Below are 71,592 nucleotides of genomic sequence, written 5' to 3' on the forward strand. Positions count from 1 at the left end.
GTCCAGTGGTTCTCAAAGTGGGGTCCCCTGGACCTGCAGCAGCAGTGTCACCTAGGACTTGTCAGAAATGCTATTTCTCAGCCCTACCCCAGACCCAAGGAATCAGAAACTCAGGGGCGGGGCAGCTGCCTATGTTTTTAAACAGCCTCGCTGGCTTATTTCTACCCCCTCCCATCCCTACTCCCCTGAGCAATGGTAGAGAAATCCTTCCTCCAACCAGAGCTCTGTTGTGAGTTGTGCAGCTCAGTCTGTCGATCTGGTTATGATGTATTAGTTTGACTTTGGAACACTTAATAATCCCTCGCAGAGACTTCCAGTCCCTGTAGTGCTGAGCCCCTTTTTAAAGTGTGCAAAGAGGCTCAGGCCTTGCACAACCCTTCAACCACCCTAACCAGCTGGACAGGATGAGGTGTGTGGGGGATGTCTCAGTTCACCAGGCTGCTGTGACAAATACCTCACAGTGCGTCAGTTAAACAATGGGAATTTATTGACTCGTGGTTTTGAGGCTAGGAGAAAAACAAAACTGAGGCATCAGAAGGTGATGCTTTCTCTCTGAAGACGTGGTGCCCTGGGCTGGTGGCTGGCAAAGCCTTAGGTTCCCTGGCTTTCCCCATAGCAGAGCGAGGCGTGTAGCAATGTCCTCTCTTTCTCTTCTGGGCACCCACTGACTTTCCATTGCTGACTCCCTTCCCTCACCCCCACCACGGCCTTCTCTATGTCTGATTTTCTTCTGCTTATAAAGGACTCCAGTAATTGGGATTAAGGACCCCCTCATGCATTTGGGCTGCACCTTAACTAAAAGAACATCTTCAAGTGGTTCCATTTATATTAGGCTCACACCCACAGGAACCCAACTAAGATTAAGAACATGTCTAACGTGGGGAACACAATTCAATCCACCATGGGGGTTAGTGACTGAGAACGTGTTGAGTGCAGAGAACTCCCACCTTGCTGAATAATGATCCTCTAAAGATGCCACATCCTAATCTGTGGACCTGTGAGCATCTTACCTTACCTTCAAAAGGAACTTGCAAGTAAGATTAAGTTAAGGTCCTTGAAAAGGAGGATGAGCTATGATTTTCTAGATGGGCCCAATGTCATCACAAGGGTCTTTTAAGAGAGAGGCAGTGAGGAGAGAAGATGCTACACTGCTGGTTTTGAAGATGGAGGAAGAGGCCGCAAGCCGAGGAATGCAGGCAGCCTATAGAAGCTGGACAGGCAAGGAAATAGATTCTCCCCCAGAGCTTCCAGAAGGAATGCAGCCCTGCAGACCCACTTTAGACTTCCAATCCCCAGAATTATGAGAATAAATCTGTGTTGCTTTAAGTCACTAGGTTTGTATAATTTTTTACAGCAGCAATAGAAAACTAATACACCATCTTTCTGGGCCTCTAACAAACCTACCAAGATCCTTTCCAACTTAGAGTCTTTGCACATGCTATTCCTGAGCCCCAAGCCATTCTCTCCTCCCTCCCCACCTGTCCCTTCACCTGGATAATCCTGCTCAGTTTTCTGGCCTCAGCCTGAAGCCCCTTCCTCAGGGAAGCCTTCCCTGAGCCTTCCCTGACCAGTCCAGGTTTTCACACCCCCACTGTAGCTTTCATAGCGCCTTCCACTTTAGCACACCCCCAGTGATCTCCCTCATGACCCAGTGGCCCCCAAGGTCTCGAGTTCCCTAAATCTGTCCCCCATCCTCTCTCCATCTTGTAGGTATTTATTTAATGTCTCTCCTCGTGGCTAGACTGGAGGCTCTGTGAGGTCAGGGCCTGGCTCAAGCGTGGTGCTCAATGAATGGTTGTTGAATGAATGGATAAGTGGATGGAGACTGTATGAGGATGGGCTGCTTTGCTCCACCCCACAGCAGTCACCTGGAGCTCTTCTCCAGGTGCAGCTTTCCTCCATTCTCCTCATTCCTCCTCCAACCACTTATTCATTCATTCAACAAACATTTATTGAGCACCTGGTACATGCCAGGCCCTGACTTCATGGAACTTTCAGTCAAGTTGGGAAGAAAGCATCATTAAACAGACATTTGGAAAAATACTTGACAAAACCAGAGTAGGTGCTAAAGTTACTCCGGACCTTGGAAAAGGATGGCACAAATCCAGGCTTCTCAAACTTTGAATCAGATTTTATGTCCATGGTATAAGTCACCACCTGGAGAGTATCTGTGCCACAAGCCAAGCAAATGGCTGACCCAGACATGCCCAGCTGGCCCCAAGTGTTTCTGCTGACACTTCCTTGAAGAGGCAGCTTTGCACAATGGCTAAATGTGCAAACTCTGTAGCCAGACTACTGGGGTTCAAATCCCAGCTCTCGGACTTATTCGCTGCACAACCTTGGGCCAGTAGGTTAATCTCTCTTTGCCCATTTCCTCATGGGTAAAACAGAAATGATAATAAAAATCTCTAACTTGGAGACTCCCCACAAAGCATTGGGTAACAATTCTATGAGCTAATCCATGGTAGGCACAGATCCTGGGGCTTAGTACATGCTCAACCTGCAACACATGGCATCTCTTATTGGTTTTTATCTGCCTTTGATGGTCATTCGCTAGGATGTGGTAGCAGGTACCAAAGTGTAAGGTCATGGAATTGATCTATCCATTAACTTAATTTTTCTGCAAAGGAAGGACAGTGCCAAGTTCTTCTGTCAAGGGATCAAAAGGCTCTCCCACTCCCCAAACTCATAAAAAGATTCAAGAGTTCAGAGGTAGAGAAAAAGAGGTGCTAAGTCTCTTCCCCTTTTGTTGGCCCACGGCTCCCATGTGTGACTTCTCCCTGCCTAGGATACCAGAGGCAAGCTTGGCTCTTCGTCGCCAGCTCCTCCCGCACTGCCCTCGAGAGAGCCACATTGGACTCTTCCTTGAATTTCCAGGATGGGTCTCGGTGGTCAGTGAGCTTCCTGCCTTTACCAGGCACTCCTCGGGAGGACACATCAACTTGGGAGAACTTGAGGGATCCCTGTTACTTCTCAGGGCCTTGGTTTCCCCTCCTGTGAAATAAGGGGTTGGAACTTGAGGGTCCTTCCAGTTTTTCTGACATTCTAAGTCTGTCTTCTGCACACACATGATGCTCCAATAGTGTCAAAGAGATTTAATTATGGGATGGAAAAAAAAAAAGGAATCTGTTGTTTGGAAGAGGAGATGGGCTCTCGGATATGCTGGATTAAATACTCTGGATATATCAGCAGCCACTTGCTGTCTACCATCTGATGATGCTCTGGGTCTGCCAGTTGGTTCTGCCTGAGCTGCCCGTGGGGGTGGTGGTCCTCAGAAGTGTGGGGCAGGGTGCAGGCGGCAGGGAGGGACCGGGATGGCATGCTCCCGCCGGGACAGAGCAGACACCGGTGGTCTGGGATAAGATGACCTGTAAGTGCTTTCCCTGGGGCCAGCCTGGGGTCCACACCATCTCTGCTTCAGCTGCTCGTAGAGTCCATAGTTTGTAGGGGGAGCTGCAAGAGAAACCAGGGTCCAGGTGAACAGGGTTTCAAGAAGGGATCCTGACCTGCTTGGCGAGAGGATGGGTGAGCAGGGGCCCAGGTGGCTTTCCCCGGCTGCCATGTCAGGCCCGAGGCTGGCAGTGCACCAATGGGAAGAGAGAAGCTCGCTGGAGGGTTTTGGCTTGGCCAATCCCCTGAGAACGTCAGGGTGGGGCCTGCTCCCTGTCTACCTGGAAAGGAGGAGGACACTGTTACAGGAGCCTTTGGAAAGTCTGCCCCATGACGCGGCCTGAGGATGCACCCCACTGGTTCCTGGGTAGTTGTCCCACCCCAGTCGGGAAGGGAGTGGTGTGGAAACCCAAGCAAATGTAATGCAGAACAGCAACCAGCTCAAAGTGAACTGAGTTTGAGTGGGACTGCAAGGAGATGGCGTCACTCTATGTCTTTGGTAGGGTCGGGGGAGCTTAAAATATAAACCAGATCAAGGCATTCTCTTATGCAAATCCCTCCAGTCCTGGGATTACATATGGGATGAAATCCACACTTATTACAGTTCATGAGCTCCTCTGTGGTCCTTTTACAATCCTGCTTTAGAGCTTTTTCTCTGACTGTTCTCTCTCCTGGAATGCTCTCCCCCCAGATCTTTACATGGCTCCCTCCTTCTCATCTTTCAGGTCTCAGGCCAACTACGCTCTCAAGAAAGGCCTGCCCTCATCCTTCCACCCAAAAGAGGTTCACAGACCCTCACTCACTTTCTATCCATGGCCCATTTTTCTTTTCTTCATGGAACATATTCCTACCCAAAAGGATCTGTTGATTCAATCTCAAGTTATCATATTCACTAACAGTTTCTTATCTGTCTCCCACACTAAAACGTCAAACTTCTGAGGGAAGAAATCCCCCAGAGGTCTTCTCTGCTGTATCCCTAGGTCCTCTAACCTGGGAAATATTTATCCAATGACTGATGGGCTCTGGAGGGGACAGTGATGTTGCCGTCTGACACCTGTGCTCCAGGTGACTGTCCACAGGTGAGGTGGTCCTTACCCAGCCAAGATTATCCCTGCTGGCAGGGGAAGAGTGCAGCCCGGAGGGGAAAGAAGGTTCATTCCCTGTATCACCTCTTTCCCCCGTGGGGTCTTTCTCCACAAGTCTGGCCCATGTCAGGTGAACCTGGCAGTCGATTGGGGCCCTGACAGCCCAACACAGTGGGAAACCCTGGATTACGGAGGTACCGAGGAGGGGGAAGTCTGTTTTCTCTGGTAGCCACAGCAGCTTCTGTCCATTCCAGGTGCGGCGTGGGGGCAGGCCAGGGTTGTAATTGTGCCGGTTGTAGTTGTCGTCATACAAGCTGATAAGGTAGCGATTCGAGGGCTCCTGGTGGTGGGTGATGAGGTGCTTGTACGGGAGCCCCTGGAAGGACAGACACATCATGTGCATTATCGACTAGAGCAAGGCAATCCATCTGCAGTGGAAAGAGGCAGAAGCTGGGGCTACCAAAGGGGAGACACACCTGTTTGTCCCACCCTAACACATCCCCACCACCAAACACACATCCCAGCATTGCTGCAGTCGATTCTTTGTACAAGGGGGCCCCCAGCCTCTGCCAAGTGAATTCATCCCTAGAATGAGCTACAGTGACACATAAAATTACAGAGGACACCCAGCTGAATGGGAAGAGAGTCAAGGCAACCACATCGAATGCTCTCATGGTCTGAAATTACCCCCCTTCAATTTGTCTCAAATCCCATTCCACCCAAGTACATCTTCCCAAGGGAGATAAAAGAGGTTGAACAGCAAGCCTGACGTTGGCACCTTATATTTCAATCAGTTACTGTGGGAAGAACCAGAGGACATGCCATAAATTGCCTTCTCCTACGAAGGATTTACGGCCCCTCAGCTGGAAACTAGGGGGGTGATTTCTTTGGGGGGGTTATTTTCAAAGCCGAGTTCTCCCTTACTCTGGGTGTTGGAGTCCCTCAGAGATTTTCTTGGCAGTGGAAGGGAAGGCTGGGGGCTGGGCTGATTTACAGGGGAGGCTAATGCTGAGTTGCATGCCCAGCCTCTTGTCAGGAACAGACAGGGCGGTCTGTGTCTGCCGCGGGCTGGCAATGTCGGCTCACTCCAGTATGTCGAGTGGCTGTTCCATAAATAAGTCAGATCACAATGCCAGAGGGGGTGGGGTGGGCACAGGCAGTGAAGCAGAGATTCCCAAGAGCTACGTCTCCAGATGCCCCTTGGTATATCTCCAATGCCAGGGAAAGTGAGCTGGAGGGTTTCCCACCATGGAAGAGAAGTACTGAGGAGGTGCCACAGTGCAGCCCAGGGCCCAGCAGGGAAAGGAGAGGGGCCAAGAGGGACTTTCTAGTCCTTTCTCCTGGCTTTTGGGGCCATCCTGCCTTGGGGAAAGGATGGAAGGGGGTCCTCCCTGAGTGGTGATTCTATGACCCCATCCATCCACAGTCAAGTTGGGGAGCAGAGTGAAGTGGGGGGTGGGAAGGAAGCCCTCCCAGGAGGAGGAATGCAACGAGAGACAGAAGACATGAGCTGACAGAGCTGAGGCAGTTGCCCTGTGTCCAGGGCTCCCGGCACACAAACAGGCTATTTCAGCAAGTCCTTATGAACGAACAGTCTGTTGCTTGATTCAGTTTTTTGGTGGGCTTCCTCCTTCTAACCTGATGGTATGTGTGGCTACCTCTTTTAGCAGGGTTTGTATTAGATCCAGAGGTCTTCAGGAAAGGATACCTGACGTGTTGAGGACTAGGCTACGTGCCTCACATACAAGCTGTTGATGGTTAGGGACCGGGAGCCTCAGATCATGGGTTCTCATTTTTACTTGCTTATGTTAAAACGCATTCACATCTTCAGTGGTGGTGAAGGTCAGCAGCCCCAAGGCATCAATGTGGTCCAGGGATGCCAGAGCATTCCAAGGATGCCTGAGTGGTCCAGCGAAGCCAGAGAAGTCCAGGATGCCAGAGTGGTCCATGGATGCCACAGTGGTCCAGGGATGCCAGAGCAGTCCAGGGATGCCAGAGTGGTCCAGAGATGGCAGCACAATCCAGGGATGCCAGCACAGTCCAGGAAAGCCAGTGCAGCCCAGGGATGCCTGGCTCTGTTCATCTTGACATAGATCCCCAAATGCAGAAGACAAACTGTTGACTCAGGCAGATGGTGAAAAGGGAACTGAGGCTATTCCTTGCCTGATTTGCAGAGCACCCACTGCTTGCTTCCTTTACCAACAAGCCACACAGCTTGGTGAGTGGACAAGACATTCAGCAGCTCCGGCAGGTGCTTTTTTTTGTTTCTTTTTTTTTTTTTTTATTTCTCCATATAGTCACGTATTTATGTATTGAGCACCATCGCCACTCTCTATATAAGGACATCTCCATTTCCTCCATAAAGATGGAGGAGGAGTCAAAGAAGGCAGAGAGGCAAAAGAAAAAGAAAAGAGAAAGAGAGAAAAACAAACAAATAAAAAAATTGATAGCTAGAAAGCGTCAAAAGGAAAGTAGAATAAAGAGTCAGACAACATCACCAATGCCAGGAGTCCCATACCCTTCCCCTATCCCCCCCCGCCATGTGCATTTAGCTTTGGTATATTGTCTTTGTTACATTAAAGGAAGCATAATACAATGCTTCTATTAATTCTAGTCTCTAGTTTGCATTGATTATATCTTCACCCCAATCCCACCCTGTTTTTAACACCTTGCAATGTTGACATTCATTTGTTCTACCTCGTGTAAAAACATATTTGTACCTTTTATTACAATCATTGAGCAACCTAGGTTTCCCTGAGTTACATAGTCCCAGTTTTTATCATTCGTCTTTTGTTCTGGTGTCCCACATGATCCCAGCCTTCCTCTTTCAACCATATTCACAGTCATCTTTGTTGAATGTACTTACATTGATGTGCTACTATCTCCCAAAATTGTTTTCCAAACCTCTCACTCCTGTCTTTTCCTTTCTGTCTGCAGTGCTTCCTTTAGTGTTTCCTGTAGAGCAGGTATCTTGTTCACAAACTCTGTCATTGTCTGTTTGTCAGAGAATATTTTAAGCTTTCCCTCATATCTGAAGGATAGTTTTGCTGGATATAGAATTCTTGGTTGGTGGTTTTTCTCTTTCAGTATCTTAAATATATCACCCAACTTCCTTCTTGCCTCCATGGTTTCTATTGAGAAATCCACACATAGTCTTATCAAGCTTCCTTTGTATGTGATGGATCACTTTTCTCTTGCTGCTTTCAGGATTCTCTCTTAATTTTTGATGTTTGATAAGCTGATTATTAAGTGTCTTGGCATAGGCCTATTCAGATCTATTCTGTTTGGGGTACACTGTGCTTCTTGGATCCATAATTTTACATCTTTCATAAGTGTGCCAGTTTGAGTGTATTGTGTCCCCCAAATGCCATTATCTTTGTGGTCTTGTGTGGGGCAGAAGTTTTGGTGCTGGTTGGATTTGCTTGGAATGTGCCCCACCCAGCTGTGGGAGATGATTCTGATGAGATGTTCCCATGGAGGCGTGGCCCCGCCCATTTGGGGTGGGCCTTGATCAGTGGAGCTATATAAATGAGCTAACTTGGGGGGAGAAAAGAGAGTGCAGCTGGGAGTGATGTTTTGAAGAGAAGCAAGCTTGCTGGAGAGGAACGTCCTGGGAGAAAGCCGTTTTGAGGCCGGAGCTTTGGAGCAGATGCCAGCTGCCTTCCTAGCTAACAGAGGTTTTCCGGAGGCCATTGGCCATCCTCCGGTGAGGGTACCCGATTGCTGATGTGTTGCCTTGGACGCTTTGTGGCCTTAAGACTGTAACTGTGTAGCGAAATAAATCCCCGTTTTATAAAAGCCAATCCATCTCTGGTGTTTTGCATTCTGCAGCATTAGCAAACTAGGACAGATTTTGGTACCAGAGAAGTGGGGTGCTTTTGCTGCTGAGTTTGCAAATACCAAACATGTTGGAACGGCTTTTTAAATGGATAAGGGGGAATTTCTGGAAGAGTTGTGAGGAGCTTGATAGAAAAGGCCAAAACTGCTTTAAAGAGACTGTTTGTGGAAATATGGACTCTAAAGATACTTCTGATGAGGACTTGAACAGAAATGATGAATGTGTTGTAAACTGGAAGAAAGGCGATCCTTGTTTTAAAGTGGCAGAGAATTTGGCAAAATTGAGTCCTGGTGTCAGATGGAAGGACGAATCTGGAAGCAACAACTTGGAATACTTAGCTGAGGAGATCTCCAGACTACGTGTGGAGGACGTATCCTGGCTTCTCCTTGCAGCTTATAGTAAAATGCGAGCAGAGAGAGATAAACTTAGAACTGAACTCTTGGGTTCAAAGAAACCAGAAGTTGATGGCTTGGAAAATTACGGGCTTCCAGTGGGTAGAATCCCAGAAGCTACAGCCCAACCTGAGGACAAGCCAAGATTGGATAAGGAGTTAAGCAGAAAGGATTTGTGGAAACTCCTATTGTCTGATGGCTTTGACCCCTGCATGCTTCATGCAAAGCCAACAGAATTTTTGCGAGATCTTTATAGATGGAGCCATTGCCGGTCTGGACTGGAGGAGACAGACAAGGAAAAAATTAAAGGAAAAAATCTCTTCAAAGACAGAGCCATGGAGGTTGAGGTCTGGAGTCAAGAGGTTTAGGGCTGGGAGAGCGGAGCAGCCCACATGCATGGAAAGGGTGAGTTTGCCCTGGAGGTCGAGGGCGGGCTTTCCGCCTCGATGCTCTGGAAGAGTTTTGCCACCTCAGGTCCCAAAGAGGGTGGAGCACATTTCCAGGGAATTGGGGAGAGCCTGGCTGCCACCACACTGTTCTGAAGGGGTTGAGCGTGTGACCCGGAGATGGAAGGGAATCCGGGAGCTGCCCCGATGTTTGAGGAGGGTGGGGCCGAGAAGGTGGTCTCCCCAATGTGTGGAAATGTTGGAGCACTCACCTAAGTGTTTGGAGAGGAACGGGCTGCAGAAAAGGCCCTTGGGAAGGGTTAGGCTCCCACTCTCTCAAGCCCCAAGGATGCAACATTGTTCTGTAAATGACTCTCGGACTTGGAAATCTAATGGACTTTGTCCTGTGGATTTTAGGAACTGTTTTGCTCCTGTTAACCCTGTTTTCCTTACTGTTTCTCCTTATGGCAATGGAAATGTTTATCCTATGAATGTCTCTCCTTTATATATTGGAAGCACATAACTTGTTCTAGGTTCACAGATCCACAGCTAGAGGGGAATTATGCCTTAGAACTGACCAAGCCTAAACTGATTTTGATGGGATTTTGTACTTAACTTTTGTTATTGGAATGATTTAAGTTTTTGTGATATTGTGATGGAATGAATATATTTTGTATTTGGAAAGATAATGTCATTTTGGGGTTCAGGGGGTGGAATGTGCCGGTTTGAGTGTATTGTGTCCCCCAAATGCCATTATCTTTGTGGTCTTGTGTGGGGCAGAAGTTTTGGTGCTGGTTGGATTTGCTTGGAATGTGCCCCACCCAGCTGTGGGAGATGATTCTGATGAGATGTTCCCATGGAGGCGTGGCCCCGCCCATTTGGGGTGGGCCTTGATCAGTGGAGCTATATAAATGAGCTAACTTGGGGGGAGAAAAGAGAGTGCAGCTGGGAGTGATGTTTTGAAGAGAAGCAAGCTTGCTGGAGAGGAACGTCCTGGGAGAAAGCCGTTTTGAGGCCGGAGCTTTGGAGCAGATGCCAGCTGCCTTCCTAGCTAACAGAGGTTTTCCGGAGGCCATTGGCCATCCTCCGGTGAGGGTACCCGATTGCTGATGTGTTGCCTTGGACGCTTTGTGGCCTTAAGACTGTAACTGTGTAGCGAAATAAATCCCCGTTTTATAAAAGCCAATCCATCTCTGGTGTTTTGCATTCTGCAGCATTAGCAAACTAGGACAATAAGAGATGGGAAATTTTCATTGATTATTTCGTCTATTATTGCTTCTGCCCCTTTTCCCTTCTCTTCTCCTGTGACACCAATGACATGTAAATTACTGCTTTTCATTTTGTCTTTAAGTTCCCGGAGACATTGCTCATATTTTTCCATTCTTTTCTCTATCTGTTCTTTTGCATGTAGGCTTTCAGGTGCCTTGTTTTCCAGTTCCCGAGCATTTTCTTCTGCCTCTTGAGATCTGCTGTTGTATATTTCCAGTGTGTCTTTCATCTATTGTGTTGTGCCTTTCATTTCCATAGATTCTGCCAGTTGGTTTCTCAAGCTTTCAATTTCTACCTTATGTACATCCTGTGTTTTCATTATATGGTTCAGCTCTTTTGCCATATCTTCCCTAAACTTTTTGAATTGACTTATTATTAGTTGTTTCAATTCCTGTATGTCAGTTGAAGTGTAAGTTTGTTCCTTTGACTGGGCCATAACTTCATTTTTCTTACTGTAGGTTGTAGTTTTCTGTTGTCTAGGCACGGTTTTCTTGGTTACACCAATCAGGTTTTCCCAGACCAGAATGAGCTCAGGTCCTAGAAGGAAGAAATATTCAGTATCAAGTTTCCCTGAGGGTGTGTCTTAGAAAATTGGTACACCCTTTTCTGCCCAGCAGGTGGTGCCTGTTAGCCTGAAATTCTTGACTGTTGTAAGGAAGTGTGGCTGTTTTTCCCCAGGCTCTGGGGTCTAGTTCAGAATGGAAGGCAGGTAGTAGAGCTGGGCCCCACCCCTTTCCTCTTAGAGAAGATAGACCCCCTAGGTGGAGGTCATTAGCATTTCAATGGTCTCTCTCTGACTCTGCTATCTCCACCCTGGTCTTGGCCACAGCACTGGGAAATGAAAATGGCTGAGGCTTTCTCCACTGAGCCAAAAAAGAAACAGACAGTCCCCTTCAGAACTAATCCAAGGCAACTCTCCAGCTTTCCAAGGTCAGTCGTCACCCAAAGCCTCTGTCTGCTTGTTGGGGAGTCATACCTCGTAATGAGCAGTTCACACTCACTAATTGAAACCCCATTGGAACTCAGCTGAGCTATATTTGCTTGCTGGGAGAAAGCTTCTCTCTGGCACCACGAGGCTTTGCAGCTTGGGCTGTGGGGGGAGGGGTCCCCCAACTTGGATCCACAGTTTTCACTTAACAGATTTTATGCTGTGGTCTCGGGCATTCCTCCCAGTTCAGGTTGGTGTATGATGAGTGGATGGTCATGTTTGTGTCCCTGCAGTTATTCTGGATTATTTACTAGTTGTTTCTGTTTTTTTCATTTGTTCCAAGGGGACTACTAGCTTCCACTCCTCTCTATGCCACCATCTTGGATCCTCCTCTCTAGGTGCCTTTTATCTACAAATGGACTGAACAATCTCTTGGGTTCCTTCCAGCTCTAAACTGGTCTGGTCCTGATGGATGCTGGCCAGCTTATTCCAAGCCTTCCTGTCCCCACCTCTGAGTTTAGGCAGGACTAGGGTCAGAAGGGGGTGCAGAATTCAGGCCTCCAAGAGCAGAGTACTGACAAAAAGTAGCAACTTGTAGGGATGCCCAGAGTGTGGTTGGGACAGGGCAAGCATCTGCTTGCTTGCTTTCCTGGGTGTGCGTGCCTGGAGGGAGGGACCAATGGGAGTTGACCTAGGAGGAGGGTCTCCCTGCTGTTTTTGGAAGGGTCCAGGATCCCTGAGCCCCCAGCACACTCTCACATCAGTGAACCAATGTCTTGAATGCCCTTGGGTGTATGGGGGGATGTCCCGAAACATGACAATATACACTAGCTCCTGCTCAGTGAACATGGAGAGTGATAGGATGGGACACAGATGGCACAAAATCACTGTCCATCCAAAGATGACTGCTATTCTATTTTGTAGCATCTTGTGTGATTTTTGTTGTAGCTCTTTCCTGACTCTTTTCCCCTTAACTCATTATTTACCTTTTTCTTGGTTTCTCACTATTTTTGCCTGTATCCTGTTGGAAGAATGTGGAGGGATGGAGGGATGGGAATGATCCAGGAAAGCACTAGGATTTACAGTGGGGACAATGGTGCCAGCCTAGGATTCAACGGTTGCTGCAGGGCATCTCTTTACCCGGATACTTAAGGGTTAATGCGATTGGCAGCCCCCAGAGGCAGGGAAAGGTATTGAGGTGGTGAGTGTATTTCCCAGGAGGGATCTGGGCAGTTGAGAAGCTGGCTGCTGTTCCCTGGGCTCTGTGGGGGTGATCAGAACCAGGGGCCACCAGCCCACTTACCTCAACTCGCCTCTTCCCATACCACCTGGAGATCTGGTCTGCTCTGTGGTCTGGGAAGGGGACGTACTCTTTTCTGTAAATGCACGGGGGTGTCTTATCAGTGGCTCTGGTGAACTGGAAAAGATCAAATATTCAGGAGTGCCTCTGGGACATCCTTTCTCAGATTCTGAGAACCTCCCCCTCACCTCTCAGGATGGCAGAGAATGGGGAAATGTGGTGCCCACACTGCACGGGTGTCACTGTCCTCCTGCCTTAGAGCATTTGGCGAGGAGTGTGCTCGGGGGCTAGGGGCTGGGGCCTGCCATCCGGAACCCTTGGGAAAGCCACGACTGGCATTGCTTGACCACTTCTCACTGCCATCTTCTCTCTCCCCTACACTTCTCCCCTGCTTGCCTCAGTACCCTCTTTGTGCAATCTCTCTTAGGTGCAAGACCAGCCCTTAAAATCCCTGGGCACTGCTTGTCCCCCGGGAGCCTGAGGGGGTGGCTCAGCCAGCTTCTCTCTTTGTACCTCTTACCCTAGAACCTACACCCACCTGTTCCCCAAACAAGGCCAAGTGCGATCAAAGCTGCAATGGCCTCCGGTGACATCTGGCCAGAGGTATGGCAAATATTTGTGGAGCATTTTGAAAGTAAACACCGAAGTGCAGGAGCAAGGCCAGGTGAGCCAGAGAGCAGCAGCCCTGCCCGGACATGTGCCAAGCCTGCTGCTACAAGGGAAGGGCTGGGCTGGGGCAGAGGAACTGGGGACAGGGAGCACCCAGATGTGGACAAACGCTCCCCTGAAGATAGTTCTGAGGCACGGCTCTCTTGACACCTCTGCTAGGCTGTTTCCAAAATCAAACGGAGACCTTGGTGATAGCTTGAGCGTTATTCTGTCAAGTAGGGTGCAGAGTCCCTGGTGCCACATTGCTTAAAGTACACATCTGTGGCCCTTGATTAGGAAATAGCAATGAACCTCACTCCCTCCCTCTCACTGCCAGACCTCCTTGGAGCCCTCCGCCCACTTCTCTCTCCTTACCTTCCTTCTCTCTTCCACCCAATTTCCAATGAGCACTTTGGTGGAATACTTGGGTTCAGTCTGCCAGCTGGGAGTATAAAATGCCTGAGGGCTCACTGCAGTCGAAAACATGGTAAAGATTTGCCCCCAAGTTTCTCTGACTTGATGCAGTTTAAGGATTCTAGGGGTGCTATGGACCTGCCGAACTTGGGGTGCCTTCTACTCTTCGCAGCTGTCCTCTCAAGTGGGTAGTAGCTGCCCTGCTAACTTCAGGGAACAAAAGAGCTCTGAGAGTCCACTTCTGGCCCCCAGGGAGAGCTGACCTTTCTCGGATTCCCTACTGTTGATGGTCTCCATGGCGATAGACTCTGGGTATAAAACTGTCCTTAAGGGGACAGCTGATGCTGCAGGAGTAAAATTGACCCTACAAAAGTCAGCCACCACCAATTACCACAAAAGCCAGGACTGGATGACCTGGGTCCTGTGTTGGCAACCCGAAGAGGGCCATCATTCTTGCTGCAATTGTAAAATTGGGGTGAATGGAGATGTTCACATTCTACCAGGACTTAATGAGTCCTGATGTGCCAGGCCCCAGCTAAGAAGACATTTACGTGCATTCACTCATTTCAATCCTCACAGCGGCCTGATGTGTACTCACTTCACAGGTGAGGACAATGAACAATGAAGCAAAGACAGATTAAGTAACTGCCTAAAACCACACAGTGACCACATGGGACAGCCGGGATTTGAAAGTCCCATCTGATGCAGGCCTAGTCTGAGCTGCCCTGGGCTCCATGCCTGAGGGGCTTCCACTAAGAATCCTGTCTTTGTGCTGTCACAGATACAGTATGATTTGTTAGGTCAGTCTTCATTCATTCATTCATCCACATGCATTTTATTGAGCACATGCTACACATTGAGCTGAGGCTGCAATGCATCAGAGATGAGACCCAGGCCTCACTCTCACTGGGCTCACAGTCCACTGGGATAAAAGCCATTATCTCACTTATTCATTAAGCAAAGTTTCAGGAAGGCCCTAAATATCCATCAGCAGAGGGCTCGTTCAATACCTTGTGGTGCATCCACATAATGAAATATTCAGCAGCTGTCACACAGAGAGAGGAAAATGCCAATAACATATGGTCAAGTGTAAGAAGCAGAACCATGCAGGCTGTAGTCTTCCTTGCCATTGACGAAAACATTTGATTTCCAATTCAGAAAAAAAATGGTTTCCAATGGCCTTTCATCAAAAATAGAGGCACTCCAGAAAACCATTTGTTCCATCTTGAAACTAAACGTGTGCAGGAGAAGGCCATGGAAGACACACAAGAGAGTGAATCAAACCTCTGTTTGCAGGGACCACAGTCAGGGCAAGACTAGAGGTGAGAAGAGGGGATGTTCTTTCCAATCAAGGCACAGGAGGGCCACCCATTCTGCATAATTCCCTTTTTAAAATCTTTTTATTACAAAATACAGCACAAGCATGAAAAAGTGCATTAAAGATAAATGTACAGGTAAAGTGAGTCATTGTAAAGGAAAACCCCACAAAACCAACATGTAGGTCAAGAAATGAAACATTGCCAGCATCCCAGAAGTGCCCTACTTTCTCCCCAAAAGGTAACTACCATCCTGATTTTACAGTGATCACTTCTTTGTTTTTCTTTATATGCTTTGCAGCAAAGGATGCCTGTGGGCTTTATATAAACGGCACGCTATGGTGTGTATTCATTGGTATCTGGTTTCTTTTCCCCAGTGTAGTTTCCACCTTGTTGCATGGAGCTGGGATGGTGGTTACTTCCGTCTTGTATGTGGTAACTGCCTCTGGCTGCAAAGACGTAGCCATTCCTCTAGGGCAACTGTTTCCAAACTTTTTGATCTCAGGACCCCTTTACTGTCTTAAAAATTTTGGGGAAACCCAGAGGGCTTTTTTTATATGGATTATATGCAGTGGTGGGCTGGAGCTGGCTCATACAGCTCACGAGAGCCATTGTGCTTATTTCTTCCCAACTCCACAGTCCTCACATCACGCTGATTGCTTGAAACTAATCATGGTGGGGATATTTACACCACAGAATCCATGATCACTACAAATCTGGGTGTTTTGATGTTGTTTATTTTTAATCAGAGAACTGGTTTACCAGCACATCACTGGTTATATCTATTAATATTTACTATATTGGAAATTAAAACCAGTAAAATTTTAGAATACTGATTTATTCACTTAAAAATAATGACAAACTCACTGCATGTTAACATAATCAACATTTTAATGAAAAATAGTTCATTTTCAAAGCAAAAAATATATAGTTAGAAGAATGGCATTGTTTTATATTTTTGCAAATCTCTTTAATGACTTGCCCAATAAAAAACAGTTAAATTCTTATATCTGCTTCTGCATTCAATCTGTTATGGTACGTTGTCTAGTTTAAAGGAGAAACTCTGTCCTCACAGAGACATGCAGCTAGAAAAAAGGATTATTTTAATACCCTTTGCAGATAATTGCAGATATTCTTTTTTGATGCTACACCAAAACTCAACGAGAGGTTGCCTCTTCCAGATTAGTTGCAGTGTGGAATCTCAAACTTTCAGTGAAATTTCTGAGCTCTGTTAATTTAAAATAAATTGCAGTCTCCCCAAAAGAGTCTTGGGGACGTACAGGGGTCATTGGATCACACTTTGAACACTGCTGCAATAGGGTAATATATACCTAAGAGTGGAATTGCTAGATCATGGGATATGTGTGTATCTTCAATTCCACCGGGTTAACGCCAAACTATTTTCCAAAGTGATTTATCAATTGACATTCTTACCTACAGTGTATGAGAGTTTCCATTACTCCACATCTTCACCATCAAGTGAGATTATTAGAGTTTTAAATATTACCCATGTGGTGGTATGAAGTGGAATATTACTGTGATCTTAATTTCCCTGATTCTTCATGAAATCAAGCAAGGTTTCGTTTATCTATTGGCCATTGGGATTTTCATTTTGGTGAACTGTCTGTTCAACTCTAGGAGTTAGTTGCATATTCTAAATAGGAGCCCTTGGTTGGTTCGATATGCCACAAATATCTTCTCCCACTCTGTGCATTTTCATTTCCTTAATGGTGCATTTTGATGAACAATTAAGTAAATGTTACTATAGTCAAATTTACAGGTTTTCTTTTTATCTTTATGTTTAGCGCTTCTTCATATCCTGTTTAAGAAATCTTTCCATACCCTGAGGTCATGAAGATAGTCTCCTATATTAACATTTAAATGCTTTATTGTTTTTCTTATCAAAAATAGGTCCATGATTTTTGGGGTAGATTTTTGTGTATGGTGTTAGGTGAAGGGAAAAGTTTCATTTTTTCCCAAATGTAGATACACTACATTTAATGACAAGACCACTCTCTCTCTACTACTACTTTACAGTACCTCCTTTGTCATAAATCAAGTGTCTAAATATATGTGGGTCTGTCCGTGCCTGGGTTCTCTTGCCTGTTCAGCTGATTCTTGCAGAATACTATAGCTTCTGCAACAACATAGATGATTCTTAAAAACATGTTGAGTCAAAATTGCTGCTGAGAAAACTACTGTGAATCTAACTACTACTTCTTTTAAGGTTGCAGTCTTTATAAATATTTTTCTCATTGTCTTTGGGTTTTTTTTTTTTTTTTAGCTTCATTCTGATGTGTCTATAAGTAGATTTCTTTATGCTATTTGGGAAGTGTTCTTGGATCTGTAAATAGATATCTTTTAATTGTTTAGAAAATTCTCAGCCGTTATCTGTTCAAATATTTCTTCTATCTCCTTTCTCCTTTTGTTCTGAGGCACCAATTATATATTTGTTATACCTTTTCACAGACTCCTCAATGCCTCTTGCCATCTCTTCTGCCTTTTCTATACTTTTGTCTCTTCCTGCTTTATTCTGGATAGTTTCTATATCCAGATATCTTGACCTATATCACAGTTCATTTATCCTCTCTTCAGCTGTGTCTAATATGAAATTAAACCCATCCATTGAATTTTTCTTCAAATCATCACTTGCCAACCATTGCATTTTTAATTTCATTTCTAAGTTCTAGATTTCTGTTTAATTCTTTTATAAGTATGCTGTGTCAGTTTTTACAGTTCCAATTTTTTATTTTTACCTTCCAAATTTTCAAATTTAGATTTTTATTTTCTTGAAGATAGCACACAAAGCTATTTTCCAGCATGTAGCTGAGAACCCCAGAATCTGGAATCCTCATGGAGCTGTTATTTTTTACCATTGTTTTGGCAGGTTCTTATTGCTAATTCTCCTCTTCTCATGTGCCAGGTTGTGGCGGTCAGGTTCATGTGTCAACTTGGCCAGGTGATGGTACTCAGGTGTCTGGTCAAGCAAGCACTGGCCTAACCATTACTGCAAGGACATTTGAGGCTGGTTGATTAAATCATCAGTCAATTGGCTGCAGCTGTGACTGATTACATCAACCAAGGGAGTGTCTTCCACAATGACAGAATGCAGTCAGCTGGATTTAACCCAGTCAGTTGAAGACTTTTAAGGGAGGGAAAGAGAGGACCTTCACTTCTTTTTTGGCTAACCAGCGAAGCATTTCCTGAGGAGTTCATTGAGCACCTTCATAGGAGTTGACAGTTCACTGCCTCCCCTATGGAATTTGGACTTGTGCATCCCTATAGTTGCGTGAGACTATTTTATAAAATCTTCTATTTACAGATACTTCTTGTTGGTTCTGTTTCCCTAGAGAACCCTAACGAATACACTGGTGTTTAAAAATTATTTGTAAAATAACTTCAGGCCTAAAATTATATTATCTTCCTCCAGAGATGGTTGCCATTTGCTTTTCAAGAACCTGGGGACATTAGAAATTGGGGATCCCCTTAATCCAATTTCGGTTTTGATATTTTCAGTATTTATAGTCACAAAATCGTATGCTCAATACCATGATAGAGAACTACTTGTGTTATGTGAGTCCACAGGAGAAGACTCTAACACTGCTTGGAGCAGGAAGGCTTTCCAGAAGGGGTGCTCTGAACATGTGACCTGATGAGACCTGACGGGCAAATACAAATTGACTTCTTCCCTCCTGGTCTGGTATAGCCTAGAAACACTTCTTAAAGAAAGCAAATGTGCTCAGAGTTACTGCAGAGGGAACAGAACAGTAGTGAGGTGGTGGGCTTGGAACGCAGATGTACTTTGCTTCACATTCCAGTTCCACCACTTATCAGCCACTCAACTTTGGCCAAGTTCCTTGGCTCCTTAATCTATAAATTGGGAGTAAGTATCATATACTTAATACAACTATGAGAATTAAATGAGGTATCACCCAAAAGCACATAGTAAAATGTCTGGCACATATAAGGGGTCAATAGATATTAGTTCCTTTCTTCCCTTTGTGCTTAAACCAGGTTTATTTTGGTAACAAAATCCATTCTTTTCCTATGTTAAAGGAGTGTATTTGGGAAACTGGGGTAGATCAGTTCCAAGGGGAGTAATCCTAAATTCTCTGTGAAAAGAGGATCCCTACACACAAAAGTAACTTGTTATCCCCCCCAAGGGCTTCACCCTGGGTCTGATAAACAGCACCCCCATAATTGTGTTTGATGAATGGCATATAGCTAATCACAACTTACATTGACGTGGCATGCTTTGCATCAATCCACTCACTTGATCCTTGTAACAATCCCACACACTAAATATGATTATCTCCATCTCAAGGTGAGCAAACTGAGCCACTGGACGGTGAAGTAAATGTACCCCCTGATCAGCACTAGACCACACGTCTTTTTTCATTGTGCCTCCCGGAAGGGGCCTTGCCCATGCAGCAGCAATACACCCAGAATGTTTCCCTACAACTTAAAATTCAAGTGTCCCATCCTTGAGTGATGACAAAGGCTTGGGGCTGTTTCACAGTAAAGGAGAAAGATGGTTGAGGGGGGTTTTCCTTTGACTAGGAGTGCTTTGGATGTGCACCCCAGGCACAGCCTTACTTGATTCCCCTTGGGCGAGATTGTGCAAGACAAGCAACTGCAGTGTTGGGACAGGGTGGTCTAGCCTGGGCAACCCTGCAAAACAAGGCTTTGTGGGATGGAAGTAAGGGCATTAGAGGCAACAACCCTATAATATGATAGCCTCCCTGCACTCCACAACCAATCCTGCAACTATCCTTTTAAAATATGGACATGCTAGGCCTACTTTGTCTCACTGCCAAATGTCAAGCCAATTTTCCCTTTGCTTTTTGGAATTGGTACCATCCAATTACTTCCCTCCCATCTGAGATCTGCTATAGAAAAGGAATGGGACAGGCACTTTTGTAGTACCCACCAACATTTAAAATGTACCCAGCCAATAGTTTTCCTTCTTGAATCTATCACAGAGAATCGCAGTGTAGATAAGGGCATTTGCCAAAATAGTCACTGCAGATTTGCTAGTCAAAATGAAAAACTGGAAACAGACCAAGTATGTCCATCAGTAGGGAATGGCTAAAAATTATAATATAGCTATACCACAGAATGCTATGCAATAGCTAAAAAGGGTCAGATAAATATATTTCTACTTGGCTAGGGTTCTAGTTTGCCAATGCTGCCAGAATGCAAAACACCAGAAATGGATTGGCTTTTATAAAAAGGGGTTTATTTGGTTACAAAGCTACAGCCTTAAGGTCATATAGTGTCCAAGGTAACACATCAACAATTGGGTACATTCACTGAAGGAAGGCCACTGGCATCCAGAAAACCTCTGTTAGCTGGGAAGGCATGTGGCTGGCATCTGCTGGCTTCCAGGTTGCATTTCAAAATGGCATTCTCCAAAATGTCTGCATCAGCTTCCAATGGCTGTCTTCAAAATATCTGTTTCATCTACAGCTCCTCTCTCAGCTTCTGTGGATTCTTCAAAGGGTCCCTCTTGGCTGTAGCAAGCTCACTCCTTCTATTTGATCTTATATAGTGCTCTAGTAAACTAGTCAAGGCCCATGCTGAATGGGCAGGGCCATACCTCCATGGAAATTATGTAATCACAGTTATCACCTACAGTTGGGAGGGGCACATCTCCATGGAAACAATCAAAGAATTACAATCCAATCAACACTGATATGACTGCCCACACAAGATTACATCAAAGATAATGGCATTTGGGGGGATATAATACATTCAAACCTGCACAGCTAGATTTCCAAAATACATTGTTGAATGGAAAAACTCTGGTTGTATAATGACATGTACAGAATAATGTCTTTTAGGTAATCTATGGCAAAGACAGCTGTGCTGATTTGAATCTGTTATGCATCCCATAATAAGCCATGTTCTTTAATGCAATCTTGTGGGGGCAGACCTATTGTGGGTAGCACATTTTGAATAGGATGTTTCCATGGGTATGCAACCCTCCCAACTGAGGGTGGGACCTTTGGATTTAGATTATTTCCATGGAGATGTGATCCCTACTCATTCAGGGTGGGTCTTGATTAGTTTACTGGAGACCTTAAGAGAGCAAAGAGCTGACACAGACACAGATGCTTGGAGATGCAGAAAGAAAGACATTTGGAGATGCTAAGCTAAAAGATAAAGCACAGAGTTTACCCTGGAGAAGCTAAGAGAGGACCCCCAGATGCTTAGAGAGAAACACCCTGGGAGAACAAGCAAGATGCACAGGAGCTGAGAGAGAGAAGCTAAGACAGACAGAAGGCCAGAGATATTTTGGAGAAAGCCATTTTGAAACCAGAACCCAGGAGCAGGCACCAGCCACATGCCTTCCCAGCTGACAGAGGTGTTCCAGAATGCCCTTGGCCTTTCTTCAGTGAAAGTATCCTCTTTTTGATGCCTTTGTTTGGACACTTTCATGGCCTTAGAACTATAAATTTGTAACCTGATAAATCCCGTTTATAAAAGCAAATCCATTCCTGGTGTTTTGTGTAATTGGCAGCTTTAGCAAACTGGAACAGTCCACAAAACAATACTCTTATTTTCTATGAGCACATATTTGTCATAGAAACAGGTCTTAAAGGATTGAAAGACCATGCACAAAATGGTAGCAGTGGATACCTATAATGAAAAGAAGTGGAGTTGAGGGGAGGGTGGTCAAAAGGGAATTAAACCTTATCTATAATATCCCTAATATAAGATTTCATTTGAAAACAGAACATATTTGCATTTCATATAATTAAAAATTAATTTTTAAACAGGTAGAAAGGAAATAGAAATACTGTGTTTGAGAGTGTGGTGAACCAAAATATTGTCCAAAAATATCTGTTACCCATTCTGGGGAGGACTGTTTCCCTGTCCCATCAATGTCAGGACTGTAAATCTGCCTGCTCTGGCCCAAGAAAGAGAAGAAGAAATGAAGAGCCAGTGTGTGGTTTGCCCTGTTCTTTCCAGCTTGGCCAGGAGACCAGAGATACCTCAGATAGAGGCTGCTCCACCAGCTTGGGTCCCAGAGTAGGCAAATCGGGAGCAGAGCTGCCACTGACCCAGGAGGGCTGTGTCACGTGAGTAAGAAAAAGACCTTAGTTATCCTAAGCCACTGAGACTGTGAGGTCATCTGTCATTGCAGCATAACCCAAACTATACTAGCCCAGGAAGTACAGGAGAAACAAGCAGTCCCTCTGGAGCAGGGGGTACAGTGGTTGAAGGTCTGGAGGGAGACAAGGTTTGGGATCAGAAAGACAGGGAGGTCCTGAGGAGGACACTGACAGGGAAGAGTGGCGAAGAGCTGCAGAGACGCACTGTGCCGTTTTCATCTTTGCCTTAAGACCTCATCCTTCACGGCCTACTGACCAAAGGAAGCAATTTGGATGCAATGAACAGTCTTCTAACAGATGGCCCTTGTCCTGAGCTACATGGCAGATCTTTTCAGGGCAATCCTGGGGATTTGCTGAGAAAACACTGGTGGAGTATCTGGGCTTAAATGTCCATGTGGGTGTCCATCTACCCCAGAGCAGTGTTAGCTGGAGACCTCAGCTGTGCATTCCTGGAGGGACCTATGGTTATTAATTCCAGAGTCATTCAGACTACGAAAATGCACCAAATAATGAAAACACTTGACTTTATCAACCTGACCCAGATCAGACAATGGTTGACTTGACACCTAGATGGAATGGAAGACTCAGATAAGGTCATGTGGCTCAACAGTGTCTCTTATGTTTATCTTTAAGTAAGAGGAGGAAAAAGAGGTACAGTTCGGGGCCAATGGGCCAGGGGACACAGCAGAAAGGAGTTGCTGTCAGACAGATCAGGTTTCAGTGCACAGTGCAAACTACTTAATCAGCTGGCCTTGAGTTTGCAGGAATGAGGAAAGAAACAGGTGCTGTTGTTAATCTCTCTGAGTCTTGTTTTCTCATCTGAAAAAATGGGTTTAAGAATTCCCACCTTGCAGGAGTCACATGAGGACACATGAGGTGGGAAATTTAAAGTGCCCCAAACAGTGCCTAGCACATAGTTGGCCCTCAATGAGCATTCATTCCTGTTCCTGCCATCTCTTTTCCATTCCCTGAGCCATGGGGGGTGGGGTTAAAGTGCTTGTATCTAGCCCATGATCTGCAGAAGGAAGCAGCCCCTGGAAGTGACCCCAGGAGAGACTCTCACAGCCCCTTAAGGCATGCTCTGCTCATGTCCACTGCACACTGTCCTTCTGTGACACACTACTGTGTCTCTCCCCCTACTTCCAAAAGCCACATTTCAGAAGAGGAATCTACAGGGCTCAGCTCAGAGACCTGTCTCAGAAGGGACCATGCTCCTCAGATTCCAATGCTCTCCAAAAGTGAGTGGCCACCAAAGTTTGTGTTTCCAGTGGTTGCTTCCCAGTGGAGCCATGTGCTGCTCAGCTGTGAATGGATCCAGAAGCCACTCAGTGGGATTCCTCTCTGTCCCAAATTTCAGGACAAATATTCAGCTGAAAGTAAGTTAAGGGACATTCACAGGGTTCTTTGTGCTGTAAACTTGGATCTTGACCTCTAAGTCTCTGGCCAGTAGGGAAGAGAACCTCTTTAATAACAGGTGGGGCCAATGGGGGAAACTAAGCTATCCCTGCCAAAGGAGTTTTCATTCCCAAAAGGCAGTTGGTGAACTTGCCTAATGATCCTTGACATCTCTTGGCTCCTTCCAAGTACCTTGACTCAGGGTTAAGTTTAGTTACTATACCCAAAGTATAGTAAGTTTTGATGTATACCCAACATCTAGCTACCCTTTCCTTCTTTGGGGGAAGCACTTCTCTCTCAATGCTCAGTCTGAACACCATGGAGCTGACTCCACTTTCCACTCCAAGGACAGCACAGGCCTTGGGCCTCGTCAGCCAAAGGGTTCCATTCCCCTGGTTGGACACACCACTCAGAATGCCAGTAGAGCCAGTGGGCTGCGATGAGATTTTTGCTAGAACTGCTGAGAATGAGGCATTATGGCTTTGACTCTGGAAGACTAAGTATAGAGATGCTCAGGGCCACCATATGGAGAGATGAAGGTGAAACCAACACAGAAGAGTGTAGAACAGAGAAAGAGAGAAGGCAGTCGATGGCACTGAGTTCCTGGATCACACCATGCCTGATTTATCCCTGGAATTCATAATTGCATAAGCCAATACATTCTTTCTCTGATTTAGACCCAAATGAAATGGCTCTGTATCTTAAACAGAAACAGTTCTCACTAATACGTCTTCTGTCCCTTTGAATTCTCCTGATAACCCAAAGGGCTGAGTTTGTTGATACTTCAATTTTCTTGGGTCTCTGACTCAAGACTCGGCTTCCCTCCTATTTCTCTCTTCTAATTCTTATAACATTTTTTCCAGGCTTTTGATTGGAAGCTCGGCTTTGACTCCAGAGTTCCCCTAATTGGGCAGCTCCAGGCTGTCTTCAGCTGCCACTAAGTTGTTGATCACTAAGGAAAATCCATCCATTCTGTGTTAATTCTTCCAACCCAAACAGTCAAGATCTGATCCTAGAAGCTGGAGCTCAGTAGGAAAAATGTCACTCTTCACCCAGAGGAGGAGGCTGAAGCCAGTTTCTATACTATCACCACCACCCACCACCAAGAACATCAGAACTCCATGAACTCCACCACTCTCTGAGTTAGACTGGAGATTTCACCTGATGCCCCTGTGTTATTCTTAGGTCCAGCCAACCAAGGCACTTCCATTGCACCCAGGCTGGATCAGTTCCCCTGGACAGTCTGAACTCTACCGTAGGGAGGCCATGAGTAACCACTACATGCTGATTCATTCTCACAAATGGCCAGTGAAGATTGTCAGCTCAAAATTTCCCAACAGTGGACAAGGACAGAGAGAGTCTCACCCTGAACTTGTCTTCTCTACTGCAGTCCCTTCAGACATCAGAAACATGGATTCTGTGAGTCTAGAACCTGGAACAACCTCCACACCCTCCCGAGCCCCACCCAGCATCACCTAAATCAGCAAGAGAGAGCACCAGATGATGGGGGACACGGATAATGGTGAAATCCAACTCCTAGTAGCTCCAGCAGGAAGGAAAGATGGTCACAAGCCCTTTAAAAACTTCACTACCACATTCATAATTCTTGTTGAACAGGGGAAGTACAAGAAATCCATGTCAATGGTGTTGAGCACTCCATGAAAACCATCTTCCATATGGTACCAGGTCACTGGCACTTTCAGGTCCTCTAGCCTCTTCTTGTACAACAGTGAATGGTCTCGGAGAAGATCATACTCGCAGCTCACAATGCAGGCTTCTGGGAGCTGAGATATCACGTCATCTTCTGCAATCAGGGGCGAGTTCTTCACATCCAGAATGATGCTTGTTTCCAAATAGGCATCTTCATTTAGGGGTTCAGGGGGCATCTGCTGGTAACCTCTCTTCTTAAACCTCTCTGGGATATTTTCTGAGCCCACCCACTTTCCATACTTTGCCCAGACTTTGGCTGGCAAATGGGCACCCTTCATGATGGTGCTTTTCCAAGACGGGTTGATACCCAGGTAAAGATGCCAACAGTAGAAGTCAAAATTCCGACTGAGCAGGGGCACCTTCCTGTTCTGATGATAGGAAGGGAGCTGGAAAGTCAGGCTTTGGAGAGCAGCGTAAATCAGAATGTGAGCACGAATCTTGGGGAGATCTGGACTGTTCAAAAGTTTTTGACAAATGACAGCTGCCGCTGTACCTCCCACGCTGTCACCACAGATCACCACCCTGGCTGGATCCACCCCATATGTATTCAGAGACTTCAGAAAGTGGACCGTGGCCACCAAGCAGTCCCTTAATGGAAATGGAAACTTATATTCGGGCAACTTGCGGTACCTAAAGAAGAATCAAGGGACACTGTACACTCACCATGCCAGCACAGCCAAAAAAATATCTACATCTAGTATCCTTTAATGCAAATTTCTTCCACTAATTTCCCTTTCTGAAACCTGAGCAGGTGAGGTCAGATGGGAGGCTTAAATGAGATAAGAGACAAAGTCCTCAGTGCCTGGCATTTAAGAGGAACTCAGCAAGTGGGAGCTGGGACTTCCATGGTCCCGATGCCCTATTGGGAACCAGCCATGAACACAAGAACCCTGTCGCCCAGCCATATTGGTCAACAACTTACATATTGCCAACACAAGCCCTGTCTTTCTAATTAATGCTGCCATGTCCACAGGTTTTGTGGGAGGGTTGCTGCATGCAGGTAATATGCAGTGCTCCTCCAAACCAGGCACCTCCACTCTAACCCATTGTTGCCACAGAGGAAGGCCAGCCTGAATTGCTAGACCTGCTGATTTGGCACGAGATTCCAGAAATCTGGATTTCATGAGAAATTTCACAATGTTTTGATACTGGCCCACAAATTTAAAAATAAACAAATAAACACTCTTTGGGACGTAGGAGCCTTCTGCCAGCTGTCTCCATTCTGAGAAGGCCTGATCCAAGTTACCCTGGAGTCGTGCTGGGACAAGCATTTGCTTTCAACTCCAAAACTGTGTCTAGTTCCATAAAATAACTTTCTTGCAGAGATGTTCCCATCTAGTCTATGGATATGTCTTTGTCCAGCACAACAGAACAGTAAGGGGTACGAGTGTGAACAATGAGGGCAAGATTCTCATCCTTTGGCAAAAATGGCTTTGGAGCAGAGCATCGCAAAATGAGTTTCTCCAAGTCTCTTTCCAGTATCCAGGGCTCACTCATTAGAAAGCCCAGTGACAAATTCCCATGGAGATATTGGCAACCAATAATATTTCTTATTGGCATGGCATTTAAATGAAACTCCAGGAATTGCTTAAGCAGGAGGAACTGGCCTTGTGTGCCAAGGCAGCCGGCAGCAGAGTGGAGGAAGAGGCTACACTGCCAGCACTGACCACTGCTCGCTGCACATCCCACACACCTTCAGGGAGGCCTGGGAGGAGCCGCCAACCCTTCTCCCAGGTTCCAGGTTGGGTAGGTGACCCTCAGAATCAGGTTGGAGAGAGCAGTTTTTATTTTCTTGCTGCCTTTAGTGGTCTTCAATCATGGTGGCCCTTCCTCCCGGTGGTACTTAGGAATGGTGTTGGCAGTGTTTGGACACTGTCCCAGTTACCATGATGGAATTTAGTGGAGAGAGATGCTCCACGTTTAGAATGTGCAGGGCTCTTTGGAACAAAGGAGAATTATTGCACCCAAAAGCACTTCCCTTGAAAAATTCTGCACCTGATCTGCTGAACAAAGACCACCTCCCACACAGCTTCCAGATGATTCTATGCACAAAGCACCCCTGCTTGAACATACCCAAGGGGGTGCACCAGGAGAAGTTCCTCATTCTCTGCCTCTCCCTGTCCCTCTTTCTGCCTTCCCCTCTACACCCTGTCCAGTGGCTCCCCACAGACCATTCCTCCAGCTCAGTGCCTGGCTTCCTGATGCCTGTAAACCCTTTCTCATTGCCCCCCCTACTCACCCAATGGCCAGGACCACCGAGTCACTCTCCTTGGACAAATGACAGCATATGCCATGGTGGGTATCTAGAAAATAAAAGGGTTTTAATGTTCACTGTGAAAGCTAGTGGGCTTCCTCTGCTGGCCTCTGTCAGCTGCTCCCTTCTCACCGACAGTCACGAGGGAGCACTTGAGTCAAGGCCAACTAGGGTTAGCAAATTTGTATCTAGCTGTGGAGCCAATTTCCTCTTGGCCTTCTCATTTTTCCTCCTCAGTGGCACTGTTTGAACAAATTTCTATAAGATGCCACCCACCCATCCCAATCAATTCTTCAATGCATGAAAAACACCCAAACAGCTGTTTGTTGGTTCAGCATGTGCTTAAGGGTGAGGGCTCTGGAGTCAAATCCCAGGTCTTCTTTTTATCTTGAGCTAAAGTAGTGCACTGAGTGTGCACTCTCTGAGGCTTGATTTCCTCTTCTTTAAAATGGGGATACCTCCCAGGGCTGCTCTGAGGATTAAATGAGGTCACACACCTAAAGGACTTCCAAACTTGCTAGCACATGCTGACTGAGCTCTTAATAAATATTGGTCATTGTTATCATTTTATCGTACAGCCCAAACTAAACCCACTGAGCCATTAAATCCCTCACTCTCAAAGCCTACTATAATGAGACCCAAGCCTTCCACAGATTGGGCAGCACTGCTGAAGTCAAACAAGTTTTTGGGGTGGTTTTGTTTGTTTGTTTGTTTGTTTGCCTTAATTTGTGGGCAAGAAATTAAGATAATAGAATCTTCTCAGTTTTGAGTTTTCCTCTCATTAATTTTCCTCAAATCCTTGGTCCTCCTGTTTGCTTGAACCAGCATTCGTCTCAGACAATCCCTGCTGTGAAACACAATGACAGTGCTCAGTATGTTCAATTGCAAAACCCTTACTTCCAACTAGGTAGCCGTGATGGTTGCACAAACGCTTGCAATCAAGGCCTCTTTAAAATGGCTCAATGTAAACTTTTAAATGGTTAATTTTATGTTATGTGGATTTCACCTCAGTAAATACATAGAGCCTTCCTTCCAGAAGGAGACCAGTGGATTTCCCATATTTGCCACCTGAATGGGCTGAGACCCGACGGCTGCCGTGTGCCCTGGTGCTAGGTGCAGCTTCCAGCCCGGGGGAGGTGGTGGGAGCCCCTCCCGTTCACCCGCCTGGCCCAGGGGCGGGTGAGGGGCGCTTACTCAGACTCCCCACGACCCCCCCACCGCCGTGGATGAACACGACGCCCGTCCTGCGGCGCGGGGAGGCGGCCCGCGGCCGGTACAGCCTCACGGGGACGGTTCCGAAGCGCAGGTCGCTGACCACGAGGTCCGGCTCCTTCCGCAGCGGCAGCAAGTCGTGCACGAAACGGACGAATCTGGGCCAGGAACAGATTCCCAGTTTCTCAAAAATCGAGCCCTGTTGGAGAGAGAAGAGGGCGCGCTGCCACGGCGGTTCCAGCCCGGCCATCTCCCAGCCTGGGGCCCTGCACCGGACTCCTGTGCGCCCCACAGGCCGGAACGACACCGGCGGTGCCCGCATCACGCCTGGAATAAACCCGCTCGGGCCCCCACCCCACCCCTTACCCCGCAGCCACCTCTGCGGGTTCCTGCACCTGCAACCTCCCCACCCCCACCGCGTCTTCCAGCGGCCCCTGCGCCCTCCTCAGGCCTGGCTCAGCCGCCCCTTCCAGGACACCCGAGCCCAAGGCCACTCCCGGTGTTTGTTACTATTTTTTAGATGTGCCACTGGCATTGTGGTTATGGTTTGAAGGGGGAGAAGGGAATTCTTATCTTTTAGAGAAACCTATGAACTATTTTTAGGTAAAAATAATAGGATGTCCAATATTTCTTCATAATAAAACAGACATGAGGGAGGTTTATACCCAACAGAATTGAAAGCAGGGACTTGAGCAACTGTTTGCACACAGATGCTCGCAGCAGCATTGTCCACAGTAGCCAAGAGATGGAAGCAACCCGAGTGTCCACTAATAGATGAACAGATCAACAAATTGTGGTCTATCCATAGGATGGGATATTGTTCAGCCATAAAAAGGAGCCAAGTTGTGATACAGCCTACAACACGGATGAGCCTTGAAGACATTACGATGCATGAAATAAGACAGAGACAAAAAAGACAAATAACATATTGATTTCACTTATATGAAATATCTAGAATAAGCAAATAGATGATATATTACCAGGGTGGGGAGAGGTGAGGTAGAATAGAGAGCTATTGCTTGATGGGTGCAGAGTTTTGCTTTGGCGTGATGGAGGGGTTTTGGTAATGGATGGTGGTGATGGTAGCACAGCTTTGTAATGAATTGTAGACTTGAAAGTGGACAATATGGGAAATTTTGAGCTGTAAATTTGTTACCACAATCAAAAGTTTAAAACAAAACAAGAATGTGGGGAAGGGTGGGGTACAGATGGAAAGGGACTGGTCAGGAGTCGATAACCGTTGATAGTGGGTGGGGGTTCATGGGGCTTCTTTATGCTGTTCTCTCCCCTCTGGCATAGCTCTGACATTTCACATAATAAAAAATAGAAATAGCTAAATAAATAAAGTGGACTTTCCCTCCAGTCACTCTCTTTCTAGTGGTTTCTAAGCTGCTTCTGGGCCACGATCACTCTGGTTCTTAGTGAAGCCTGTGGACTTTGTCTCAAAATGTTTTTAACATAAAATAAAATACATGGGATTACAAGGAAGGCAATTTTATTTGAATCTAGTAATCAAAACACCAAATTAAATGTGATATAATAGTATATGTGCTTCGTTAACACATTAAATAGTAGGATCTAGCAACCAGTCTAATAACGATCATGATTTCAAATAAGTATACATGATTTTTCCCAAACTCTGCAACAACTGCAATGTTCTGTGACAATATCCAGGATTCCTCTCAGTGAGAAAGTCACAAGGTCTGCTATTATGACTGCAGTTTGTTGCCTTCGTTCATATTGGTAGAGATTAGAGAAAATGGGGTAATTTTTGCCCCATTTCAAATTCATGGACCTCTGAAATTCTAACATGCTGGAGGGTGGGTTCAGGGGACCCCAGGTCAAGAAGCCCTGTTCTATCCCACTGCCGTTTTTCACTTTCTTCCCAGCACCTGTCACTTTGGGAAGCTGTTGGTTTGTAGTTTGCTTGCTGAACTGCTATCTCCCCATCTCCACCCCCCAAGACACTATAAGCTTTGGAGGGCTGGCCTGCCTGGGACTTCATCTCTCTCGTCATTAATCTCAAAGTCTAGAACTGGGACATGACACATGGGAGTCACATAACACATCTTTGTAGGAAAAAAAAAAAGCAAATCAAATACTCTGGGCCAAAAATTGTTCCAAGCACTCTGCTTAACTCAACTCACTGAATCCTCACAGAGTAATGTGAAGTAGGGACAGTTGTAAAAGAGATGAGGGAACTGAGCCACTGTACTTGGCATCTGGGATGATAGACTGTGAGTCAAGGCCAGAAAAACCACAGGGTCAAAGCGTGGCATCTGTAAAAACCATCCCCGGAGATAAGAGGCGTTTGGCCCCGGGTTCTCCGTCAAAGGTTCTTATGAGAACAGGCACTTGCAATCACTTTTCATTATGTAAGAAAGTTAAGGAAAATATTTTCTGTATTCTATTTCTGTCAGCTCTCTGGAAAAGTACAGCAAATTCCTATTGGTCACATCAACCCAGTTCCCACCATGATATATTTACTTGTATTTTACTAAATTACACACACCAGGAATAACTGGTAGCATCTGCCTATATTGCATAAACAGCTTTCTGTATCTTGAAAACAAACAAAAGATATTTTAAAAACATTCGGTAGTTTCCTTCATCTGTCCCAATTTACTAATTTGCTGTGTTTCTGGATATCGTTGTTCTCTACTCTAAGAAAAATTCATTCTTATCTGTTAACTTTTTTTTCCCCTCTTAATCAGGAAAGTGAATCATTCTTCAAATTTTGTGGGTATCACTCCCCATCCAGCTGGAGAAACTCAGGGAGAGGTCAAGAAGCCCTGGTTGGAGAATGTGCTACCAGGGTGAATTCAAGGTAGAAGCCTCTAGTGTGTGTTTTTCCCCAACCTCGTCCTTAACCCCCCAGCAGAAAGGGACAGTAAAGTACACAACTCACCCATGTGACAGTCATTAGGAAAAGGCAATCGAGGACCCGTAGTTTCATGGGGTGGCCGATGGCAGCAGGGATGTCCACAGTGAGAAAATGCTTGCAGATGACCCAGACCCCGATGCCCCAGACAAAAACCCAGGCTGCTGCAAGGAGGCTCAGAACGAGGTTAACCATGCTGCTTCTACCCTAGAAGAGGCCGAGAGGGAGCCAGACTCAGCAGAGCACTTCTGGGATGCCGTTTGCAGCCGGCAGACTTTATAGATTGCACCATGCCCTCTGTACCTCCTCCCCATCTCCCACAGACAGTGGCCCAGCCAGGTGAATCACAGACCCAGGTGAGGGATGAGGTTCTGGGTGGAGGAGAAAGTGACTCATGCAAACTGTCCACAGTGGAAAGGAGAGCTCAAAAGTTCCTGCTTCAATCCTGGAAATGGCCTTGGGAAAGCCTTCGTGGGCATCACAAACAGTATCCCCCCACTTGCCCTCTGACATCATCACTCACCCCCTAGTACCTCTTCTGCCACCCTGGCCTCCTTGCTGTCTCTTAGCCTACTGAGGGTGCACTGAGGACCCTGCACCACATTCTTCCCCCAGACGTCTGTGGGCTCCATACCTCCCTTCCCGCTCAAATGTCCCTGGCCACCTTATTTTAAATTGTCAACCACCACCCCCCACCAGCCCTTCCTTCTTCCTTTTTTCTCTGTGGCCCTTGTCGTCATCTGCGATAAAACATACTTTGCTTGTTCTTGCAGCATCTGTAGAACGAATGCTGTGCAAGGACAGACGTTTTTGTTTTGTTCCCTGCTTTGTCCCCAGAGCCTAGATCAGGGTTTGGTATTTAATGGGTGCTCAGCAAATATCTACTGAGTGAAGGAATGAATAAACCAGCTTTATCCTCTGCACTGCAAAAGACAGAAAAGTAAGTCCACCTGGCTTTCCAGGTTTGATCATCTTACAGTTTGCAAGCTGTTCTGACACAGAAGTCCCACATCTGTGGAAACAAGAATGATGCCTGCCTCGTATTCTGCTGTAACTCAGTGACTGGTCTCTATAATGACATTGCCTGCCACCCTCCCCGCCTCCCGACTTTAGAGTTAGAGAGCAGTGGTTCTCAAACAGGGGCCATTTTACCCCCAGGAGACATCTAGCAATGTCTGGAGGCATGACTGATTGTCACACTGGGGGCGGGGAGTGAGTGGACAATAGGGATGCTGCAAAACATCCTGCAATGCACAGGACAGTCCCCCCACAGTGCTGAGGTTGAGAGACCCTGACTGTGAGCTAGTTACTTACACTCTCCGAGCCTCACTTTCCAAATCTGCAAAATGGGGATAAAATATAGAATCCCCCCTCCCCCCAGGGCTGTTACCTGGCATGAGCTTGGCATGTGGGAAACACTTAATACTTGCTAGTGAGCAAGCTCAGGCATTCCTACATGTTCTCTAAACTCTTTTATTTTCCTTGTGGGCACACAGAAAGACAATGTGTTCCAGCCCTCACTGCATCTGGGTGGGGGCTGGGGGTGGTAATGCAATCCAGTGGGTAGAGGCCAGGGAGGCTGCTAAGCCTCCCACAGCCCAGGACAGCACTCCCCCCCCCATCCCCCACAACAAAGAACCACCCAGTCCAACCTGTCAATAGTGCCGAGGCTGAGAAACTCCCACAGCGGGATGTGGGAGACAGTGGTGGGGCCACTTCCAGGTCTGGCCATGGAGCATCTGGCTCAAACCTCTGTGTTCCCTCCCATTGGAAGGGAAGGTCTCCTGAGGGCTGAGGTCACAGCGGCAGAGCCAGGATCCCTAAGTCACACTTGGAGGTGAGCTGCCCGGGAGAGTGTGATCCAAGAGCTTCTGTGTCAGATGTTGCCTGATCATGTCATGCAGGTTTGATGTGTTAAGCTCCTGAGAGAGAGGAGTGCTTGCCATGGCAGCCCGCCTATGGGTTTATTTGTTATGGTAATCAAAATCCTGATTAATAGTGCTATATGACAGCGTGAAGGCTTTGAAGGGCTTCTGCAAAAGGCTCCTGCTGATTCTGCATAACTTTTTTTTTTTTCATTTTTATTGAGATTGTTCAGATACCATACAACTATCCAAAGATCCAAAGTGTACAATCACTTGTCCCTGGGTACCCTCATACAGCTGTGCATCCATCACACTTAATTTTTGTTCAATTTTTAGAAACTTTTCATTACTCCAGACAAGAAGTAAAGTGAAAGATGAAAAAAGAAAAAAAGAAAAGGAAACTCTAATCCTCCAATATCCCTAACCAACCCCCCTCAATTGTTGACTCATAGTATTGATATAGTACATTTGTTACTGTTTATGAAAAAATGTTGAAATACTACTAACTGTAATATATAGTTTGTAATAGGTATATATTTCTTCCCTATATGCCCCTCTATTATTAACTTCTAATTGTATTGTCATACATTTGTTCTGGTTCATGGAAGTGATTTCTAGTATTTGTACAGTTGATCATGTACATTGCCCACCATAGGATTCAGTTTTATACATTCCCATCTTTTGACCTCCAGCTTTCCTTCTGGTGACATATATGACTCTGACCTTCCCCTTTACACCTCATTCACACACTATTCAGCGCTGTTAGTGATTCTTACATCTTGCTACCAACACCCCTGTTCATTTCCAAACATTTAAGTTCATCCTAATTGAACATTCTGCTCATACTAAGCAACCACTCCCCATTCTTAAGCCTCGTCCTATATCTTGGTACCTTATATTTCATGTCTATGAGTTTACATATTATAATTAGTTCCTATCAGTGAGACCCTGCAATAATTGTCCTAATGTGTCTGGCTTATTTCACTCAGTATATTGCCCTCGAGGTTTTGTCATCAACCCATATTTTTTTTAATATGGTTTTGTTCACTCACCATACATTCCATCCCAAGTAAATAATTGATGGTTTTCTGCATGGTCATACATTTATGTGTTCACCACCTTCACCACTATCTATGTAAGAGCATCTACATTTCTTCCACAAGGCAGGAGGGAGAGTTAAAGAAGGTAGAGAGGCAAAAGAAAGAGGAAAAAAAATGACAGCTAGGAAGCAGCAAAAGGAAAAATAACCTTAAATCAAAGTAGAATAAAGAATCAGACAATACCACCAATGTCAAGCGTCTAACATGCCTCCCCTATCCCCCCCTCTTATCTGCATTCACCTTGGTATATCACCTTTGTTACATTAAAGGAAGCATAATACAATGATTCTATTAGTTACAGTCTCTAGTTTATGCTGATTGCATCCCTCCCCCAATGCCTCCCCATTTTTTACACCTTGCAAGGTTGACATTTGCCTGTTCTCCCTCGTAAAAGAACATATTTGTACATTTTATCACAATTGTTGAATACTCTAGATTTCACCAAGTTACACAGTCCCAGTCGTTATCTTTCCTCCTTTCTTGTGGTGTCTCACATGCTCCCCATCTTCCTCTCTCAACCGTGTTCATAGTTACCTTTGTTCAGTGTACTTACATTGTTGTGCTACCATCTTCCAAAATTGTGTTCCAAACCATGCACTCCTGTCTTCTATCACCCTGTAGTGCTCCCTTTAGTATTTCCTGTAGGGCAGGTATCTTGTTCACAAAGTCTCTCATTGTCTGTTTGTCAGAAAATATTTTGAGCTCTCCCTCATATTTGAAGGACAACTTTGCTGGACACAGGATTCTTGGTTGGTGGTTTTTCTCTTTCAGTATCTTAATATCACATTAAGTATACTAATATCACACCACTTCCTTCTGGCCTCCATAGTTTCTGCTGAGAGATCTGCACATAGTCTTATTAAGCTTCCTTTGTGTGTAATGGATCGCTTTTCTCTTGCTGCTTTCAGGATTCTCTCTTTGTCTTTGACATTTGATAATCTGATTATTAAGTGTCTTGGCGTAGGCCTATTCAGATCTCTTCTGTTCGGAGTACGCTGCGCTTCTTGGATCTGTAATTTTATGTCTTTCATAAGAGATGGGAAATTTTCATTAATTATTTCCTCTATTATTGCTTCTGCCCCCTTTCCCTTCTCTTCTCCTTCTGGGACACCAATGATACATACATTATTGTACTTTGTTTCATCCTTGAGTTCCCAGAGACGTTGCTCATATTTTTTCATTCTTTTCTCCATCTGCTCCTTTGCGTGTAGGCTTTCAGGTGTTTTGTTCTCCAGTTCCTGAGTGTTTTCTTCTGCCTATTGAGATCTGCTGTTGTATGTTTCTATTGTGTCTTTCATCTCTTGTGTTGTGCCTTTCATTTCCATAGATTCTACTAGTTGTTTTTTTGAACTTTTGATTTCTGCCGTATACATGCCCAGTGCTTCCTTTACAGCCTCTATCTCTTTTGCAATATCTTCTCTAAACTTTTTGAATTGATTTAGCATTAGTTGTTTAAATTCCTGTATCTCAGTTGAAGTGTACGTTTGTTCCTTTGACTGGGCCATAACTTTGTTTTTCTTGGTGTAGGTTGTAATTTTCTGTTGTCTAGGCATGGTTTCCTTGGTTATCCAAATCAGGTTTTCCCAGACCAGAACAGGCTCAGGTCCCAGAGGGAAGAAATATTCAGTATCTGGTTTCCCTGCGGGTGTGTTTTAGAAAATTGCTCCACCCTTTGATGCCTTGGGTCACTGTGCTTTTCTGCCCAGCAGGTGATGCCTGTTAGCCTATAATTCTTGACTGGTGTGAGGAGGTATGGCCGTGTTCCCCCAGGCTCTGGGGTCTGGTTCTGAATGGAAAGGGCCCCACCCCTTTCCTCCTAGAGAAGACAGACCCCCCAGGTGGAGGTCATTAGCATTTCAATGGTCTCACTCTCTGCTTGTGCTGTCTCTGCCCTTCCCGGAGTCACAGCCCTGGAAACTGAATACGACTGGGGCTTTCTCCACTGAGCCGAAAAAGAAACAGATAGTCCCCTTCAGACCCAGTCCAAGGCGACCCTCTGTTTCTCCCAGGTCAGTCATCACCCAAAGCCTCTGTCTGTTTTTTGGGGCTGCGTACCTGTAGTGAGCAGTTCACACTCGCTACTTAAAACCCCAGTTGGAGCTCAGCTGAGCTATATTCGCTTGCTGGGAGAGAGCTTCTCTCTGGCACCACCAGGCTTTGCAGCTCGGGCTATGGGGTAGGGGTTCTCACAACTTGGATCCGCAGGTTTTACTTACAGATTTTATGCTGTGATCTCGGGCATTCCTCCCAGTTCAGGTTGGTGTGTGATGAGTGGATGGTCTCGTTTGGCCCCCGCAGTTATTCTGGATTATTTACTAGTTGTTTCTGGTTTTTTGTAGTTGTTCCAGGGGGACTACATAGCTTCGACTCCTCTATGCCGCCATCTTGCCCAAGTCTCCTAATGATTCTGCATAACTTTTATTTGTGCTGTTATCCTTTGGCTATTGGGATGTGAAACTCGCCCAGTATAGCCTCTGACTCAGAAAACTGTGCTGTCGCATCCCTATCACCTTTCATTTGCATAACAGGCTGGTTACAAATCTGGGTTAGGGCTAAGGTTTTACAACAATGGAAAACAGCTGATCAGCAGTTCAGAATGAGTGATTTCAACATATTTGTGAGAGGGACAGGGTCAGAGGGAGATTTGACCCAGAAGAGAAGGCGATGTGTCCACACAGGCAGAGACTGGAGGGTGTGGTCACAGCACCAGAAATAAGCTGGAGGAGGAGGGACGGCTCTCCCCGGAGCCTCCAGAAGGGGCATGGCCAGCGGGCACCTTGATTTTGGCCCAATGTCACAGAAGTTTCTGGCTTCCTAAACTGTGAAATAATACATTTCTGTGGTTTTAAGCTACCCAGTTCGTGGTGATTTGTTACAGCAACTCCAGGAATTAATACATCCAGGAACACATGCTCCTTTTTGCATGTAACCTCCCTGACCCTTTTTTCCATACCAATGACACTTACTCTTCAGGGCCCCTCACTTGTATTTTAGAGCTGTGTAGGGCATTTAAATAATAATTTCTGCATTTTTGTGATGTTTGTGGTATATTCAGCCTTAGAATTCATAATTTTGTGGTGATTTCATATTCTAAATATAAATTCACTTTTAAAACTAAATTATTTTCATAATTTTGCATTCTTTTTCTTGAAGAAAGTCCTCAAAATTACATAAGCTTCAGCTACATAAAACTTGGATTCATCCCAGGGTGTGTGTGTAAATGCGAGCCTATGGGCCTGTTATTTATAACCTGCTCTTTTCAGTAAATAATTTTCTATCTTGATATATATAATTCTATAATGTAATTTTAGAGATTATAGAATGATTCATTATTCCATTGTTTCTATATGCTATAATTTATTTAAACAATCCCCCTATCATCAGACATCTAGATTGTCTCTGGTTTTTCTTAATCTTTTGATAATACCCAATTCTTTCCATAAAATAAATCTCTAAATGCAGAATTGATGAGTCAAAGATAAAAATATTTTCAGACTTTTGGTACATACTAACAAGTTACCCTTAAGAAAAAGGTGTATTAATTTATACTTCAACACAAACTAGACAAAAAATGATTGTTTCCAGTACTCTCACCAAAACTGAATATATTATGATGTTTGAATTTTGGACAGATTGATACAGTTTTTCTTTTTAATTTTCATTATGAAATATTAACAAACTTACAGGACTGTTACAATAATAATACAAATCCCATACAGAGAACTCCAACAGATCACTTCCCGCCAGATACCCAGATCTACTAACTTTAGCATTTTCCCACATGTGCCATATCATTACACCTGTCCATATAGCTGTCTGTCAGTGTCTTAATCCATTTTCTGAACACTTGAGTATAGGTTGTAGACATCATGCTCCTTGAATACTTAACAGTGCTATGTCTATTTCCTGAGAACAAGGATATTCACTTATATAACCATCTTTAATGCTGCTATCAAGTTCACTGAATTTAACATAGACATAAAGCTTATAGTCTGTATTCCAATATTTTCATATATCCCCAAAATATCATCTTGTGCCTTTTCTCTTCCCTTGTTAGATCGCATCCAGGATCATGTATTGCATTTAATTGTCACTGTCTCTTTAGTTGCTCTTTCTTCTTCTACTTTTTTCAAATTGTGGGAAGGTATATACATAAGCTTTCCCATCCCAGCCATTCCTAACCATACCATTCAGTAGGATTAATCACATTCACAATGTTGTGGTACCCTCACCATCTTCCATTACTAAAACTTTCCCACCTCCCCAAACAGATTCCCTACACCCATTATGAATTAATCCCCCATTCCCCCTAACTCCCACTCTGGCAACCTGTGATCCACTTTTTTGACTCTATGAAATTGCATATTCTCTAATACTTTCGTTGTAGTTACCATTGGGCTTAAATTCAACATCCTAAATCTATAAAAATCTTGTTTTCTTTGATACCAATTTAACTTCAATAGCATACACAAAATATGTTCCTATACCCTCTGTCCCCCAACTTTTATGTAGCTCTTTTCACCAATTACATGTTTATACAGTATGAGTCCAAAATCAATGATTTATTATTACATTTTATGCATTTGCCTTTTAGATCTTGTAGAAGATAAATAGTGGAGTTACAAACCAAAAATACAATAATACTGGCATTTATATTTACCTCTGATGTTACCTTTACTGGAGATCTTTATTTCTTCACGTGGCTTTGATCTGTTGTCTACTGTCCTTTCCTTTCAACCTGCAGAACTTTCTTTAGCATCTCTTGTAGGGCTGGTCTTGTGGTGGTGAACTCCCTCAGTTTTTGTTTCTCTGGGAGTGTCATAATCTCTTCCTTATTTTTGAAAGGCAGTTTGCCAGATGCAGAATTCTTAGTTGGCAATTGTTTTGTTTTCAGTACTTTATGTCCTCCTGCTGCCCTCATGCTTCCATGGTTTCTGATGAGAAATTGGCACTTAATCTGATTGAGGCTCCCTTTCACATGTTACTTCTTTCTTGAAGCTTTCAGAATTCTCTCTTTATCTTTGGCACCTGAGAGTCTGATTATAATATATTATGGTGTGGGGTCTGTGTGAGTATACCCTATTTGGAGTCTGTTGAGCATCCTGGATGTATACTCCATGTCTTTTATTAAATTTAGGAAGTTTTCAGCCTTTATTCCTTTGAATATTCTCTCTGCCCTTGCTTTCTTCTCACTCTGGGACTCTCGCAGTTCATTTATTGGTGTGCTTGATGGTGTCCCACAGGTTCCTCAGTCTCTGTTCATTTTCTTCCTTCTTCTTTCTGCTCCTCAGACTGGATGATTTCAGTTGTCTTGTGATCAACTTCACTGATTGATTCTGCCAGCTCCAATCTGCTGTTGAATCCCCCAAAATTTTGGTTCCTTTTACTAATTTCTATCTCTTTGTTGGTAGTCTCTCTTTGTGTTCATCTTTAGTTCTCCTGATTTCCTTTAGATCTTTGTCCATGGTTTTTTTTGTTTTGTTTTGTTTTTTGTATTTTTGTTTTTAGTTCTTTGTGCATATTTAGGGCCATTTATTTTAAGTCTTTTTCTGGTATGTCCCAGGTCTGTTCCTCCTCATTGATGGTTTCTTTAATCTTCTCCTTTGCCTGGGCCATTACTCCCTATTTCTTTGCATGTTTTCTAATCTTTTGCTGAAACCTGGACATTCTGATATTTTAACGTGTTATTGCTGGAATTTAGACCCTGAGGCAGCTGTTCCTTAAGCTTGTATCCACTTGGTGGGACAGATTTTTCCTTGAATTCCAGGAGCTTATTCTATTAGGGAGTGAAAGTTAATAATCCAGGAAACCATCAGGGAAATGCTCTTTAGCAAACGAGCTTGCAAGACACGGTCATACCCACAGCACAAGAGATTGCTTTTCTACCCATTATACTCTATACAGTTTTTAAAAATTGTATGTCAATGTTCTTTTACCTTGTATTTCTTTGATACCAGTGAAGTAAAGCATTGTTTCATATTCATATTTTATTCTCCTTTTGCAAATTCATGTGAATCCATTTTGCGTGCTCATACCCTTTATCCTATTTTTCTATTGGTGTATATTTATCTCTTTGCATTGGTTTATATGTGCTCTTTAGAAAGAGTAAGGATAGTAAACTTTGTCACAAACATTGCAAACTTTTTTTTTGGTTCAGAGTTTGCCTTTTAACTATGTTTACGTGGTTTTTTAATATTGATGTTTGTTTATCATTTTTATGCAGCAATAGCTGTCCTCTCTCCTCTTACTTTACGTATTCTTGCCTCATGCTTAGAAAGACCCTCTCCTAGCACATGACACTCTATGGCAATGATTTTGAAAATGGAGGATTTTCTGTCAAAATATAAATATCTGAGATGGAAAATATGAATAGATCCATTACTAGGAGATCATTTGGAAAGCCTGTGACAGGTCTACCAATGTGTTTCATACACAGGTAAAACTTTTTTATGGCCAAAAATATACACAAACAGAACTTATGGTATGAACGTGGCAGTTTAGGTTCAGTATTTCTCCCTTGTTCCCTTGGAAATTACACAAAAGCACAAGGAGAATGAGGTGATAGATAAATATAACTACTAAATCGTTCTTGAGTCCTTGAATGTATTAATTAGGGTAAGTAATGCTAGGTGCTATAACAAATAACCCCCATATCTCGTAGCTTAATAGAAAAGGGACTTATCTCCTGCTCACAAAACAGATATGCAGGTTTGGGGAGACAGCTAGTCCATGTGGTGATTATGGGATCTGAATTTCTTCCATCTACTGGTTCTGCCATCCACGAGGACCTCAGAGTCCTCCACCTGCCACCAAATTCTCTTTACCTTGAGAATGAGTAAGATCATGGAGGGCTGCCTGCAGGAGGACTTAAAGACCAGGCCTGGAAATGCGTCACTCTTGCCTGCATTTCTTTGGCCAACACTCACTCACATAGACTGACTGCAATGCAAGGGAGCCTGGGAAACACAAAACTGCTATGTGCCTGGGAGGAAACTGAAATGGATTTTGCTGAACTCATAGTTTTTCTAGCAAACAGCTTCCCCCTCCCCAACCTCCTGGTAGGAAGAGATTCAACATAGAGAATTGGAAATTTTCAAAACTGTTGTCAGGGTTGACTGGACAAAGGTCAGGGAAGTTGCAGGCTTTCATCAAAACAGGAACAGCAGGTACCATGGGAAGCCACAGCTATTGATGTTGACAGCAGTGAAGCAGGTGATTTGCAGCACACCTGCAAGCCACTGGCAAAGGATCACGTCTTCTATCTGCTGATGCTCACGTGCATGTCCTCAGCTGTCATTGGAGAATCATGGCTTCTGCTTCTAGCCTATCTTCCATGACAAAATATAAGCTGAAGGGTTGCTGGCAAGGGAGTCTGGGTTACATCATTTCCATGCTTTTAATTCCTGTGCATAGGAAAGATCCTGGAAGGGTAAGGTGGGTGCTGAGTGCCAGCATCTGGCACATGAAGTAAACACTGGTTTGATCATGACGTGCAGCACCCTGGAGGCCCCACCTGGGACCTAGGAGTCCACAGACCCCAAGTTAAGTATTCCTGCAATATATCTTTGTACTATTAACAGTATGCTTATATTTTCATTGAGATCTCCTTGAATGTCTGGCCATTTGTTTCCTCTGTATATGTTGTTGCAGTGTTATTTGGCACATTGCTAGCACATTTATTGTGAATGGCAGCCTTTATCAAAATCAGACAATATTCTTTTATGATACAGTGTTTCTTGCCTTGAATTCTACTTGCCCAAGGTCACAAGCTGGTGAGTATTGGGGATAAAACTTTCCCTTGGCTTCTTGTTTCTGAATAAAGGTATCTCTATAAAAGTAATTCTCCAAGATCTCTCTACTTACACACTCATTACTCCACAGGGGAGGAGATTTAACTTTTCTGAATAGAGATCTTGAGAGGAGGAACTGGGCATTGCTCAGCTCAGCCCCTGTGGGATCTATCTGCTGCTGAGAAGGGGCACTCTGCTTTCTGTGGCCAGGTGCCCACAGAGAGAGGGGTGTGATTGCTCAGCACTGCCTGGGATTGGGTACCTATTATCAGCAAGCACACCTGTCCACACACCTAATCCACAAGTTGTGATATCAGCTCTATCAGAAATAAAGGTGATGTATCAATCAGGGTCCCAGCAAGAAACAGATGACACACTTATCATAGGAAGTTTGATAAGCAAGTATGTGATATGCCACAGGAGAGTACAGCTAGTGACAATTAGGCTCTATTCCGACTCCTCAGTGCAAGGGGAGAGGCACACAAGGCTGTGTGGCGAGGGCTCCCTGACAGGAGCTGAGACACACAGCTTACCTGTGGCAATCCTACAGGGAGACGGCTAAGGAGATCCATAACCCACTCCCATGCTTCCCCTTGATCAGCAACCATGCCGATGTTTCCCACTGACAAAGGGCTGGCAGATCGAGGGCCTACCCTGGGCCTCAACACAGAGGCTGGGGACACTGCATCAGGCCACCAGCCCATGTGGATGTCTGTCTCTGATACAGGCAAACTCAGGCCCAGCTCTGAGGGACAGCACTACAAAGACACCAGTCAGGGCAGAAAGTAGAAGACTGCTAATTTAAACTTTCAACAGAGTCCCCATGGTGGTTTGGAGCTGTATGCACCCCAGAAAAACAGGGTCTTAAACTTAATCCGTTCCTGTGGGTGTGAACCCATTGTAAGTAGGACTTTATGATGAGGTTCCTTCATGGTGTAGCCCACCTCAATCAAGATGGGTCTTAATCCTATTACCAGAGGCCTTTATAAGAGAATGAAATTCAGAAAGAGAGAGAGAGAAAGCCACAGAGGGAGCAGCCAGAAGCTGAACATCAACAGAACCCACAAGAAAAGGGAGAGACCAGGAGATGCTGCCATGTGCCTTGCCGTGGGACAGACTAGGGACCAAGGATCACCGACAGTCAGCGCCAGAACACCAGTCTTCAGGGAGAAAGTATTGTTTTGATGAGTCCTTGATTTGGACCTTTTTCCTAACCTCAAACCCTTGAGCAAATAAATTCCCATTGCTTAAGCCAAACTATTATAGGGTATTTGTCTGAGCTGCCCAGGAAACTAAAACAGTCCCCCAGTGCCTTGAGGCATCGTGGGCAGCCAGTGGCCAGCTCCTCCTCCACGTGGTTCCAGGATGGATCAGGATATGGAAAATCTTGCCTTTGCCTGTGTGTCATTGTTCCTCATTTGCTGCAGAAGAAGGTGCCATTCATTGATTCACAAATCCCAAGGGTGTTCTCCAAGCAGTTCTCTGGGAAGAATATTCCTGGCAGAGGGGCTGTGACCCTGCCTGACGGTCTAGACTCCTGGGAAAGGGGAAGACCAGGCACCATGTCTCAGGAGCCCCTTCCTGGCCACAAGAACAGGGAAATAAGCTCTGAGTTGTGAAAGGCTAAAACAATGTCCCAAAAATCTCTTTCTGAAGTTGTCCCAGTTTAATCCTCACAATAGCTATGTTAATCCATATTACAGTTATTGCTAGACACAAGCGTGTGACCCTTTGGGCAACCAGGAGCACTTACCAGGGAAATGCCGAGTAAAGCCTCAATGTGATGCCACTGCACACCCACCAGAAGGGGAAAGAGTTACAGCACCAAGTATTGAAAACCAGGTGGAGGAAAGTTAATTGGTGCAGCTGCTGTAGAAGCTGCTTGGTGGTTCCACAGAAAGTTGAGTTTAAAATTGCCATATGAACCAGCAAGCCCACTTCTAGTTGCATATCCAAAAGAATTGAAAGTAGGGACTCAAACAGATTGCACACTGATGTCCATATCAGCATTATTCACAGTAGCCAAAAGGTAGAAGCAACACAGGTGTCCATCAACAGATGAATGGAAAACAAAATGTGTTGTGTACATGAAATGAATGTTACTCTGCTGTAAAAATAAATGAAGTTCTGATACGTGCTACAACATGGATGAACCTTGAAGACGTCATGTTGAGTGAAATAAGCCAGACACAAAAAGACAAATACTGTTTGATCTCAGTCATATGAAATAATTAGAATATGCAAATTTTAGAGTCAGAAATTAGAATATGGTTCACCAGGAACAGGGGTATGGGTGGGGAATGCGGAGTTAATGCTTCGTTGGTACGGAGTCTCTGTTTGGGGCAATGGAAAACTTTTGGTCATGGACAGTGTTGATGTTGGCACAACATCATGAAAGTAATTACCACCACTGAATTGTGAACTTGAAAGTGGTTAAAATGGGAAATTTCATGCTGTGTATATGTTACTACAATAAAAAATTTTTAAAAACTGATAGAACTGTACAACACAAAGAGTGAGCCCTAATGTAAACTATGGACTTTAGTTAATATAATTATATTATTGGTTTATCTGTTGTAACAAATGTACCACACTAATGCAAAATGATAACAATAGGGAAAACTGTATTTGATGAAGGAGCGGTATATGGGACTTTATACATTCTGCATAATTTTTCTGTAAACCTACAACTGTTCTGAAAAATAAAAATAAATAAATAGATGCAAAATAAACTATGCAGAGCAACCAAAACTCTCATATGCTGCTGGTTGGAGGTCAAATTGATGCAACCACTTTGGAAAACTGGAAACATCTGCTAAAGCTGTACGCATGTGTACCCTCGGCTATGGCAGTTCCTCTTCTAGAGATGTACCAACAGAAAGTCATGGATATGTGCACTAAAGGGCACAAAGAAGAGTGTTTATGGCAGCTCTGTGATTGCCCAAAACTGGAAACAATCCAGATATCCATCAAGAGTAGAACGCATGCATAAATGATCATTTATTCACACAATTGAATACTGCAGAGCAATGAGAATAAACTAGTACAGCCACGTATAACAAGAGAGATGAATATCACACAGGTGATGTTGAAAAAACAGGCCAGACATGGAAGAGGACATTTATGATTCATTTTTTTTAAAGTTCAAAAGTAGACATGCTGAATCTAAAGCTATGATACAGTAACCAGAAGAGAGCGTGGAGGAGGCTACTGGAGTTCCAAAAATGTCTGGTTTGCTGTCATTGTTGTTTAATCTGGGCAGTGGATGTGTTGGGTTTGTGAAAATTCATCAAGCTAAACTCTTATGATTTGTACACTTTTCTCTAAGTATCTTACATTTCAGTAACAAGTTTACAAAAAGACTTAAGTTCAAAGAGCCCAGATGCAAAAGGCTTCATATTGTAGGATTCCATTTATATAAAATATCTAAAACAGAAAAATCCATAGATACAGAGAGAAGATTAGTGGTTTCCAGTGGCTGGGGGAGAGGGAATGGGGGGTGACTGTTTAATGGGTATGAGGTTTCCCTTTGGGATGATAAAAATATTCTGGAACTAGATAGCAGTGATGGTTGCATATGATTATGAATGTGCTTAATGCCACTGAATTATACACTGTAAAATGGTTAAAATAGTGAATTTTATATTGTGTGGATTTTACCCCAATTTTTAAAAAAGACTAAGCTGAGATAGGGGTATCATTTCCCCCCTTTTAGAGACTAAGAATCCAAGGAGGTAAATAACTTGCTCAAAGTCAGACTGTTGAAACAGCAAGTCAGAATTTCCCCACATTCTCTCTCTTCTAAGGCACTGCTCCTCGAATGGTAACATGCATGAGAATCACCTGGGCATCTTATTCTAATGCAGATTCTGATTCAGTTGACCTAGAAGGGGCCCGAGATTCTGCTTGTCCAACAAGCACCCAGGCAATGCTGATGCTGCCGGTCCAAGGACCACAGTTTGAGAAGCAGGGCTCCCGCCCAAGCTGCCAGTGATGACATCTCTCCTTTATCTGCAGGATTGCTGTCAACTAGAGACGTGGCTTCATTTTCCACACCACAGACAACTGTCTGTCTATACATCTTCCAACCAGAGTTGGAAAAAAGAAGTGCCTGCCAACATATGTGAAGAGCTTCTCTTCTTGGCTGTCTTTGGTGAATGGGAGAAAGAGTCACAGATTCATTATGAAACTGGCAGCAATGTTCACCGTCTTCTCTGTACACAGGAAGGAACCTCTTGAATGTCAAAGGTATTTAAGGTTCTGCGAAAGCCATCTTCCATGTGGTTCCAGGTCACTGGTACCCTTTGTTCTCCAGCCTCTTTTTATACAGCAGGATGTCATCTCAAAGGACATCATGCTCACAAGACAGGTCTTAGGGAGCTGATGGATGATATTATTTTCAGCACCAAAGTGCAAGTATCTTAACTGAAGCATCTCTTTTCTCACTAGATGGGTTTCCTCTCTAAAAATTCCAGACTCCTTGAAGTTGTAGCTTCTTTCCTTGAACCTCTCAGGTATGTCATTGGGATTCATCCATTTCCTTAGCCTTGCTTTTGTGTCCAGAGATAAATGGGTGCCCTCTCCAAGAGAGGGGGATATTGAAAAAGGAACACACGGTATAAAGAACAAAGTGCTGGCTGAGGAGTAGCCCACATTGGTTCTGCTGGTGGGAGGGCAGTTGGAAGTTAAATGACTTAAGATACGAGTAGATGAGACACCAGCCTTGGATCTTGGGCAGGTGTGGTACGCTCAGGAGATTTTAGAATTCAAGCCTCCATGTCTTCTCCAATGTTGTCTCCACAAATAACCTCCCACGATGGATCCACCCCATAGGACTTACCAAGATGATGAAAGCATTCAGACAGTTGTTTGCATGGCTGGGAACTTGTGTCCAGGGACTTTATGGTATCTGGGAGAATCAAAAACCAATCATAAACATAATCATCTCCCTTCTCACTAGTGCTCCCAACCCCTGGAACCATTTTTATCCTACATTGGAAGGGGGAAATTCATATATCCATCAACCTCCATCCATAGGCCGGACCCCAGCCTTGACACTTTCAAAATTTATTCCATCCTCACAGCATCACATGTTATGGGTATTACTGGTTGAGGAACACAAAGAAGACTCATCACTCAGCCAGAATTGGAATGTCTTGTGCTTGAGAATGGAAGACTTGGGGGCAGATTCTGAATCCATTTTCTCCGCATTCACCTGTGTGGGAACTAGGGGTTACCTTTTCTCTAGTCAAAATTTAAGAGATTCTGACTTTGCTCTTTAGTATACCATTTGTTTTTAATTACCTTGGCCCACATTTTGCATTTTTATGGCTTTTTGATTATTTTCATATGATGTGTGAAATCTACACACTAATTCCTATAGATGGCCTGGGGCCAGAGGATTCCATTGGGTGCTCTTGTAAACCAGGCACTGTCAAAGGAAAAGGCTCCTCTCCTCCATCTCCCTTCCAAATGTTGAGCTTTGGAACCAGTCTCAGGACTCCTTCTCTTCTCTTCCTCAACACTCTCTCCACTCCCATGGGTATAAGTACCACTCACAGACAATCAACTGCTAAATTTATATGTTCAGTTCTGATCTCTCTTCAGAGTTTCAGATTCAAATACCCATTTCTTTTTCTATCCCATTCTTCCCCAGCCTTGCACATCTCAGCAAATTGCACTGTCATTGCTTCTGCCAAAACCCTTAGAGTGACATTGATGCTCTTAATGACTATTTCACTTACTTGACTACTTTCAGTATGCTAGGCATTACCCTCAGTTCTTCACATATGTAATCTCATTTAACCCCCACAACCACCAGATATGGGAGATATTACTATTATCTCCATTTTGAAGATGAGGAAATTGAGACCCATAGAGATAAAATGATTTGCCCGCGGTCACAGAGAGAGTAATGATGGGGCCAGGATTGCAAATTCAAGGAGTCTTGCCCAAGAGCACCATGTGAATTGAAGTAAATCAATTATCCCCCACACCTTTATCCCACAAACATCCTCACTCCTGGCCAATGAGTTCTCACCAGGCCTCTGGCCATCTGCCTTGGGGCCTGACCTTGTGGAATTATCTTGGACCAGGGCGAGAAGGGGATCACAGCAACTTACAGAGGCAGACATAGAGTTGAGGTCCTTTCCTTATTGCTGGAGCTGTGCATCTTTCCTCCTACTCACCACCATCCTCCCTCCTGACTCACACTTCAATGCCCTAGAAATCTTCCCACACCCATGGGTTACCTGGGCCCTGGAATGGTCACTTTGCTCTGCCTTCTGGGAACTAAGTCCCCATGATTTCCTTTTGGCAGATCTTGGTCCTTGCCTGGTTCCTTGACTTTGGACAGACATCAGGTGACAGGCAACAGGAACCTGATTTCTAACAGGTACAACTGATATGTGGTGCAGGGAGGGCACCAAGCTGGGCTGAGGCAGAAGCAGCAGCTCATGTGAACATTGTCAGGAATGATCTTCCCCATCTCACGTGACTCCACTTGCCTGGTCTGTCAGGAATTGAGACCAGTTCTCACCCCAAGCAGGCCATGGGCACCCAATCTGGGCCTCAGACACTCCCTGGCTTGGCGTCAAGCTCCTCGCTTGCTACTAACACAGACACACCACCTGGACTTCTCCTTACCAACCACCTCACCTCTTCTTACCAGCCCCTCATCTAGCTGCGTTCTTGCTTCCTGCCTTAAGTGGGCATTCTGGACTTGACTGCTTTCCTGCATAGTTTCTAGTGTTCACCTTCCTGCTCCTCCTGACCAGGCTGATCTTCCAGAAGTTCAACGGTTGTCGGCAGGACCGATCCTCTCTTCCTCATTTGGTTTTGCCTTTAACTGTGACAACTTCTCTGGAACCAACCATTTGTCACATCAGTGCCTGTTCTCTCTGGCTGAATTCCAAGTAGCAACACCCACCCTCCTTAATCTGGACCTGTGCTGCCCAGGTTGCCTTGTAAAACCCATTAGGTTGTTGTCAAAATCATAATCAAATAATACGGGAAAGGAGGAAAAGCCTTTGATGTATGTTTCCTCCTTTAATATTCACCTCAACCCAATAAGGGAGGGAGGATTATCCCATTGGCAGTAATTACCAAAGTCACACGGCGCAGGTGACTCCAGAATTTCCTCCTTTATAACCTTTCGCATCCTAAAATTCCACTCCCAGAACCAGCCATCAACCTCACTTGATGAAAACCTACTGCTCAGAGTCAACAATTTTCTGTTTCTCAAATAATGACTTCAACAAAGATATCTTTCTTCAAAATACACAGGGAAGGAGAAACATCAGAGAAAGAACTGCTTGACTTTAGAAAAAGTCAGAGCCCTGGGGACAGTTTCAACATGTGTCCAAGCAGCCTGGTGATCTCTAAGCAGTCTCTCTGAAAATGAGTTGGAAAACAACAGAGTTCAAGTTAATTAAACACTTGGTTTGGGGAAACAAATGCCTTCAGGAAACTTGGCATTGCCAAGGAAGAAGAGAAAATTCAATTCCTGGGAACAAATTTATAAAGGACTTGCAGTTAGGATCAAATGCAGCCACTGACTACAAATTAAAACCACTGCTAAGTATCTGGTGGTGAAGCATTTGGTCAAGGAAACACTCCCAGGTATTTGGATGCACATTTCCGAAGCTCAAGAAATCATCCCCCTACCTGAACATAATTGCAACAATGTCCAGGAATCTGCTAAGATGTGAGCCCCGTGTTGTCAAAGACTCTGGTCAGTTTTCTTTGCAGATGTATCCCAAGTGATAGGAGAGTAGCTGGTACAGAATAGGTCCTCAATATATATTTGTTGAGTCATAAATCTAGGGCCACCTGTGTTTTATAGCAGGACTTGAATCCTGCCCATGAATATTCCAGCCTGGAAGCTTTGCACTGATTTACTATGTCACATATCGTTAAGGATAAATCAGGAAAGATGTTCTTCATGTGCGTGTTATTTCAAAGGTTATGATTGGTTTACCTGCTCATATTCCTTAGAGAATTAACACTCTCATCATTGCCAGCTGTCTTTTTGAGCAATCACAGGATTATCTATATGAGGTGGTTTGAAGCTGTATGTACCCCTGAAAAACATGTTCTTAAATCTAATCCATTCCTATGAGTGTGAACACATTGTAAGTCAGGCCTTTTGATGAAGCTACTTCAGTTAAGGTGTGACCCATCTCGTCCAGAATGGGTCTTAACCCAATTATGGGAAGTCTTTATAAGAGAATGAAATTTGGACAGAGAGAGAGAAAGCCACGGAAGCAAGAAGCTGAAATCAATGAAACCCAGAAGGGAAGAGAGAGACCAGCAGATGCCGCCATGTGCCTTGCCATGTGTTAGAAGAGCCAAAGACCGAGGGCAGCCGGTCTTGGGGAAGAAAGCATAGCCTTGATGATGACTCAATTTGGATATTTTCCAGGACTCTAACTGTAAGCAAATACATTCCCATTGCTTAAGTTGAACCATTTCATGGTATTTGCTTGGAGCAGCTTAAGAAACTAAAATAGATGGCTATTCAGCCCACCACCCTTAAAAACATGAACACAGGGAATTGCCTCCTGTTCCCACCCTTGTTAAAGTTCCCCACAATGGCCAAAGGGTTGATGCACAGAAGAAAAATACTCCTCTGAGTGGGTGTCAGCAAACCTGGCTTCTGGTAAGTACCACTTTTGCCCCTAATGGACAAGTCCCTTAACTCGCCCTGTTTCCTCCCTGGAAACTGAGAGAGTTGCACTAAATGGTTTCTGAGAATACCTTATTAATCCCTCCCCATTTGATGCAACCCCACTCAAATGGCCCATGCTCCCATCCTGGTCTGGCTGTCCTGCCGGGAGCACCGTGCCTCTGGCTGCCCTCAGCAACATCTAGTATTTGTTTTCAGCTGGAGTTCATGTTCATGGCAAACCACAATTGCATCTTACATGGTCCTGACTTTGTCTTATTTATTTATTTCCTTTTTCTCCTCTTCCCCAGCTTGACATATGTCCATGAATACATAGGTATCCTTGGAAAACATGTCATATGTTTTTTGTGCATGTGCTGTATTTTTAATTTACATAAATGTTAGGTCATTTGTTCTCATTCTGTTTCTCATATACGTTTTTAGCACAACACTGGATTTTTAAGGTCCATCTATGCTGCTGTACATACATCTGGTATGTTCTATGTAATTAGTGAATAGTATTCTATAACATGAATGTAAGACATTTTATTTATGTATTTTCTTAGTGATGGAAACAGGTTGCCTTCAAAAACACTCTGATGAGCATCCTTGTATATGTTCTGGACCTGGGTAACATTTTATCTGTCATGGACCTGGGTAAAAGTTTATCTTGAATGCAGACCCAGAGGTGAAATGTTGGAGGCACATGCCTAACTGACTAAATATTGTAGAATCAGAATTCCTAAAGTGCTCTAGGCTCCTCCCAGCAGTGAGCAGTGATTTCTATTTCCCCATATCCTCAACAATTGCCCTTCTTTCTCATTCTTGTCAATCTGGTAGATGTAAAGAGGCATCTCATAATTGTTTTCATTTATAGTGGTTTGAAAATTTTTTCATTTACATGTAGAATTTGTTTCCCATCCTGTGAATTCCCATCCCTTACCATTTTGTTATATTTTTCTGCCTTTTCTGTTGATTTTCAGGAGTTTCTCACATATTCTACATATCCCTGGTTGCTTTCAGACGTTGCATGTTTTTTCTCCAAGCCTGTCATCATTTTGTAACCTTTTCCATAGTGTTTCTTTTAAGCAAAAATTCTTAGTTTTTATTTAGGCAATCTATATTCTGTTTTTATTTTTGCCTCACAGTTTTCACTTTTTGTGTTTCATTTGTGGAGTTTTTCATCAATTCTATGCCATAAAAATATTCCTCTACATTTTTTTCTAGTATATTTATAATTTTACCTCTTATATTTAGAGTCCTATACCTAGAGTTCACTTTGATATAAAGTGCATATAGCATAAGTTAGTAATCCAACTTTATTTTATGTATCTATCTATTTATTTATTTATTTATTATCTTACTTATTTCTCCAGCTCTTGAATGAGATTTCCTAGCACCATCTCCTAAACAAACCATCTTTTCCTCATTGATTTGTGGTTCCATCTGTCACCCATCACATCTATTCTGAGCCCTTTATTCTGTCTCAAGGATCTATCTGTCAGGTCCAAACTGATATCATACTGCTTGTATTCCCATGACTTAGTAATATGTAATTAATACCTAAGGGGGAAAATCCCTCCTCTTCACTCTTCTGTTTTCTAAGTTGACTTAACCATTCCTTCCTAATGTCTCATTTTCCTGACAACTTGGTCTGCTGCTGCTGACTCCCAGTATGTGAGACTGGTCTATCTCAGCACAGGCCTTGTGATGGTTGGGTTCGTGTGTCAACTTGGCCAGGTAATGTTACCCAGCTGTCCGGTCAAGCAAGCACTGGCCTACCTGTTGCTGCAGGAGTGGTTCTTGAAAAACAGAATCTTAAAATGAGTTTTGCGATTTGTTTTGTACTCTGATTAGATTCAAGGGCACTAATGACTCCATTTCCAATAATTAAGATGACACTGACAGTCCATGGCCTGAGTTGGCAATGGGATATGCAAAATAGCAGCATTTGATTCTCCTAATCATACTCTTGTATGATCAGGAAGCAAGGATCTGGGTGACAGTGTTTTTGACACCGTCACAGAGTTTTGCAGAATTAAGAGGTATAATGATGTTGGCTGGCTGCTCTTAGATACATTGGATAAAGTTATAAGAGAAAGGGATGAGCTAAAGGCTTCAAATTTAAACCTTAAGCACCGCATGACAGATATAAAGGTTTCTCTGTGTGCCCTGAAAGAAAATCTTATTTCCTGTGGCTGCAGATGAGATTTCTGAAAACCAGATGCAGACTCTCATAGTGTGAGTAGCAGATTTATAACATAAACTAAAATCTCAACCTCACAGAGTGTCTGCTGTTAAAGTAAAGGCATCAATTGAAAAAGAATGGGATCCTAAAACTTGGGATGGGGATATACGAATTGATAATAATGTCAGTGAGGACACTGGAACCCTGGATTCTGCTGAGTCATTGTTAGATTTACCTGTAGAGGGCTGTCCTGGGGAAACAGCTTCCCCACCTCCCGTCTGCCCTAAGGAGCCTGCCATCCAACCCCCACCTAAAGAGATTAACCCTTCAGTGCCTGCTAATCCCATAATCACCTCCCTTGAGGAAGCAGCCCTCACGCCTCTGTCTGGAGAGATTAATTCTGTTTTATGAGATGAAAATGCAAGAGAATCCTGAGGTAAAAGGCTTGAGGGGTACTTCTAACTCTTTTCATGACCCACCACCACCACCAGTCTTTGCTTCAAGACCTATAACTAGACTAAAGTCCCAACAGACCCTGAAGGGTGAGGTACAAAGTGTGACCCATGAGGAATTACACTATACTCCAAAAGAACTGCATGAGTTTTCCAACTTACACAGACAGAAACCAGAAGAATATGTGTGGGAATGGATATGAAGGGTGTGGGATAATGGTGGAAGGAATATAAAGTTGGATCAGGCTGCATTTACTGATATGGGCCCCCTAGGCAGAGATTCTGTATTCAATGTTGTAGCTTGAGGGATTAGAAAGGGCATTAACAGGTTGTTTGGGTGGCTGGCTGAATCATGGATCAAAAGGTGTCCAGCATTTCCAGATGTTAAAATGTCAGAACTGCCCTGGTATAATGTATAGGAGGGGATCCAAAGGCTTAGAGAATTGGGAATGTTATTCCAAGTGGATTTATCTTCGAAGAGCTGCTCACACACCCCTGGAATGTCCAGAGGACATACCTTTTACCAGGACTGTGGGGATTAAATTTGTGAGACTAACTCCATCATCCCTGAAAGCCCTGTAGTTGCCCTTCTCTGTAGGTCAGATATTACTGTAGAAATTGCTGTCACTGACCTGGAATCCTTAAACACAATGGGGAAAATCAGATCCCAAGTTGGCAGAAGCCAAGTGGCTGCAGTTAATCACCACAGCCAAGGTGGGTGTGGCTACCATAATGGAAATCAGGCTCAAAGCAGCAATCAAAATAATATGACTCACAGAGACTTATGGCGTTGGCTAGTGGATCATAGAGTACCAAGTAGTCAAATAGATGGGCAATTGACTAAATTCTTATTTGAACTATATAAGCAGAAGAATTCTAGGTCAAGTGAACAAAAGTCTGCCTTGAATTACAAAAACAGAGAGTCATGGCCCCTTAACAATTCCCAGATTTGAGACAGTTTACAGATCCAGAGCCCCTTGAATGAGGAGGGGAAGGCCGGGTACCCTTGGGGAAGGACCCTGTTACACTGCCAAAAATGTATACTGTTAATCTTCCTCCCAGCCTTCCCCAGAGAGACCTAAGGCCTTTTACCAGGGTAACTGTGCACTGGGGAAAAGGAAATGATCAGATATTTCATGGATTATTAGACACTGGTTCAGAAGTGACATTAATTCCAGGAGACCCAAAACGTCACTCTGGTCCACCAGAATTGGGGCTTATGGAGGTCAGGTGATCGATGGAGGTTTTTTTTAATAAATTCAAACTTACAGGAACAGTTGCTAAAATAATACAAACCCCATACACAGAACTCCAGCATACCCCAGCTCCCCTCCACCAATACACTGATCTACCAACTTTAATACTTTGTCACTGTGCTGGTTTGAATGTATTATGTCCCCAAAACGTCATTATCTTTGATGCAATCTCATGGAGCAGACATTTTAGTGCTGATTAGATTGGAATTCTTTGAGTATTTCCATGGAATGTGCCCCACCCAACTGTAGGTGATAACTCTGATTAGATATTTCCATGGAGGCGTGGCCCCATCCATTCAGGGTGGGTTTAAGTTGAGTCTCTGGAGCCATATAAATGAGCTGACAGACAGAGGGAACTCAGTGCAGCTGTGAGTGATGTTCTGAAGAGGAGCTACAGCCAAGAGGGACACTTTGAAGAAAGCACAGGAGTTGCAGTTGAGAGACAGTTTGAAGACGGCCATTAAAAGCAGACTCTTGTACGGAGAAGCTGAGAGAGGACAAATACCCCAAGTGCAACTAAGAGTGACATTTTTGAGGCACTGCAGCCTAGAGAGGAACGTCCTGGGAGAAAGCCATTTTGAAACCAGAAGTTTGGAGCAGATGCCAGCCACGAGCCTTCCCAGCTAACAGAGGTTTTCCGGACACCATTGGCCATCCTCCAGTGAAGATACCCGACTGCTGATGTGTTACCTTGGAAATTTTATGGCCTTAAGACTGTAACTTTGTAACCAAATAAACCCTCTTTTATAAAGCCAATCCATCTCTGGTGTTTTACATTCTGGCAGCATCAGCAAACTAGAACAGTCACTTTACCATTTCTTTCTTTCCTCCCTCCCTCACTCCCTGTCTATCATCCATCATCTATTGCTCTGTCTTCTGAACATATTAGAGCAAGTTGCACACATCCTTGAACAAATAATATAATTCACATATACATTTCCTATGGACAAGAATATTCATTTATGTAATCACATTAAGTGTAGTTAAGAAGTTCAAGAAATTTAACATTGATATAAAGCTAACATTCTATATTTCGTTTTTTTCCTTATGTCCCAATTGTGTCCTTTTGAGCCTTTTCTCCTCTATTCTTAGATCTCATCCTGGATCATCTATGGCAATTAATTGTCATTATCTATTTAGACTTTTTTTTCAATTGTGGTAACATATCTATAGCATGAATCTTCCCATTCTAACCCCTCCCAAGCATTCCATTTACTGGGATTAATCACATTCACAATGTTGCAATGCCATCACCTTCCCAACATCCATTACTAGAAATTTCCCTTCACCCCAAACAGAAACCCTATACTCATTTCTTATTAACTCCCCATTGCTCCTTCCCTCACTTCTCGTAACCCATACTCTACTTTTCATCTCTATGATCATGTTCTCTGATACTTTCTTTGTGTTTACCATGGGGCTTAAATTTAACATCTTAACTCTATAACAATCATGTTTTCTTTGATACCAACTTAACTTCAATAGGACACATAAACTATATCCCTATACTCCTCCACTCCCCCACCTTTATGTAGTTCTTGTCAAAAATTACATATTTTACATTGAGTCCAAAACACTGATTTATCATTATGCTTTATGTATTTTAGATCCTGTAGGAAGTAAATAGTGGAGTTACAAATCAAAAATACAGTAGTATTGGTATTTATATTTACCATGTGACCTTTACTGGAAATCTTTATTTCTTCATGTGGTTACAGTCAATTATTTAGTGTCCCTTCCTTGCAGCCTGCACAATTCCCTTTAGCATTTCTTATAGGACTGATCTACTGTTGATGAAGTCCCTCAGCTTTTGATTATCCAAGAATGTTTTAATCTCACCCTCATTTTTAACCTCTAGGTGTTTGTGAATTTTCCAAGTCTCTGATGGTTATTGACTTCTATTTGTATTCCATTGTGGTCAGAGAATGTGCTTTGAATGATTTCAATTTTTTTTTAATTTATTGAGGCTTCTTTTATTTCCCAGCCTATTGTCCATTCTGGTGAAAGTTCCATGATCACTAGAGAAGAATTGTGTATTCTGGTGATCTGGGATATAATGTTATATATATATGTCTGTTAAATTTCTCGGTCTCTCTCACTCTTTTCTTTGTTTCTCTGTCGGTAGGGCTCCTTTAGTATGTGAAGTAGGGCAGGTCTTTTATTGGCAAAATCTCTCAGCATTTGTTTGTCTGTGAAAAATTTAAGCTCTCCCTCAAATTTTTTTTTATCTTCATTTTATTGAGATATATTCACATACCACGCAGTCATACAAAACAAATCGTACTTTCGATTGTTTACAGTACCATTACATAGTTGTACATTCATCACCTAAATCAATCCCTGACACCTTCATTAGCACACACACAAAAATAACAAGAATAATAATTCTCCCTCAAATTTTAAGAAGAGTTTTGCTGGATAAAGTATTCTTGGTTGGAAATTTTTCTCTCTCAGGATTTTAAATATGTTATGCCACTGCCTTCTCACTTCCATGGTGGCCACTGAGTAGTCACTACTTAGTCTTATGTTGTTTCTTTTGTATGTGGTGAATTGCTTTTCTCTTGCTGCTTTCAGAACTTGCTCCTTCTCTTCAGTATTTGACAGTCTGATCAGCATATGTCTTGGAGTGGGTTTATTTGGATTTATTCTATTTGGAGTTCGCTGGGCATTTATGCTTTGTGTATTTATATTGTGTAGAAGGTTTGGGAAGTTTTCCCCAACATTTTCTTTAAATACTCTTTCTAGACCTTTACCCTTCTCTTCCCCTTCTGGGACATCAATGAGTCTTATATTTAGGCGTTTTATTTTATTTATCATATCCCCGAGATCCATTTCAATTTTTTTAATTTTTTCCCCATTCTTTCTTTTGTTCTTTCATTTTCTGTTCTGTGGGTATCAAGGTCGCTGAGTAGTTGTTCAGCTTCCTCTAGTCTTGTACTATGAGTATCTAGAATCTTTTTAATTTGGTCAACAGTTTCTTTTATTTCCATAAGATCATCTATTTTTTTATTTACTCTTGCAATTTCTTCTTTATGCTCTTCTAGGGTCTTCTTCATGTCCTTTATATCCTGTGCCATTCTCTTCTTCATGTTCTTTACATCCTGTGCCATGCTCTCATTCTTTGTATTTAGTTCTTTGATTAATTGCTCCAAGTACTATGTCTCCTCTGATCTTTTGATGTGGGTGTTTGGGTATGGGTTATCCATATCGTCTGGTGTTTTCCTATGCTTTCAAATTTTCTGTTGTTTTTGGGCTCTTGGCATTTGCTTTACTTGATAGTATTCTTCTAGGATATGAAGAATTATTCAAACCCCAATGTCTAATTTGTCAGATCTACAGCTTGGTGGCATACACTTTCTCTAACTAACCAGGAGATGGCATCTGTGAGTCACCTATTTCCCCCAAGTCAGTTCTCCCCAACTTTATCTTTGTGGTGTGTGGGGGTCTGGTTCTTGTGAGGTGCAATTGGTGCACCAAGTTTCTGTGTGTTGTTGGTGCTGTCCACACTGAATGTGGGGCATGTGTCCAAGTGGTTAGGGAGGCAAGGCAGCTTTAATAATCAAACCTCCCAGGTGTTCCTGGAGATTTAAGGCTGTTCCAAGAGTCTAAACCTTCATTTCAGTCTCACCACAGATGGTCTCTGCCACTGACCCACAAGACCTTGGTATTGGCGTAGGGTCCCTGGGATTTCTGAGTGGGTCCTTCTTCCCAGCTGTGCCCTTCCGGGTCCTCTGCTGGGGGAAGGCTCTGCTACACCACAAGTGTGCACCATATCTCAAGGGAAGCCCTGGGCTGCCAGGCCATGCAGGGGCGTCCTCAGCCTGCTGTAAAGATGGCTGAATGGGGCATGTTAACCTCCCCCTTTTTGCACAGCTCCACCTTCTGAGCTCTAGGACAACCAGCTGTGGGCACACGAAAGGCCACTGTCCACACCCAATATTGTGGTGTGTGCATGGTGTTGCAGGAAACACTTGCCATCACACTGGATCCCTTAGCATGGCCCTGGTCTGTGGCTCCAGTGCCAGGCAGGAGCATTCCCAGCCTGCTGGGAAGATGGCTGCAAGGGGCATGGTTTTTTTCTTCCTTTGGCTCTCCTCTGCCCTCCCTGCTCTGAGGCAATTAGCAGTGGCTCCTAAAAGACTATCTTCCACACCAGATAATGAGGCATTGGCACAGCCCATTCCTGCTGTGCTTCACTGTGTGGTTCTCACTGCTGTATCTGCAGCCACTTCTGGGTTTTTTTTAAAAAAGAACTACTCTGCCTCCAAATGCCAACCCACAGTTTCCCCACACTGCAGCATGGCTGCCAGACATTCAGCAGGTTCACTCACTCATTTCAGAATGCAGACTCCTGGTTTCACCAAGTGCACGGTCCCTGTGGATTTAGCAGAACTTGTCCAGCTGGTGCATCGCTGGAACTGGTGTTCTGGGTCACTTTCTGGCTTTTATCTAGTATTTTTCACAGAGGTGTATTTTTGCCCTGTGTCTCCTAGCTGCCATCTTAGGTTCTCCAATGCAGCATTTTTTAAGACTATAAAATAACTCAAAACTGGTGATACTGGCTTTGCAAATATGTAGAGCTTGCTTTTGACTCCAAACTGAGGAATGTTGTTCAGCACATCTGATTCACAGCCTTCCCACAATGCCTGTTTTGTAAGGATTATAAGACTCCCCCACTAATATTTCTGAGACTTTTTTCCAAACTGCTAACCCCCAATCAATGGAGTTTTAGCTCAGGTCCATCTCACAGTGGGTCCAGTGGGTTCCCGGACCCATTCTGTGGTTATTTCCCCAGTGCTGGAATGCATAATTGGAATAGACATACTCAGCAACTGGCAGAATCCTCATATTGGTTCCCTGACTCATGAGGTAAGAGCTATTATGGTAGGAAAGGCCAGGTGGAAGCCACTAGAACTGCCCCTGCCTAGCAAAATAGTGAACCAGAAGCAATACCAGATTCCTGGAGGGATTTCAGAGATTAACGCCACTCTTAAGGACTTGAAGGATGCGGGGGTGGTGATTCCCACCACATCCCCATTCAACTCTCGTATTTGGCCTGTGCAGAAAACAGACAGGTCTTGGAGGATGATGGTGGATTATCATAAGCTTAACTAGGTGGTGACTCCAATTGCAGCTGCTTTTCCAGATGTGGTATCATTGCTTGAGCAAATCAACACGTCCCCTGGTACCTGGTATGCAGCTGTTGATCTGGCAAATGCTTTTTTCTCAATAGCTATTAGTAAGGACCACCAGAAACAGTTTACATTCAGCTGGCAAGGCCAGCAGTTTACATTCACTGTGCTACCTTAAGGTTATATCAACTCTCTAGCCCTCTGTCATAGTATTGTCCACAGGGATCTTGATCATTTCTCCCTCCCACAAGATATCACACTGGCCCATTATATTGATGATATGTTCATTGGACCTACTGAGCAAGAAGTACAACTACTCTAGTTTTGTTGGTAAGGTATTTGGGTGATAGAGGATGGGAGATAAATTCAACAAAAATACAGGGGTCTTCCACCACAGTAAAATTTCTGGGTGTCCAGTGGTGTGGGGCCTGTCAAGATAGCCCTTCTAAGGTGAAGGATAATCTGTTGCATCTGAGCCTTCCTATGACCAAAAAAGAGGCACAATGCTTAGTTGTCCTCTTTGGATTTTGGAGACAAGATATTTCTCATTTGGGTATGCTACTCTGGCCCATTTACTGAGTGACCAAAAGCTTCTAGTTTTGAGTAAGGACCAGAACAAGGTGAGGCTCTGTAACAGGTCCAGGCTGCTGTGCAAGCTGCTCTGCCACTTGGACCATATGATCCAGCTAACCCAGTGGTGCTGGAAGTGTCAGTGGCAAATAGAGATGCTGTCTGGAGCATTAGGCAGGCTCCTATAGGAGAATCACAATGCAGGCCCTTAGGATTTTGGAGTAAAGCTTTAGCAACCTCTGCAGATAACTACTCTCCATTTGAGAAATAGCTGTTGGCCTGCTACTGGGCCTTAGTAGAGACAGAACACTTAACCATGGGTGACCAAGTTACCATGAGACCTGAGTTACCTATCATGAGCTGGGTGTTGTCTGACCCACCAAGCCATAAAGTTGGGCATGCACAGCAGCACTCTGTCATAAAACGGAATTGGTATACATGACATAGAGCTTGAACGGGTCCTGAAGTCACAAATAAGTTACATGAGGAAGTGGCCCAAATGCCCATGGCCCCCACTCCTTCCACCTTACCTTCTCTATCCCAGCCCACAGCTATGGCATCTTGGGGAGTTCCTTACAATCAGTGGACCGAGGAAGAGAAGACTCAGGCCTCTTCTGCACGATATGCAGCTGTTGCTAGTGGTTTAGCTGGATGGCCAGGGACTTGGAAAGAACATGATTGGAAAATTGGTGACAAAGAAGTCTGGGGAAGGGGTATGTGGATAGAACCTTCTGATTGGGCAAAAAACATGAAGATATTTGTGTCCCATGTGAATGCTCACCAGAGGGTGACTTCAGCAGAAGAAGATCTTAATAACCAAGTGGATAAAATGACCTGTTTGGTGGATACCAATCAGCCTCTTTCCCCAGCCACTCCTGTCATTGCCCAATGGGCCCATGAACAAAGTGTTCATGGTGGCAGGGATGGAGGTTATACATGGGCTCAGCAACATGGACTTCCACTCACCAAGTCTGACCTGTCCACAATCACTGCTGAGTGCCCAATCTGCTAGCAGCAGAGACCCACACTCAGACCCCAATATGGCACCATTCCCTGAGGTGATCAGCCTACTACCTAGTGGCAGGTTGATTACATTGGAGTACATACATCATGGAAGGGAGAGCAATTTGTTCTTACTGGAAGAGACACATACTCCAGATATGCGTTTGCCTTCCCTGCACAAAATGCTTCTGCCAAAACTACCATCCATAGACTTACAGAATGCCTTATCCACCATCATGGTATTCCACACAGCATTGCTTCTGACCAAGGAACCCACTGCACAGCAAAGGAAGTGAGGGAATGGGCACATGCTCATGGAATTCTCTGGTCTTACCATGTTCCCCATCATCCAGAGGAAGCTGGATTGATAGAATAGTGGAATGGCCTGTTGAAGACTCAACTACAGTACCAACTAGGTGGCAATACCTTGCAGGGCTGGGGCAGTGTTCTCTAGGAGGCTGTGTATGCTCTGAATCAGCATCCGCTCTATGGTGCTGTTTCTCCCATAGTGAGGATTCATGGGTCCAGGAATCAAGGGGTGGAAACAGGAGTGACACCACTCACTATCACTCCTAGTGATCCACTAGGTAAATTTTTGCTTCCTGTCCCTGCAAGCTTAAGCTCTGTTGGCCTACAAGTCTTTGTTTCAAAAGGAGGAGTGCTTCCACCAGGAAACAACAATAATTCCATTGAACTGGAAGTTAAAACTGCCACCTGGCCACTTTGGGCTTCTTATGCCTCTGAATTAATAGGCAAGGAAGGCTGGGGTGATTGATCCTGACTACCTAGGGGAATAGCACTGCAACTACACAATGGATGTAAAGAAGTGTTTTCCTGGAATACAGGAGATCACCTAGGACATCAATTAGTACTACCATGCCCTGTGATTAAAGTCAATGGAAAACTGCAACAATCCAATCCAGGCAGGACTACCAATGGCCAAGAAATTTCAGGAATGAAGGTTTGGGTCACCCCACCAAGCAAAGAACCATGGCCAGCTGACGTGCTTGCTGAGGGTAAAGGGAACATGGAATGGGTAGTGGAAGAAGGTAGTGATAATTGTGAACTATAGCCACATGACCAGTTACAGAAACAAGGACTATGATGGCTTGAATATTTCCTCCTTGTTTTGAGTATGTTTGTATTTGTCTGTAAAGCAAATATCTTTGCCTTCTTCTCTGTCTTATCCCCTTGTCATATGACATAAGCTGTATTGTTCATTTTGTTGTATTTAAGTTAAAGGAAATCAATTTTTTAAGAGTTAATATCACCCAAGGACTAGCACCCTATTCTGGAGAGATTTATGTGTTTCTGGTTGTATGCTACACAGTGAAGTACTGTTAGGTGAAATATATGTCTGTTATTGTTCTCTACTTAGAGATGAAGTATGGTTTTAGGTGATGTGCATAACTGCCAAGTTGACAAGGGGTGGACTGTGATGGTTAGGTGCATGTGTCAACATGGCCAGGTGATGGTACACAGCTGTCTGGTCAAGCAAGCACTGGCCTAACTGCTGCTACAAGGACATTTGTAGCTGGTTAATAAACCAACAGGCTGGTTAATTAAATCATCAGTCAATTGGCTGTAGCCATGACTGATGACATCAACAAGGGGTGTGTCTTCCAAGATGAGAGAATGCAGTCAGCTGGATTTAATCCAATCAGTTGAAGACTTTGAAGTGAGGCAGACAGAGGACCTTCATTTCTTCTTCAGCTGACCAGTGAAGTGTTTCCTGAGGAGTTTGTCAAAGTTGCCAGTTTGTTTCTTGAGAAGTTCATCAAATATCTTTGTTGGAGTTGCTAGTTTGCTGCCTGCCCTAAGGAATTTGGACTCATGAGTACCCACAGTTGCATGAGACACTTTTATAAATCTTATATTTATAGATATCTCTCATTGATTCTGTTTCCCTAGAAAACCCTAACTAATACAGGCCTCCAGCAAAGAGATGGAGCCCCTTCCACCCTGGCAAGCCTTCCCCACCCATCAGCATCTCACCCAGTGTACTCTCTCTCTCTCCCTCTCTCTCTCCCTCCCTCCCTCTCTCTCTCTCTATCTCCCCATCCCCCCCCCCCAATCAACAGAAGTACAGACTTGCACTCCCTGGATAAATAGCTGCAAAGTCCCTGATAAAATTCTGCAAAAGAAAGAATGATTAATAGACCCACTCTGTTTTAACATAGTCCTATACCCTAGAGCCAGCCACACTGCAGGCACTCAATAAATATTTGAAAAATGGACAAAGATCAATAGCTTCATACTTATGTCAAAGCTTCCTGCTTAACTATCTGAACAGAACCTTGCCTAGGTTTTCTTTTCCAGTGGATGGTTCCCAATTTGCATAATCACTCCCTAATGGCTGGATGTTTAAGTTGTTTCCATGTGTCTATGCTTTCGATAGTATAAACAAAATTTTTTTGCAAACAGCATACCTATTTCTCTTTTTGAGCTACTCTTTGGGATGAAGTCCCATGAATGGGACCATGGCAGCAAAGGCTGTGCAAAGGCTCCTGACAGCCACCCTCTGGGAATACTGAACCCACTCATGCCACCAATATCAACACATGCTTGCACCTCCCCAGTACCATCATTATTTTTCTTTAGCACATCTATGAGCTGGTTTCAGTGTGTGTGTGTTTTGTTTTGTTTTGTTTTTGGATAATTGTGGTTTCACATGCAGTTGTAAGAAATGATACAGAGAGACCCTATACACCCTTTACCCAGTTTTCCCCAGTGGTAATATCCTCATAGCTATATTCAAATTTATATATCCAAAGCTTATTCAAATTTCACCAGTTTTATATGCACTCATTTGCGTGTGTGGCTTTAGGTCTATACAGCTTTACCACATGTAGATTCTTGTAACTACCACCACATGCAAGACACAGAACAGTTCTGTGATAGGGATCCTTTTATAGTCACAGCCACCTCCCTTTCTCTCCCCACCCCGACTCTTTAGCCTTTGGCAACCACTAATCTGTTCTCCAGCTCTGTAATTTGTTATTTCAAGAATGTTATATATACTGTAAACAATCGCAAGTACGATTTGTTTTGTATGACGGCGTGGTATGTGAATATATCTCAATAAAATGAAGATTAAAAAAAAAAAAGAATGTTATATAAATGCAATCATTCAGAATCTAACCTTTAGGATTGACTTTTTTTTATTCAGCATAATTCCCTGGAGATTTTTCCAAGTTGTTGCATGCATCAATAGCTCATTCTGTTTTATAGCTGAGTAGTATTCCATGGGATGGAATTTAAACAGTTTGTTTAACCACTCATCCTTTGAGGGACATTTGGATTGTTTGCAATTTGTGGCTATTGTAAATAAAGCTGCCATGAACACTCATAGACAGATTTTGATGGGAACCTAAGTCTTTACTTCCCTGGGATAAATACCAGGAGGGCAATTGCCAAATTGGATGGTGTTCTGGTTTGCTAAAGCTGCCAGAATGCAAAATACCAGAAATGGGTTGACTTCTACAATGGGGGGTTATTAGTTCACAAATTTACAGTTCTCAGGCCATGAAAATGTCTCAATTAAGGTATCAATAGGAGAATACCTTCTCTGAAGAAATGTTGATGGCATCTGAGGTTCCTCTGTCACATGGGAAAGCACATGGCTGGAATCTGCTGAGCTCTTCCCAGGGTTAGCTTCTGGTTTCCATTGCTTTCTCCAAAATGTCTCTGGGCTTTTGTCTTAGCTTGTCTCTCAACTCCTGTGCATCCTTGCTTGTTTCTCCCAGGGTGTTTCTCTCTAGGTGTCTGGAGGTCCTCTCTTAGCTTCTCCTTGGCAAACTCTGGATTTCATCTCTTAGCTCCTCTCTTGGTTCTGGTTTCAACAGCTGTCTCCAAAATGCCTCTGGGTGTTTTCTCTCTAAGCATCTTGGTCTGTTGGCTCTTGTTCTGTGTTGGTTCTCTTAGGGATGCCAGTAAACTAATTAAGACCCACCTTGAATGGGCAGGGTCACATCTCCATGGAAATAATCTAATCAAAAGGCCCCACCCACAATTGGGTGGGCCACATCTTCATGGAAACAATGCAATCAAAAGATCTCACCCATAATAGGTCTGCCAACACAACAGTGGCTTAAAAGAACATAGTCAAGGGAGGAAGATGGCAGATTAGGAAAGACAAGGCAAAAAAAATATCTCCATGAAAAATACTAGATAAAAGCCAGAAAGTGCTCCAGAACGCGAGTTCCAGTGATGCACCAGCTGGACAAGGTCTGCTAAATCCACAGGGACCGTGCACTTGGTGAAACCAGGAGTCTGCATTCTGAAATGAGTGAGTGAGCCTGCTGGAGAACTGGCAGCCATGCCGTGGTTGGAAGAAACCAGGGGTTGGCATTTGGAGACAGTATGTTTAAAAACCCAAAAGCAGCTGCGGATACAGCAGCGAGAGCCTCACAGTGCAGCATGACTGGAACTGCTTCCCCACAACCCATGCACGCCTCAATATCTGTCATGGATGATAGCCTTTCACACACCTGCAGCTAATTGTTCCAGAGCTAGGAAGGTGTGGGTCCATGAAAAGGGGGAAATTACCATGCCCCATGCAACCATCTTTCCAGCAGACTGGGAACGCCGCTGGCCAGTGCCACAGCCCAGGTCTATCCCATACAGCCCAGCGCAGCGGGAAGTGTTTCTGGCAACACGTGCACACACCTCAATATCTGGCATGGATGATAGCCTTTCACACATCCACAGCTAATTGTCCTGGAGCTAGGAAGGTGGAGTTGAGCATAAAGGGGAAAATTACCACTCCCCATCTTTTCAGCGGTCTGGGAACACCCCTACATGGCCCTGTGACCCAGAACTTCCCTGTGTGACTGTGCTCACCTGTGACATAGCACAGTTTTCCCTCAGCAGAAGCCCTAGGAGGGCACGGCTTAGAAGAGGAACTCACTTGGAAGTCCCAGGGACAATAAGCCAATACCAGGGAATTGTGGTCTACAGCAGAGGCAAACTGTGGCGAGACTGAACTGAAGGTTTAGACTCCTGTAACAGCTTTAAGTCTCCAGGAACACCTGGGAGTTGTGATTATTAAAACCACCCTCCCTTTCTAAGCACTCAGACACATGCCCTACATTCAGGGCAGGCAGCACCAACTACACACGGAAACTTGGTACACCAATTGGACCCCCACAAGATTCAGACCCCCACACACCACAAAGACAAAGTTGGGGAGAACTGGTTTGAGGGGAATAGGTGGCTCGCAGATGCCACCTGCTGGTTAGTCAGAGAAAGTGTACTCCACCAAGCTTTAGTTCTAATAAATTAGAGATAATTGTTCAGATAAGTCTACATATCCTAAAAGAACCCTATCAAGATAAGCAAATGAAAAGAGGCCAAAAACAACAGAAAATTTTAAAGCATATGAAGAAATCAGAAGGTATGGATAACCCAAACCCAAACACCCAAATCAAAAGATCAGAGGAGACACAGTACTTGGAGCAATTAATCAAAGAACAAAAGATAAACAACGAGAGCATGGCACAGGATATAAAGGACATGAAGAAGAACCTAGAAGAGCATAAAGAAGAAATTGTGGCAGCATGGGGCCAGGCGGGCGGATGGGCTGGTGTGCAGTGTGTAGGGTGCCTGCCGAGCGATCCAGGCGGCCACCGTGGTAGAGAAGCTGAGGCCCGGGCCTTACCACAGGTAAAGTTAGGAGCCGCCAGAGCAGAAGGGGCTGGAGTTCAGCCCCCTTCGGGTTGCAGATGCGCTCGTGTCCAGGCTGCGCCCCGCCACCGGGTCAGAGCCGCGCCTCTGGACCTCATGGCCTTTGGATCTTCGTGGCCCAGGTGAGATCAGCTGCTTTAAGAAAAATGGCCCTCTCAGCCCAGCAGATACTCAGATGGTTCAACTCAATTGAATTGGGTAGCTTCATCAATGCTACACAACCCAGCAGACATTTTCAGAGACCAGGAAGAACATTATTGCATGGCTCTTCTGCTAAGCCTCTGATATCCTCTGACAATGGTGTACTCCAGTGGGGATTTAAGACTTTCAGGACTTCCTCCTTATGGAATAGTTTCCAGCATACCAACACAAGTAGGCAAGAGAATAATTCTGCCCAAAGCACTCAGCTTCCTTCTGTGAATGAACAGTCACACAAGACACAAAGGACACCCAACTTTGATTCTGAGCTGTGTTTAGAAGAACTGGAAGATTTACCTCCATTGTCTCCATTGCAACCAATTTCCGAGAAAGAGGCTATTCAAATTATTGCAGACCCCCTGTTGCCCCCAGTTTCATTCACACTTCGAGACTATGTGGATCATTCTGAGACTCTGCAGAAGTTAGTGCTTCTAGGGGTGGATTTGTCCAAGATAGAAAAACATTCTGATGCAGCCAACCACCTTCTGAGACTGGATTTTGAGAAAGACTTTAAGAAAATACTCCTGTTTCTTAAAGATTTGGGTATAGAGGATAACCAACTGGGAGCATTCTTGACTAAAAATTATGCCATTTTCTCTGAAGACCTTGAAAATCTTAAGATCAGGGTGGCTTACCTACAGTCAAAAAAGTTCAGTAAGACAGATATTGCACAGATGGTCAGAAAGGCACCATTTTTGCTGAGTTTTTCGGTGGAAAGGCTGGATAACAGATTGGGATTTTTTCAGAAAGAACTTGAACTTAATGTGAAGAAGACTAGAGATCTGGTAATTTGTCTCCCAAGGCTGCTAACTGAAAGTCTAGAGCCTGTGAAAGAAAATATGAAGGTTTATCATCTTGAACTTGGTTTTAAACACAATGAAATTCAACATATGATCACCAGAATCGCAAAGATGTTAACTGCAAATAAAAGGAAACTTACTGAGACTTTTGATTATGTGCACAATGTGATGCAGATTCCCCACCACATCATTGTAAGGTTCCCACAGGTATTTAATACAAAGTTTTTCAAAATCAAAGAAAGACGTTTGTTTCTTACCTATTTAGGAAGAGCATAGTATGATCCAGCAAAATCTAACTACACCTCTTTGGACAAACTAGTATCTATTCCTGATGAAATATTTTGTGAAGAGATTGCCAAAGCCTCAGTACAGGACTCTGACAAATTCTTACAAACTCTTTAGTTTTTGATGAATATTAAAATGTAATAAAGTGAAAGTATATATGAATAAATAAATATATTTTAAATAAATGCAAAAAAAAGAAGAAATTGCAAGAGTAAATAAAAAAAAGACAACCTTATGAAATAAAAGAAACTGTCAATCAAATTAAAAAGATTCTGGATATTCACAGTACTAGATTAAAGGATTCTTAGCAACCTCAAAGAGGAGAGAATGGAAAGTGAAGAACAAAAGAAAGAATGGGGAAAAAATCAAAAAATCAAAATGGATCTCAGGGATATGAAGGACAATATAAAATGCCAAAATGTAAGACTCATTGGTGTTCCAGAAGGGAAAGGTCTAGGAAGAGTATTCAAAGAAATTGTTGGGGAAAACTTCCCGACTCTTCTAAACAACATAAATATACAAATCATAAATGCCCAATGAACTCAAAACAGAATAAATCCAAATAAACTGACTCCAAGATATATTCTGATCACACCGTCCAATGCTGAGAAGGAGCAAGTTCTGAAAGCAGAAAGAGGAAAAGCAATCCGCCACTTACAAAGGAAACAGCATAAGATTAAGCAGTGACTACTCAGTGGCCACCATGGAGGTGAGAAGGCAGTGGTATGACAATAAATATTTAAAATTCTGAAAGAGAAAAATTGCCAACCAAAAATTCTTTTTCCAGCAAAGCTCTCCTTCAAATTTGAGGGAGAGTTTAAATTTTTCACAGACAAACAAATGCTGAGAGAATTTGCTAACAAGAGACCTGCCCTACTTGAGAAACTAAAGGGAGCCCTACCAACAGAGAAACAAAGAAAGGAGAGAGAGAGATGGAGAAAGGTTCAGTACTAAAGAGATTCAGTATGGGTATGTTCAAGGACATTAAGAGAGAGGGGGAAAAATATATCAGACAAACATAAACCAAAGGATAGGATGGCTGATTCAAGAAATACCTTCACAGTAACAGTATTGAATGTAAATAGATTAAACTCCCCAATTAAAAGATATAGATTGGCAGAATGGATCAAAAAATATGAACCATCAATATGTTGCATACAAGAGACTCATCTTAGACACAGGGGTGCAAAGAAATTGAAAGTGAAAGGATGGAAAAAAATATTTCATGCAAGCTACAGCCAAAAGAAAGCAGGAGTAGCAATATTAATCTCAGATAAACTACACTTTAAATGCAAGGATGTTATGAGAGACAAAGAAAGCCACTACATCCTAATAAAAGAGGCAATTCAACAAGAAGAAATAATAATCATAAATGTTTATGCACCCAATCAAGGTGCCCCAAAATACATGCAACAAACATTGGCAAAACTAAAGGAAGCAATACATGTTTCCAAAATAATTCTGGGAGACTTCGATATATGACTCTCCCCTATAGATAGATCAACAAGACAGAAGACCAATAAGGAAACTGAAATCCTAAACGATCTGATCAATGAATTTGAATTAACAGACATACATAGAACATTACATCCCAAGTCACCAGGATACACATTCTCCTCTAGTGCTCATGGAACTTTCTCCAGAATAGATCATATGCTGGGCCATAAAACGAGCCTCAATACATTTTAAAAGATTGAAATTATTCAAAGCACATTCTCTGATCACAGTAGAATGCAATTAGAAGTCAATAACCATCAGAGAGTCGGAAAATTCACAAATACCTGGAGGTTAAACAACACGCTCCTAAACAATCAGTGGGTTAAAGAAGAAATAGCAAGAAAAATTGCTAAATATATAGAGAAGAATGAAAATGAGAACACAACATATCAAAACCTATGGGATGCAGCAAAAGCAGTCCTGAGGGGGAAATTCATAGCTCTAAATGCATACATTATAAAGGAAGAAAGAGCTAAAATTGAAGAACTACTGGAGAGACTGAAGAAGCTAGAAAATGAACAGCAAACTAATCCTAAACCAAGTAGAAGAAAAGAAGTAACACGGATTAAAGCAGAAATAAATGACATAGAGAACAAAAAGAAAAAAAAATACAGAGAATAAATGACACCAAAAGTTGATTCTCTGAGAAGATCAACAAGACTGACAAGCCTTTAGCTCGACCAACAAAATCAAAAGGTAAGAAGACCCAAATAAACAAAATAGTAAATGAGAGAAGTGACATTAATGTGGATCCCAAGGAAATTAAAAAAAATTATAAGAGGATACTATGAACAACTGTATGCCAACAAACTAGATAATGGAGAGGAAATGGACAATTTTCTGGAAACACTTGAACAACCTAGACTGACCAGAGAAGAAATAGAAGACCTCAACCAAACAATCACAAGCAAAGAGATCCAATCGATCATCAAAATCTTCCCACAATTAAATGCCCAGGGCCAGATGGCTTCACAGGGGAATTCTACCAAACTTTCCAAAAAGAATTGACACCAATCTTATTTAAACTCTTTCAAAAAAATTGAAGACAATGAAACACTACCTAACTCATTTTATGAAGCCAATATCACTGTAATATCAAAGTCAGGTAAAGATGCTACAAGAAAGGAAAACTACAGGCCAATCTTCCTCATGAATACAGACACAAAAACTCTCAAAAAAATACTTGCAAATCAAATCCAAAGACACATTTAACAAATCATACACCATGACCAAGTGGGGTTCATTCCAGACATGCAATGATGGTTCAACATAAGAAAATCAATGTATACAACACATTAACAAATCAAAAGGGAAAAAACAAATATTCATCTCAATAGATGCTGAAAAAGCATTCAACAAAATCCAGCCTCTTTTTTTAATTCATTTTTATTGAGATATATTCACATACCATGCAGTCATACAAAATAAAGCGTACATTCAATTGTTTACAGTACCATTATATAGTTGTGCATTCATCACCAAAATTAAGTTTTGACATTTTCATTACCACACACACAAAAATAATAAGAATAAAAATTAAAGTGAAAAAGAACAATTAAAGTAAAAAAGAA

General features: G+C 43.7%; 3 protein-coding genes across 4 annotated transcripts; 1 reads left to right on the plus strand and 2 right to left on the minus strand.

Annotated features, from left to right (window-relative positions):
- Window positions 1-3,271: 3,271 nt before the first annotated feature.
- On the minus strand, window positions 3,272-13,770 carry C2H1orf158 (chromosome 2 C1orf158 homolog). 2 transcript variants are annotated; one of them, XM_037818725.1, is made up of 4 exons: window positions 13,612-13,770; window positions 12,592-12,705; window positions 4,674-4,851; window positions 3,272-3,453 (listed from the first exon to the last, which is right to left on the minus strand). In XM_037818725.1, exons 1-4 carry the CDS (start codon window positions 13,720-13,722, stop codon window positions 3,272-3,274), a joined length of 585 nt encoding a protein of 194 aa, XP_037674653.1. In that variant the 5' UTR covers window positions 13,723-13,770. The 2 variants fall into 2 exon arrangements, with proteins under 2 accessions (XP_037674653.1, XP_037674659.1); XM_037818731.1 differs by lacking the exon at window positions 12,592-12,705.
- Window positions 13,771-25,044: 11,274 nt separating this feature from the next.
- AADACL3 (arylacetamide deacetylase like 3) lies at window positions 25,045-31,731 on the minus strand. Its single transcript, XM_037818722.1, has 4 exons — window positions 31,564-31,731; window positions 28,638-28,854; window positions 27,429-27,492; window positions 25,045-25,819 (listed from the first exon to the last, which is right to left on the minus strand). Exons 1-4 carry the CDS (start codon window positions 31,729-31,731, stop codon window positions 25,045-25,047), a joined length of 1,224 nt encoding a protein of 407 aa, XP_037674650.1.
- A 35,656-nt stretch (window positions 31,732-67,387) lies between these two features.
- On the plus strand, window positions 67,388-68,584 carry LOC119520839 (transcription termination factor 3, mitochondrial-like). The gene has a single exon (XM_037818733.1). It carries the CDS (start codon window positions 67,388-67,390, stop codon window positions 68,513-68,515), a length of 1,128 nt encoding a protein of 375 aa, XP_037674661.1. The 3' UTR covers window positions 68,516-68,584.
- The last annotated feature ends 3,008 nt before the right edge of the window (window positions 68,585-71,592 follow it).

The sequence above is a fragment of the Choloepus didactylus genome, chromosome 2, assembly GCF_015220235.1.
Source record: "Choloepus didactylus isolate mChoDid1 chromosome 2, mChoDid1.pri, whole genome shotgun sequence".
Classification (NCBI taxonomy): Eukaryota; Metazoa; Chordata; class Mammalia; order Pilosa; family Megalonychidae; genus Choloepus; species Choloepus didactylus.

Bases quoted from the DNA above. Each gene is read 5' to 3' on its own strand.
- C2H1orf158 (XM_037818725.1), bottom strand. From the start codon at position 13,722: ATGTTTTCGACTGCAGTGAGCCCTCAGGCATTTTATACTCCCAGCTGG. The intron at 4,852-12,591 runs GTAAGTGGGCTG...CTGTCCTTCCAG, and splicing joins ATGGGAAGAGGCGAGTTGAG to GGGCTCCCGTACAAGCACCT. The intron at 3,454-4,673 runs GTACCTCCGTAA...TTTCTCTTGCAG, and splicing joins AACAGACTTCCCCCTCCTCG to CTCCCCCTACAAACTATGGA.
- LOC119520839 (XM_037818733.1), top strand. From the start codon at position 67,388: ATGGCCCTCTCAGCCCAGCAGATACTCAGATGGTTCAACTCAATTGAA.
- AADACL3 (XM_037818722.1), bottom strand. From the start codon at position 31,731: ATGGTTAACCTCGTTCTGAGCCTCCTTGCAGCAGCCTGGGTTTTTGTC. The intron at 28,855-31,563 runs GTGAGTTGTGTA...TCTCTCCAACAG, and splicing joins TCCTAATGACTGTCACATGG to GGCTCGATTTTTGAGAAACT. The intron at 25,820-27,428 runs GTGAGTAGGGGG...ATTCTTCTTTAG, and splicing joins TCGGTGGTCCTGGCCATTGG to GTACCGCAAGTTGCCCGAAT.